At 40.7% G+C, this 72,089-nt stretch overlaps 1 long non-coding RNA gene across 1 annotated transcript; it reads right to left on the bottom strand.

The window, feature by feature from the left end:
• Positions 1-27,272: 27,272 nt before the first annotated feature.
• LOC144340344 (uncharacterized) lies at positions 27,273-70,005 on the bottom strand. The gene is made up of 2 exons (XR_013416361.1): positions 69,604-70,005; positions 27,273-28,372 (listed from the first exon to the last, which is right to left on the bottom strand). It is a non-coding gene; the product is annotated as an uncharacterized LOC144340344 (long non-coding RNA).
• Positions 70,006-72,089: the final 2,084 nt, after the last annotated feature.

Here is a 72,089-nt window from a genome sequence, read left to right as displayed (position 1 = left end):
GGTGCCACTAGTAACCCAGAGCTTGCTGCACGTTTTCAAATTGAGTGTTCTCCCAGAAAATAAAAGCCCATAGTCAGGCAGATCCTTCTGATCCCCTCCTATCCCCAACTATCTCTAACTGCCTACAGGGACTTGTCCCTTCTCTTTGTTCTCCACTTTCCTCATCCTTTAAACGAGTTGTTAACAAAATCATCTCTTGGCTTACATTTTTCTGACAACCAACAGCAGTAAAATATCGAGTTAATTGACCTCTTTTCCTGCTAAGACTCAATTTACTTGAATAAATTTGGTTGGAAAGCATTCTAGGGGAGAAACAAACTTCTCTGACTCTTAAATAGGTCATATTGATCCTACCCTTCATCAACATCTTTTCTAGAGGACGTATAAACGTCAATGATTAGGCTAAGCACAGTGGCACATGTCTGTAATCCCAGCACTTTGGGAGGCTGAGGTGGGTGGATCACCTGAGGTCAGGAGTTTGAGACCAGCTGGCCAACAGGGCAAAACCCCGTCTCTACTAAAAATACGAAAATGAGCTGGGTGTGGTGGCATGCACCTGTAATCCCAGCTACTCGGGAGGCTGAGGCAGGAAGATCACTTGAACTTGGTAGACAGAAGTTGCAGTGAGCCGAGATCACGCCACTGCCTCCAGCCTGGGTGATAGAGTGAGACTCTGTCTCAAAAAAAAAAAAAAAAAAAAAATCAGTGATTCATTTTATGGTATTTTAAACCCACTGACTGCCTAAGGGCCAATAAGGCATATAGGACTGCTTTCTCTTTTCATAACTGACCCCAATCTGATTCTTCTCTCTGTTCTTTCTAGCTTTTCTGTTACCTCCATTGGTAGTTACGGCTTGCAGTTGTCAAGGTTACTCCTAAAGGTAAAGCTGCCAAATAAGAGTTTTCTGTGTAGGCAAGGGCTCACTTAGTGCTTTCATACAAAGATATATATCTTCCCTGGGTTATGCAGGAGCTGATGTGAGAGGAATCATCACAATTTGAGAAAGGCAAAATAACGTGTGAGTTCTAGGAATTCACAATAAACTGATCATTCATCAGTTGTCTAAAAGTATTTTTCAAGATTTGAATAAAGGGTTAAGAAATGTATGCTATTTAACTTAGAAAATAAGTCTGAGGAATGATTAGATCTTGCTTTTCAAATATTGAATGCTTTTAGAATAAGAGAGAAGCGATGCTCATTGATGAGACATGCCCTCTGAGTGCAGGAGGGAAGGAAGCAGATGGGAGAGGAGCAGAAATGCCATCTATGCAGCAGGGCTTGGCCAAAAGGGCTTCATGGGCTGCTCAGACTCTCAACGAGGAGGAAACTGGCACCTCATGGAACAGGGTTCAGATGGGGTTGAGGAAGTGTAGATCGGCTGAAGGTCTCCACAGAGAGAAGTGGGGTTTTGTGGCCCTCCCCATCTCTTCCACTTGCCATTCCCCTTCTCCATCTATTCATTGCTTATCTCTATCCTCCTCCAGTCCCAGGTAGACTGACCTCTAAGTGCAGATCGCCTGGGCTTCTTTGCTCTCTGACCCTAGTTGGATTAGCCAGTGGGAGGGACCATCGAGAGATTGGAGGGTGGGAGTAGAGAGAAGTCCAGCCCTTCATTCTCCTATCTTCCTGTGGCTTCTTCACAATTTAGCTGCATCCTGCTGTCACCATTGCTCCTGTCCAGAGCATGGATCTTGCTCTCAAGAAGCTCCAATAACATGATATCCCCCTTTGCCCCTTCAACCCTGGAGACAGTGATGGCTTCCTACAGCTGCTGGTCCCTCAGGGCTTCACCCTTGCTTGCTGATGCCCTCAATCCTGCCCTCTTCATTAAACAGTCCTCAGGAAGAAAAAAAGCGCTTTTTGGAGAATATGCAGCTCAGATGAGAGAAAAGGAGAGTTAGAATGGATGAAGAAAGAAAGAATGACTATGAAGGTTGCTTGAAATGCCCTTGTGAGGGAGTTATAGAATCACCAGGGCTTGCAATCTCTAAAATTAGGATGACTTACTAAATTTACATGCACTCCTGCCTGAGGACAGGGGGATGGATGCTATGGATTCTCAAATTTCCTTCTAACTTTATGATTCTATTTTCCCATACGCCTCTTGCTACTTTAAACATGCTTGAGCTATGTTACCCATAGGTTACCAGTTAGATCTAATGTCCTTCAAAGCTTCATTCTTTTGGGAGTGTTACAGAGAAGTGAAACTGTCTACTGTCTAGGAGAAACGGAAATTCTGGGTTTTTAATACATAGTGTGAGTTCTGGCCTTTGGAAGTCCTTGTGCCCTGAAATGCCCAGACTCAGTTATCACAGCACCAGTCCCGGCAGCATCTGAGGCACTCCTTTGCATTACGCAATAAGGACATACGAAACATCAGGAAGCAAATGAGCTAAAAGCCAGGGCTTAGGAAAGTACCTAATATCTTCCAACAGGTCTCAAGTGGACATACTTACACATGAAGAAGCATAGGCATCTCGGGTTAAGTTTGGGAAGCTGAGGTTTACATCTCATCTCCTTTACCAATAACTCCAAGTGCATTTTTTTCACTTCTCAATGTCGTACTTCCCTTTATGAAACATGGGACTATTATTCCTTGATTTTATGTTTCTATCTCAAAAGCCAACATTCAAGCAGTGAAATATGAAATGACTGTCCTTTGGCTGCCTAGAATTGGTCATGCAAGGTAACTGCTATTAAAGAAAAAGTGTCCTCCCGTCATTCCCAGGAGCCCCTACTTTCCCCTGTGTTAAGGCCCTCTCTTAACTGAGTCATCACTCCACCTAACTCTAGAGGAGGAGGCATCAAACAAATGATTCAAAACATTTTCTTTCAAAAATAATAATAAAACTGACAATACCTTTCTTTCATGCCACAACAAGGAAATCTTTATTGCCAGGGAGAAAGACAGCTTGTTACCTGCACGAATTGGCAAATGGGGCCCATTGCCATGGGAGAAGTTTGTCTTTGGTGCCACACTGGCTGAGAAAAGACAAATATATCCTTGGAGAAACTGTTTGGTTTAATTACCCAAGAGTCAATCTAGCCAAAATTGCTTGCATTTAGCAATTTTTGTTGATTATAGTTCTCTCAGTAAACATCAGGTGACAGGAGACAGCAATGAAGAAAGCCAGCTTTAGGGTTAAAGGAGGCAAAAAAATAATCTTTTATAAGCATTAAAAAAAAACCCAACTCACTCCTCCATTTTCACAAATATACTGGTTTTAAGACTGATCTGCCAATTTCAGGTGTAGCTAACACTGAATATCTTTGGTCCGATATCCAATTAGAACATAACAATCATAGAATTTTGCAGCTTCAAGAAACTTTAGAGATCATAGAGTCTAACTCCATTCTACAGATGAAGAAACAGACTTAGGGTCTGTTTATTGTCAGTGTTTCTAAAGTGGCTCGCTGAATATTCAAGAAACTGAGTAAAGATTAGAATGAGGGTCTTTCAGCTAACAATGCAGTGACCTTTTTCACATGTCATTCAAGGGCCATTTTTGGCTTAATGGCTTAAATGATGGGACCCAGGCTTTAAACTAGATCCACTTACTAAAAGCAGGGAGCCCTGGAATACCAATTTTTACAAGAACCTCGCATGGAAGCTTCAGAATCACTTTGTACCCATGGGGTCCCCACTACCATGCGAGGGCACACTTATCTTCTTTGCCAGGCCCAGCAAAATGTTGAAATGTGTCTGGGGGGAAGCTAAATGCCCATGCTTTTGATGGCGGTTCAGACTCCCCAACCTCTCACAACACCACCCCTGCCAGCCCTGATGTACTGACCCCAAACACTTTCACACAGTCCCCTTCGAGACAGGCCATGCCTCAAGTGGTCACAGCCATCCCCACTGGCTCAAGAGAAGAAGGCAAGACACCAGGTACCTTTGGTCTCCGTCATTACCCGCTGTGCACTGGCAGGACAGGAAAGGATTCGCCGTGAAGAACAGTGTTTTAAGACAGAAATGAAGCTCATATTTCAGGGGAAAGAAGGAGTTCGGTTTCAGGGTTGGTGAGAATGGGATGCTAAAGGACATCGAAATGTAAATGTCAACAGACATCTAGAGATACAGAACTGCAGCTTGAGAGAGGAGTAAGGGCTGGAGACCCAGAGAGAAAGTCGTCCACAGCAGGTGGACAGTTGAGACTCTGAGGTGTTCATGGCCCAAAGACAGCAGCAACAATGAGGCTTTGGAGTTGGATTCCTCCTGGATTCAAATTCTGGCAGCACTGCTTACTTGGCATATGATTTTAGACACAGTACTTAACTCCTCTCTGCTCCAGTTTTCTCATCTGTAAAATGGAGATAGTAATAGGACTTTACTTATGATAATTAAAGGAGTGAAACCACATAAAGTTAAGCTAGAAGAGTGCCTGGAACATATAAATGTTAGCTAGTACGTTTCTCTTGTTAGTCTCAATAGTAAAAGCTTTCAGTGGTTCTCACGCCCCTCAGGGCAAAATTCAAATTCTTTTGCAGGGTCTCTCTCTCCAACATTATGCCTTATTCTCAAGCCTCCTTCTCTGCTATTCTGCCTGTTAGGAGTCAAATTGTGTCTTCCAAAATTCATAAGTTGAAATCCTAACCTACAGTACTTTAGAATGTGACCTTATTTGGAAATAAGGCCATTGCAGATATAATTAGCTAAGATGAGGTCATACTGGAGTTGGATAGGCCCTTTATCCAATATGACTGGTGTCCTCTTGAAAAAGGGAGATTTGGAACAGACACACACAGGGATAATGCCATGTGAATATGGAGGTAGAGGTTGGGTGATGGGTCTGCAAGTTAAGAAAAAACAAATATTGCCAGAAATCCACAAGAAGCTCAGAGAGAGGCATGGAACAGATTTCACCTTACAGTCCTCAGAAAGAACCAACTCTACTGATACCCTGATCTAAGACTTCTAGCCACCAAAACAGTGAAACAATACATTCTGTTGTCTAAGCTACCCAGCTTGTGGTATTTTGTTATGGCAACCTGAGCAGATAAAAACAGTGTCTGTCCCTCCCCCACACAGCTACAGGGTACGCCACCCCCCTGCCCCATACTTCCATGCCTTGGCACTGGCTGATTTCTTTGCATGGAATGCACCCCATCCCGCCCTCTTTGTCTGGCTTGATAAATTGCTGCTTGTCCTTTGAGATGTAGCTTAAGCATCTTTTCTTCTGTGACTCTTTCACAGAACTTCCCTTCCAAAAGCAAAATTGATCTCTTCCTCCTCCACCATGACCAACCAGCACTTACGCATTCCTCTCATAGCACAAGCATATGGAATTGCTGTGACTGACCGGTGCTGCCTTTGCCTTTAGATGAGATCAGGTGCGTTCAGGCTGGTAAGGCCATGGACTGCCTTTGCCTTTAGATCATTGTTCTCAACCTTCCTTGCATACTCATTAGAGTCAACTCACCTGATTTTTTTTGCTCAGACCCTACCCCTGAGATTCTGATCAGGTGGTCTGGGGTGGGGCTCTGGCATCAATATTTTTCAAAAGCTACCAGGTATTTCTAATGTGCAACTGAGGATAAGGACAACTGTATTAGTGTTTCCAAAGGACAGGGTTTCAGCCTTATTCTTTGGTCTTTTATCACCCTGAACAGTGGCGGGACATAAGTGGGCACCTAACAAATGTTGGTTGAGCTGGATAAAGGAGCCCAGGTCCCCTGTCCATCTTCTGCTTCTACCCTGTCCTCACCATATTTATCCCTTCACCTCTCCTCAACAAAACACCTGAAACAAGTCTCGTGGACAAATGCTGTCTCGAGATCTAGAGAATTAGACTGTCTGAAATCAGCATAGCCTGGGGGAAGTAGAATAATGTCAGTAGTACCTTTTTTCTAAAAAAAAAAACAAATAAAAACAAAAACAAAAACAAAACAAAACAGAGTCTTGCTCTGTAGCCTGAGCTGGAATGCAGTGGCATGATCTCGGCTCACTACAACCTCCGCCTCCCTGGTTCAAGGATTCTCCTGCCTCAGCCTCCCGAGTATCTGGGATTACAGGCCTGCACCAACACATCCGGCTCATTTTTTTTTTTTTTTTTTTTTTTTTTGTAAAGGTAGGATTTCACCATGTTGGCCAGGCTGGTCTCGAACTCCTGGCCTCAAGTGATCCTCCCACCTTGGCCTCCCAAAGTGCTGGGATTACAGGTGTGAGCCACCACGCCTGGCCAGTAGTACTTTTAAACAAGGCAAAACAAGCAAACATGTAGAAAGCACTTATTTTAAATATTCATGTCCCCACCTTCAAATATCAAAAATAGTCTCTTTTCTGTCTCCGAATGTAGAACGTGGGAAAATGGCTCATCAGCCCCGATTTCTACCCCCTCCATGCCTTTCCTTCCAAGATTTCAAAAGGAAATGCAGTGCTGACTTTATGTTTCCCCAGTGTTTTTAATCAACCACCCCTTTGTGAAAATGGAGTATGGAAAGATTTTGGACCCCCAGATGGAAAGATTTTGGACCCCCAGTTTTTCCTTCTAGCACCTCCAGATTGCTCCTCAACATTTTTTCTCCCTCTCTCCTTCCTCTATATAAACACTAAGATGAAAACAAATGATAAGGGGTTATTTGCTTTCTTTTTCCTGAGGATAAAATTAATATGTGCTCCTTGCACAAAGTTTAGAAAATAGTTTTTAAAGGCATTAAAAAGAGCCATTGATAATTCCGCCATCAAGAATTTGGGGGCTGAGTTGGGAAGCTCTCTTACAGCCAGGAGTTCGAGACCATACTGGGCATCATAGTGAAACCCTGTCCCTACAAAAAGCAGAAATAAAAAAAAAAATTAACCAGGCATGGTGGCCTGCACCAGTAGTCCCAGCTACCCACAACATAGCTGCAAAGAGCCATGATCGTGCCACTGTACTCTGGCCTGGGCAACAGAGTGCAATCCCATCTCTTAAAAAAGAAAAAAGAAAAAAAAAAAAAAAGCAGAGAGAGAATTAACTGCTAAGGTTTTTTGGTGTGTTTTATCAAAAATTACATATCTATATAAGGAAAATATTTCTGTAAATATATGTAATGTTTCCATAAATAATATATGTAATGCAATTGTGTAAGAGAGAGAGGAGACAGAGAAAGGTAATGAAGCATATATTGGCTATGTCCTGGTGGAGACATCTGTCTTCACACTGTGTTCATTTGTTTTTTGCACATCCAAAGAATAAAGACTCAACCCTACAATGCTTTAGACAAAATATGTTCCTGAAGATTCCGAAGAGGAGACGGATGATGGTTTCCCCTAGCTATTGGAAGATAGGCACACATAGTGCAAAAGTATTCAAGGAGGACATAAAACTAAAGAAGAGCAAAATTATGTTCTTCTTCCTCTGAACTGGCCATTAGGGAAGATTCTGTTTTAAGCTCTAGAAGAGGGCTTGGCGATCCACAGCCCGCAGATCAAATCCAGTCACACTCATTCACTTCAATATGTCTACGGCCACTCTCACACTACAATAGCAAAGCTGAATAGTTGTGACAGAGATGTGACAGAGACCATATGGTTCACAAAACCCAAAATACTTACTATATTAAGTATTAAATATTACTGGTCCTTTATAGAAAATATTTGCTGATCTCTGACCTAGAGAAATTTGTTCTAGTTCCAGGGACTCCAAAATTTAGAATTCCTATTTGTATTTTTGTTGTTGTGTGGTTGGTTGATTTCTGCTGCTAGGGAGGAAACTTCATTCTTGGTGGAAGGGAGGAATGAGGAGAATCCCCACTATTCTGGTGGGGGTAGAAGGGTTTCCCTTGAAATACGAGACTTGGAGCCTTAGTCTGTAAGAAGAGGAGGGAACAGGTTCTCTAGGATTAGATCAGTAAAAAGTTTCTCTAATATCACCCTGCCCTCCACACCCCAAACCGCAATAATATCCCTTATCAACATCCTATGGGGGTAAAAGTGGATTACATTGTCCTAGAGATAAATTAGGCACATTTCGAAAAAAATCAGATAGCAAAGGAGATTTTACACATTGCAAAGACCCATAAGAAATGTATTTCTTGAAAACTAATGTAGTATGGTGGTGAAATGCTTTGGCTCTTAAGTCAGACAGACATGGATTTGAGTTCTACTAGCTGTGTGACCCCTGGAAACCTCTGCTTTATCTTCTGAAAAACTGGAATAATAGTAGCCTCCTCATGGGGTTGGTATGAGAAGTAGATTTGATAATTCTTGAAAAAGATTTAGCACCATGCCCAACACGTTAACAGAATTCAATAAATGCTTGCTGTTATTTTGAAGACAGTTTTCTGGCTGATTCATGTACTAGGAGTGCTATAATTGTAATTTCCTAAAAAGATTTTTAAAGTATTATTATTAATGGGCCTGACGGTTTTTAGGCCTTTAATAAATGATACCAATAAAGATCTATTTTGGCCAGGCGCGGTAGCTCACACCTGTAATCCTAGCACTTTGGGAGGCCAAGGCAGGCAGATCACCAGAGCTCAGAAGTTCGAGACCAGCCTGGGCAACATGGTGAAACCCTGTCTCTACTAAAATACAAAAATTAGTGGGGCATGGTGGCACATGCCTGTAGTCCCAGCTACTTAGGAGGCTGAGGCAGGAGAATCACTCTGCCACAAGGCAGAGGTTACAATGAGCCAAGATTGCACCACTGCACTCCAGCCTTCAAGACCTAGTGAGACTCTGTCTAAAAAAAAAAAAAAAAAAAAAAAAAAAAAGCGAGATATATTTGATAGATTACTTTGGCTAATGGAGCATCTTTCAAACTTCTTTGGTTGAATCCATGAGAAGAAACATATTTTGTAATGAAACTCATCACATATGCTTGTGTGTGTGTGTCTGTGGTTATAGCTGGAAAAAAAAAATGCCCATGAAATAGTACATAACCTTCCTACATGCAATGCACTTTGGTATTTTCTATTATATATTTTAAATGGTGATCATAATCTAATCAACTAATTTTGCAACCCACTAAAATGTTAAGACCCATGGTTTGAAAAACATGCAGCATGGGGCCATCCAATTGAGCATCCTGCCTACATGATTGTCTCTTACCTCTAACACAACCATTCTTTGCCATTTTGAGACCTGTAATACCTTTTGTTGTGGTTTATTTTATGTTTCTATGTCCTGGATCCTTAATTATATCTTTTGAAATAAACATAAAGTTTTAGGCCAGATAAGGTGGCTTATGCCTGAAATCCTCAGCACTTTCGAATGCCAAGGGGAGTGGCTTGACTTGAGCCCAGGAGTTTGAGCCCAGCCTGGGCAATATGGCAAAATCCTACCTCTACACAAAATTAAAAAAAAAAAAAAAAAAAATTAGCCACGCATGGTGGTGCATGCGTGTAGTGCCATCTACTTAGGAGGCTGAGGTGAGAGGATCACCTGAGCTCGTGGGGCCAAGGTTACAGTGAACCACGATCGTGCCACTGCATTCCAGCTTTGGCAACAGACTGAGACCCTGTCTCAAAAAAATGTTTTTATTCTTACTCAGAAACTCACAATTTTCTATCACAATGAAGGAACCGAAAGAACTCTCAAAAATTGTTTTGGGAAGAGATTTTATATTTGCAGAAAATTTAAGGGAGTAGATTGTTCTCTCTTCCACAGGAAATTTCATAACACAAACTATAGAAGATAATCAGAAGCAAAAATTATCTGCCTGTTGAAATCTGAATCAGGATGTGAAAGTTGTTCAGAGACAATTGAGCAAAATATATGAGGAAAAAAAATTCAGTCCTACTGGTTCCTATCTCCACCTACCCACCTCACCAGGATTGCTAATGGTGATTGCTAGTGGGCTGGATTCCAAGAACTTAGTATCAAATAATTTAAAATTTTCTGTTTTATCTCTACCTAAGAAGAATCAGTCTTCTTCACTCTTCTCCCCCTGACTGCACACATTCAAATTTTGTAAAGTATGATTCCCTCTTTCATTGACAGAAACACAACCAATATCCAGAGTTTTTGTTTAGATGACCTAAAAACATGTAAAGCGGTGAAAATCCTAGAAAGAGACTCCAATGCAAATAAATGCCAGAACTCTACCTGCGTTCCTGAGCCAGGATGGAACTGTCCTGAGCCAGATGAAACCAACTTGCAGAATCCCAAATCCTGAGACTTCCTTTCCTTTCTGTTTCACATACATATTTTCTAATGTTAGTGTGTCTAACCTGCTGACCTTTGCCCCCGCTGGAATTTCTGAACAAGCTACACAAGCTCAGCAGGGTTAGGGAAGCAACCTGAGTTTCAACCACAGTGTTTTAAATTTTTGTACTTTAATTTTTATCCTTCAAACATGATGCCTTAGATAAATGCTACCCCGCAAAATCTCAGAATATTAGTGATAGAATGGTGACCCCTTCTCTCCCTTTTTCTTTTTTTTTCTCTCTTCCAATTTGCTGATTTTCCTACATTTTCTTCAATGAATTATGAGGTGAGGGAGGTTTTCTTTAATTGCTTGAGGAAAATTATACTCTTCTTCCTCTTAAAATATCAAGGAGCTTGTGCAAAACTCTTAGCTGGTTTGTTCTTAGCTGAGTATCAAAGGCAAGGTCAAGAGAATATGACATTTTCATGTATAGTAGCATTTTTTTAAGATAGGCTTTTCTTTCTAAGCAGCTTAGGTCCTTCAGGTTCAGATCCTGTATCCCTTTGCCATTTGGTAACGCTAAGCCTCAGTTTTTATATCAGGAAAATGAAACTAATAATAGTATATTATTCATGGTGGTGTCAGGAAGGATTACATCAGATCATCACAGCATGCATGCAGCACTCTCATGTCCCCTGAGCAAGCACACTGTAAATGTTTTCATTATTTTTGTTATTCCTTTTGCCTTAGGAGTCCTCTTCCGAAGCCAGATCCCCTAATCCTGGATAGAGAGAGGACTCCAGCAGCATAACAGAGGCAAAGTTTTACTCCTAGCCTTCCCAGGAATTTCTCCCCAGTGAACAGCCAGTCTTATGACTGGAAACTGTGGGAAAGATCTCTACGATGAAGACATGACCTAGTGAGCATCCCATGACAGATCATCAAAACCTCCGAATAGCACTGGCCTGCTGCTCCAAACAGGCTCCCCGGGGACAAGAGGTCCTAAACGTTCACCCTGCCCTTACTGACAGTCCCCAGAAAGCATGCTGTTAGTGACGGAGTGAAGGTGAGTGAAGCCTCCCTGAAGATGCCCAGGTGGGGAGGTGCACCCACAATGTGGGTATCAGGAGCAGACAACGTGAAGCAAAAGGAAGCCTGGGGCCGCAACTCATGTTGACAACATTACTCAGATTTTCCCAGACCCCACAGCTTTAACCCTATGTCCTAGAACCACGAGCCAGGAACACATGAACTCAGAGCAGGGTTCACACATATCCCCAGATCCCAGAGTTTCCTACCACGCCTCCTGGCTGGGAAATCTTTGCAGACCCTTAGGGAGGTGCCAGGGCCATCTCTAAGTTTTCCAGATCTATTAAAAAGATAACTTCCTGGCTGGGAATATTCAAAGTAAACCACCTAAACTGGAGAGGGAGAGACTTTCAGATTCCCTAAGGCCCACTGGCTATTGTTTTGAATGCCCTGCACCATACCTAAGCCTTTAGAGAGACTGGTGAAGTAAATGGTGAACTCTGGCTACTCTCTCAACCCACAAGATTAGTCTAAGAAAAGGTTTCATGATATAAATGTTAGAAACTGATTATCTGAACCTCAATCTCAAGAAATGGAGCTGCAGACACAGCACAACATTCCCGTGCATTTCCCAGTCTCCACATTTTGGCCCAGAGCCCTGGAGACCCAGGAGGCTGAAAACAGCAAAACAAGACATTTTGCCTCATGCTTCATTCCCATCTCCTACAAGTTCCTGTCAAATCTGCAGCTGTTTCCTACACCAGGGCTTTACAAGGCTCACAGTAACCTCCCTCAGAAAGAGGAAGACTCTAGGGTTCAACTGGGCCATCCTCCTGCCTCTCGGCAGCTACACCCAACTCGTGAGATACACTCACATCTTTGTGAATTTGACTTCCCTTAAATATCTTTCAATCTTTTTCCAGGTTGACATTTTATAGATGTCAGGGTTGCACATTCTGATGCAGAGTAAGAAGGAAGGAGTTTTTCCCCAAATTTTCCTTTCTTCCCATGTGCAGAGTTTCTGATTTGCACTTAACAGGAGGCTTTGTAACATGTACACCACAGCTATGTATTACAAAAACCACAGGTTTCAATGAATACTCCTGGGTTGCTTCAGTCCATTGTGCAATGTACAAAATCTGGTTGCATTTCAGGTCCTGGAACTTCCTGAGATATAAGGGATGATGGAGAGGAAGTGTTAAAGGTAAATGTGGTTTTGAGTCAGGATGATTAAGGTGTGGTCTCTGATAGAATAAGCAAGTCAAGAAGCAGAAAAACATTATGAAAGTTAAGACAGCAAGAGAACAGATTTGTGGGTACATTTTAGTTCATCAATGGGAGTGGAATCATTTATTTATTTATTTAGAGACAGGTTCTTGCCCTATCTCCCAGGCTGGAATACAGTGGTCATGTGTGATCACGGCTCACTTCAGTCTTAACCTCCTGGCTCAAGAGATCCTCCCACCTCAACCCCTTTTCCCACACTCCCAGGTGGCTGGGACTACAGGTATGCACCACCATGCCTGGCTAGCTTTTTTTTTTTTTTTTTTTTTTGGTTTTTTTTTTTGTGTGTGTACAGACAGGGTCTCACTATGTTGCCCAGGCTTGTCTCAAACTCTTGGGCTCAGGTGATCCTCCTGACACAGTGAAATCATTTTAGAGGGCTTTACACCTTCATTCTGGATTCAGAAAATATGAATCTCATTAGATAAATGAGATTGTTTCTAAAGACTTGGAGCAGGGAAGATTGCTGTGCTGCAGAAACTATTTTTTGTCACAGGAGGTAACTGGAAGAATAGGAAGGAAATCCTGCAAGATAATACCAAAAATTATTTGACATTTATATATATATTTAATAATTCCTCCATTTCTGGCATAAGGGAAATTGTAGGGGTGATGGTAGGGGAACTAACAAGGCTTCCTCTCCCTAAGTCAACTCTGAGTTCTGAACACATCTCAGTATTTGAGAACAGTTCTCAAGTCCCCCAAAAGCCTTCTATTTTTTAGTAGAATAGCCTCAGTTCCATCAAGTGATAGTTTCCAAAACCTTAAACACTCACTCTCTTCTGGATATGTTTTAGTTCATCAATGTTCCTCTAAAAATGTAGCATCTAGAACATTAGAAAAGTCTCTAAATGCCATCTGATCTGGTAAAAATTCAACAGATCTATCATCTCCCTTGTGCTGGCCACATGTTTTCCCTCAATGCAACCTAATGTCACATTGGATTATTTGCTGCAATGTGGCAGTCACGATTGGCTTGTATTGCCTTTGCAGTCAATTAATTCCCATTTGTCTTTTTCAAATAAATTACTAGTTTATACTTATGCAATTATTTTGTTTTGTTTTTTGTCTAACTAAAGGCAAAAACTTACCCCTGTTAAATTATACTATGTAGATTTTAGCTGCCTGCCAATAGAGCTCGTTAAGGCCATTTTAAATCTGGATACTGACTTCTCATTAACCATCCTTCCCAGCTTTGTGTCATTCCCAAATTGGTAATCAGGCCAGTTACGAGTTCTCTCAAATGTTCAACAAAAATGTTCAGTTGTGGGGAGAGAAACAAGCCAAGACCGCTGTGGCATATGCTTTTATTTTTCTCCTTCTCAACTGGGTTCTTCTTCAGGGTCATATTGTTAGTGTTCACTTCATTAACTTAGAAAATAATGCCATTCCATTATATAAGTCATTGAAAAACTTAACTTTTTTCACAATACCTTTTTGATAAACTTCAATGGTTTGACAAAATGTAGAAGTAGTTACTTCATTAAGAAAAATGTGTCTATGTTATTAAATTGAATTAAAGAATAATGAAGTATTTTACTTGAGGCTCACATGTGGGTTAATGACATAATAATTTTCTAGCACTAGATCAAAGATGAAGGCCAAAGGGAGAGTTGAGAATTCATAAAATGGATGTATACCATAGGCTAGGAGGTAGCTACTCAAAGCTCAGCAGCTTGTTGACATCACAATTACCAAATGATATTTTTGATGATTGCGTAGGCACTGAAATCACTCTGGGCTTAACATAAACAGAGTAATAAAAGGGAGCCATCTAAAATAGCACTAACCTTTTAAAATGATGTTTCCCATTGAGCGTAAGTTAAGGAATTGGGGTAATTGAGTGACTCATTTTGGCGTGATGATAAAAGGGGCAGAGGGGAAACATGAGCAAATATGTTGACATTCACCTAAAAAATATTTTTAATGAATTAAATTGAGTCTATCCCTGGCTATGGATTCCTGAAAAATAATCACAGTTTCTCAGTTAAGCAATCTCCAGCCTAACCTATATCCTCACCTTCTCTCGTCTCCACCAAAGAAAATAATGGGATTTGCCTTGCTGAGATGGATATGTATCTCACCCCAGCTATGACCTAGGCCTCTTTGACCAGTGAGCTTATGGGAAGGTCCTTTCCCTGCCAGGGGATCAGAGACCACCTGCTCTAAGAAGAGCAGGGAGTAAGTTGGACACGCACACAGAAAATGGGGCATAGGGCTGGGTGGGGAACCTATTGCAGGGTAATGACGTTTCTCATCCCTCCTTGGGTCCGCCTGGCTGGCCTGGGTGTGGCAAGAATATTTATATTTCAGACTCATTCAAAGAAGCCTTACACTAGAGTGACCAACCTTCCCAGTTTGTCCAGGACTAAGAGGTTGCCGGGAACTGAGAGGTTGCCCAGCACAATGAACTTGTAATGCCAAAACTGAGAAAGCTCCAGCCACGCTGTGATGAGTTGGTTGCCTCATACATACAACTGAACAGGAGGACTGTAAGGGCTTATCCAAGTCAACAAATCTCTTCCCTTAATTCTCCCTGAAACCAAAACTAATGAGGGAGTGGATCGGGGGTGGAGACCTGTTCTTAATGTTACCTGTCAAAGCTCAAGGTACTGAATTTGTCTCCTTCCTACGAATTCCTGAAAATGTGCGGGGTTAGTGGTTTATCATGGGCCATATAACATTGTGGACAGGAACACTGATTCTGGTCTCAACTGCCTGAATTCAAATGCCGTGTGACCTGGAGAATTTTTCTTATCCTCTCTGTGCTTTCATGTTCTCACTTGTAAAATGGGAATGAGAGTAAGGCCTAACTCATGGGTTTGCTGTGAGAAGTAAATGAGTTATAATAAAGAGCTTAGTACATTACTGGTCACATAGTCCATAAGCATTTGCTATCATGTCTATCTTTAGCAATCCAGCAGATCTTTGTTTGACCTTTGATCGTTGCTTATGGCGTGCTTTGTATGATCATTCTTTCTCAGCTCCAAGCACCGTGCTAGATACTAAAAATACGCTCCTGAATAAGACTAAGTTCCAGCTCTGCTACAGCCACAGCGTAGTGGGCAAGATAGACAAATTGGCAATTGTGCCAGTAAAGTAAGAAGGAGAACAAGAGTTAAGGAGTCTGTCATGGGATATCTTAGGGGGTGACATAACTCTGTCTTCCCAATTAAGAAAGTGATATCTAGAGTGAGATCTGAAGGAGAAGGAACTGGTAGCACGAAGACAGGGAGGAGGCTGGTAGGAGCATTTCAGGCAGAGGGAATCAACAGCATTTTGATTGCTGTAAAGTATGAGAAACATGTCACTAAAACATTAAATTCCATGCCCTGTGAGTTCCACCGATAGACCTAAAGCTGCAGAAGAAAAAGAATTTTCTCCTATTCTCCCCTTCTTTCTTTTGGTAAGAAGACCCTGATCTCTGCTGGGTTTTAGCCAAGTACTTAGCCCCCGAGATTTCCTTGAAACTAAGCATGACCTTGTGACTCAGTTTTGGCTAAAGTGCCAACTTCCAGGATCCTCTTTTATTTCTTTTTTTTAAGGAATGTGCTTGCCCTTCAATTCCTCTCTCCCTCTTCCTGTGGGCTAGAATATGTGGATGTGGAGTGAGCCAAGTTCCACAATGCTGATGAGTACAATACTTCAGGAGACATGAGAACAGCATTAAGAAGAAACCTGGATCTACAAGTGCCTGGCAGTGAACAGACCCCACCAACACTGGGCCACTGCTTCTGGACCCTCCTAATAAAGTAATGCAAACAAACACGTCTCTCTTTTTGAAGCCATGATATTTGAGCGTCTCCTTATTATGGCAGCTTCTCTATACCCTAAGTAAGAAAAAGGTAAAGGGAAAAGAGGAATAAAGTTGAAAGAGGAAATGGAAGTAGGTAGGAGAAAAGAAAAGGAGAAGGAGAAAATGTGAAAGCTGGAGAAAAATAAGACTGACAAGAAAATTAAAAAATAAAAAAATACTGTTTAAGCTTTCTAGTGCTTAAAAGTGACGGAGGATAGTAGTATTTCCAAATAAGCAAATCTGGCAATTGAGGAAAGGTGGCCTGAATGAGTTCAGGCCACAGGCGAGTGAAAAAGAGGCATGTTAGTGAGCTGGCCCAGGGACTACGCTCCAGCCTCTCTGGCATCACGGCCTTCACTTCTCCGTGTGGAAGGCAAACTTCCCTGATGAGCACTAAATTTATGTAGGTACTTCCTATATGCTGAGTGCTTCGCGTGCATCACCTCACTCAATCCTACAAGGACCCTAGAGCTAAGTACCATTATCATCCCTACTTTCCATTTTATGACTGAGAAACTCAATAATTTATCCAAGATCACACAGAGAGCAAGTCACCGAGATGGGATTTAAATCCAGTCAAGTCCCTCCATAGTCTGTTTGTCTAACTGCTGCCTTATACTTCATATAGGTTGGAGAGTCTTTAGGGGAGTCCCTGAGGAATAGTGATAATGCCTCAAAGTTTCAAAGAAGTTGAAGTCTAACCAAAATTGGGATACATTTTCAACTGCCTTAAAGAGAACACAGAAGAAATACAATTTGTGTCAGTTTATCCAATCCACCATTCATAGTTGATGGGTTCACTGGGTGGTGGGGCTTGGGGGTCACCTAGCCCAAGGGCAGCCGATCCCTAGTGTCACCACTGAATATGCCAGTTGCTACAGCTGCAAAAACATAAGCTGACCAATTAGAGTTACCCCATTATAAATTTGAAGTTGAGAACATCAGCAGAATATGCAGTTATCTACAGGAGCTAATGTCTTAATGTTGAGACAGAAGCTAGAGAAGACATGAATCAGTTTGAAGTTAATAGCAAGCAAAAGTATGAGAAGGGAGAAAAATGCATGAAGATGGTAAAGTTTCATGGGAAAGAGAACGTGTAGTCCATGAACATGGGCCAGGAAGAACTGCACAGGTTAAGTTCAGGTCATTTGTATCCATAAAATAAAGCCATATTTTCTGAGCTGACCTGAGCAAGTCTTTTTTTCTATGTAACCATGAGAGTCAAAAGAGAAAGAAAGAAAGAAAGAAAGAAAGAAAGAAAGAAAGAAAGAAAGAAAGAAAGAAAGAAAGAAAGAAAGAAAGAAAGAAAGAAAGAAAGAAAGGAAGGAAGGAAGGAAGGAAGGAAGGAAGGAAGGAAGGAAGGAAGGAAGGAAGGAAGGAAGGAAGGAAGGAAGGAAGGAAGGAAAAAGAGTAGAAGGGAGCTTATTTGTCTAAGACAATGCTGGGAACCCCTATGAACCCTAATATTTGTTTAGGGTATCTTTGAGGTAAAAACTATTTTAATAACAATAATAGAAAAATAAGGAGGGGGAGGAGGAGGGAGAGTAAAAAGAGAAGGAGGAGACATAATTTGTCCTTTTCACTCTCATCTCTTACATTTATACAGAGTATAAAAAGTTCATCGGCCGGGCGCAGTGGCTCACGACTGTAATCCCAGCACTTTGGGAGGCCGAGGCGGGTGGATCACAAGGTCAGAGAGATGGAGACCATCCTGGCTAACATGGTGAAACCGCATCTCTACTAAAAATACAAAAAATTAGCTGGGCGTGGTGGTGGGCGCCTGTATCCCAGCTACTTGGGAGGCTGAGGCCAGAGAATCACGTGAACCCGGGAGGTGGAGCTTGCAGTGAACGGAGATCGTGCAACTGCACTCCAGCCTGGGCAACAGAGCGAGACTCCGTCTCAAAGAAAAGAAAAGAAAAGACGTTCATTAACATAGTTTGAGATTTCACATTGTGGCTAATCTTTAAGAAACAACCGCCTGGCAAGTTTAAGTATATTATTAAAGAAGAATATCCATAATTACCTAAAAGGTTATTAAAATACTTCTCTTTCAACTAAATAAATGTGTGAAAGGCTAGATTTTCAATCAAAATGCTACATCACGATAGATCAAATGAAGAAGCACATATGACAATCTAATTATCTACTAATAACCCAAACATCAGAGAGGTTTGCAAAAATGTAAAGCAATAAATGTAAAAGTCTTCTCACTTTGTTTTGGAAAATATATTTTTCATAAGAATTTATATTATTTATGCTACCAAAAATGAGTTTTTATTATTTTTAAATGGATTAATAAACATTTTAAAATTTTGTCAGCTTTAATATTCACTAAGGTAAGTAAGATATAGTCCACATAAATCTCTTTGGGGTCTCCAACAAGTTTTAAAAATGTAAAAGAGTCGGCCGGGCGCGGTGGCTCAAGCCTGTAATCCCAGCACTTTGGGAGGCCGAGATGGGCGGATCACGAGGTCAGGAGATCGAGACCATCCTGGCTAACCCGGTGAAACCCCGTCTCTACTAAAAATACAAGAAAATTAGCCGGGTGAGGTGGCGGGCGCCTGTAGTCCCAGCTACTTGGGAGGCTGAGGCAGGAGAATGGCGTGAAACCGGCGGGGCGGAGCTTGCAGTGAGCCGAGATCGCGCCACTGCACTCCAGCCTGGGGCACACCAAGACTCCGTCTCAAAAAAAAAAAAAAAAAAAAAGTAAAAGAGTCTTGAAACTGAAAATTTTGAGAATTGCCACTCTTGTTTTTATTTTTTAATAGACTTTATTTTTTAGAGCAGTTTTTGGGTTCACAGCAAAATTGAGCAAAATGTACAGAGATTTCCTGTACAGCCCCTTCCCTGACACATGCAGATTCCCATTCACTCACTATTCCCCACCAGAGTAGTTCACTGGTTATGTTTGGAGAACCTACGTTTAGAAGTTATTATCACCCCAAACCCACAGTTTATATTAGTGTTCACTCTTGATGTCGTGCATTCTGTATATTTGGACAAATATTTAATGACATGTGTTCACCATTAGATTATCATATAGAATAGCTTTACTCTCTAAAAATCCTCTATGCTCTGCCTATTTATCCCTTTCTCCCTTTAAGCCCTGGCAACCACTGATCTTTTTACTGTCTCCATAGTTTTGCCTTTTCCAGAATGTCATATAGTAGTTGAAATTATACAGTATGTATAAGGAATATGCATTTTGGGCTCCTCCATGTTTTTTCATGACTAGATCCTTCATTTTTGTGTGTGCTAAATAATATTTCCTTGTCTGGATGTATCACAGTTTATCATCTAAATACCAAAAGACATCTTGGCTACATCCAAGTTTTGGCAATCATGAATAAGCTACTATAAACATCCATGTATAGGCTTTTGGGTGGACATAAATTTTCAACTCTTTTGGATAGATATCAAGGAGCACAAATGCTAGATTATATGGTAAGAGTATGTTTCGTTTTGTAAAAAACCACCAAATTATCTTCCAAAGTGACCATACAATTTTGCATTTTCACCAGCAATGAATGAGAGTTCCTGTTGCTCCACACCTTTACCAGCACTTGATATTGTCAATATTCTGGATTTTGGGCACTCTAAGAGGTGTATATTAGATTGGTGCAAAAGTAACTGTGGTTTTGACTGTGAATTTTGAATCATAACTAGGCTCAAACACATCTTTATTAATTAACACATTTTTGCCAAGGAGAAATGTTTGTCTATTCCTGTAGCATAGAATTCTGTGCTTCAGGGTTCAACAAACTCTTGGAAAGCATTTTCTGCATCTTGCTGGTTGTGCAAGTGTTTTCCCTGCAAAAAGTTGTTGAGATGCTTGAAGAAGTGGCAGTCAGTTGGCTAGAGTTCAGGTGAATATGGTGGATGAGGCAAAACCTTGTAGCCCAATTCCTTCAACTTTTGAAGCATTGGTTGTGTGACATGCGGTCGGGCGTTGTCATGGAGAAGAATTGGGCCCTGTCTGTTGACCAGTGCTGGCTGCGGGCACTGCAGTTTTCAGTATATCTCATCAATTTGCCCAGAATACTTCTCAGAGGTAATGGTTTTGCTGGGATTCAGAAAGCTGTAGTGGATCAGACTGGCAGCAGACCTCGAAACAGTGACCATGACCCTTTTTTGGTACAAGTTTGTCTCTGAGAAATGCTTTGGAGCTTCTTCTTGGTCCAACCACTGAGATGGTCATCATCGGTTGTGGTATAAAATCTGCTTTAAGTTGCACATCACAATCCGATCAAAAAATGGTTTGTTGTTGTTGCATAGGATAACAGAAGATGACACTTCAAAATGACATTTTTTTAAATTTTCACTCAGCTGATGAGGCACCCACTTATTGAGCTTTTTCACCTTTCCAATTTTGCTTCAAATGCCAAATGACCATAGAATGGTCGACACTGAGTTCTTTGGCAACTTCTCCTATAGTTGTAAGAGGATCAGCTTCGATGATTGCTCTCAATTGGTTGTTGTCAACTTTCGATGGCCGGCCACTATGATCCTCATCTTCAAGGCGCTCATCTCCTTTGCAAAACTTCTAGAGCCGCCACTGCCCTGTTAAGTTTGTTAACAGTTCCTGGGCCAAATGCATTGTTAATATTGTGAGTTATCTACACTGCTTTACGACCCATTTTGAACTCGAGTAAGAAAATCACTCAAATTTGCTTTTTAAGTGAAATAACTCAAAAATGGAAAACCAAACATCATATGTTCTCACTGATATGTAGAAGCTAAGTTATGAGGATTCAAAGGCATAAGAATGATACAATGGACTTTGGGGACTTGGGGGGAAGAGTGGAAGGGAGGTGAAGGATAAAAGACAACATATGTGGTGCCGTGTATACTGCTTGGGTGATGGGTGCACCAGGGTCTCACAAATCACTGCTAAAGAATTTACTCATGTAACCAAATAGCACCTGTACCCCGATAACTTATGGAAAAATAAAATAAAACAAAAATAGTAATCATTTGCTTTTTGACTAACATCATTTCCATAGTCTAAAATAAACATAAAATAAAGAACAATTAGTAAGTCATTAGCAAAAGAAACATAAAGCAAGAATGCACATTAAAATGGTGTATCACATAACTACATTTATTTAAGAATGTATTCCAATATGAACAGCAAATTTCAACAATGCAAAAACTGCAATTATGTTTGCACCAACCTAACAGTCATATCTTATTGTTGTTTTAATGTGCATTTTTCTAATGATATAAAATGTTGAGCATCTTTTCATGTGCTTATTTATTACGTGCATATCTTTTTGGTGAGGTATCTGTTAAGATCTTTAGCCACTTTTTGATTGGGTGGTTCATTTTCTTATTGACTGAGTTATAAGAGTACTTTGTATATTTTGGGTAACAGTCTTTTATCAGATATGTGTTTTGCACGTTTTCTCCCGGTCTATGGCTTGTCTTCTCATTCTCATGACACTGTCTTTTGCAGAGCAGTTTTTCTTTTTAATGAAGGCCAGCTTATCAATTGTTTCTTTCCAGTATTATGCCTTTGCTATTGTATCTAAAAAGTAATCACCAAACCCAAGGTCACCTAGATTTTTTTTAGTTATCTTGTAGGAGTTTCATAGTTTTGCATTTTATACTTAGGTCTACTTTTTCTCCATTGTATTACTTTTGCTCCTTTGTCAAAGACCAGTTGACTATATTTAGGTGGGTCTGTGTCTGAGCTCTCTTTTCTGTTACATTTATCTGTTTGTCTTTTATTTCACCAATACCACATTGTCTTGATTACTGTAACTTTACAGTAAATCTTGAGGTCAGGTAATGGCAGTCCTCCAACCTGGTTCTACTTCTTCAGTATTGTGTTGATTATTCTGGGTTTTTGCCTTTTCATATAAACTTTAGGATTAATTTGTCAAAAATTCACAAAATAACTTGCCAAGATTTTGATTGGAATTGCAATGAATCTATTGATCAAGTTGAGAAGAACTGACATCTTGACACTCTTGAGTCTTCTTCTTTAATTTTCTTTTTTTTTTTTTTGAGACAGAGTCTCGCTCTGTCACTCAAGCTGGGGTGCAGTGGTACGATCTTGGCTCACTGCAAGCTCTGTCTCCCAGGTTCACGCCATTCTCCTGCCTCAGTCTCCCGAGCAGCTGGGACTACAGTCGCCCGCCACCACGCCTGGCTAATTTTTTGTACTTTTAGTAGAGATGGGGTTTCACCCTGTTAGCCAGGATGGCCTCGATCTCCTGACCTCGTGATCTGCCCGCCTCGGCCTCCCAAAGTGCTGGGATTATAGGCGTGAGCCACCGTGCCTGGCCTCTTCTTTAATTTTTTAAAGCAGTTTGTAGTTCTTTTCATACATATTTTTTACATATTTTATATAATTTACACCTAAGTATTTCATTTTGAGGGTGCTAATGTAAACAGTATGGTATTATATTTTTTTATTTCAAATTCTACTTGTTCATTGCTGGTATAAGGGAAAGCAATTAATTTTTTATATTAACCTTGTATCTTGCAACCTTGCTATAATTGCTTATCAGTTCCAGGAAGGATATTTGTTTTTCTTTGGTTGATTTTTTTTCATATTCTCTACACAGACAATCATATCATCTGTGAACAAAGATAGCTTTATTTATTTTATCCTCATCAGTATACCTTTTGTTTCCTTTGTTATCCTATTGCATTAGCTAGAACTTTCAGTATGACTTTGAAAAGGAGTGGTGAAAAGGTACATCCTTGCCTAGTTCTTGATCTTGTTGGGAAATCTTCTAGTTTCTTATAATTGAATATGATGTTAGCTGTAGGGTTTCCATACATATCTTTTATCAGGTTGAGCTTAGTGTCTGACATTAATCTGGGGGAAATTCTCAGGTTTTTGTTTTTTTTTTTTTTTGAGATGGAGTTTTGCTCTGTTGCCCAGGCTGCAGTGCAGTGGTGTGATCTCAGCTCACTGCAACCTCTACCTCTTGGGTTCAAGCAATTCTCATGTCTCAGCCTCCCGAGTAGCTGGGATTACAGGTGTGCACCACCACTCCTGATTAATTTTTTTGTACTTTCAGTAGAGATGGGGTTTCGCCATGTTGGCCAGGCTGGTCTTGAACTCCTGACCTCAAGTGCTGGGATTATAGGTGTGAGCCAGGCCAATTCTCAGTTATTATTGCTTCCACTATTTATTCTGTTTCTTTCTCTCTTTCTTCTTCTGGTGTTCCCATTTTGCATGGAATACCTTTTTAGTTGTCTCACAGTTGTTGGGTATTGTGTTCTGGGGTTTTGGTGGTTTTTTGTTTTTTTTTTTTTCCCAGTATTTTTCTTTGCTTTTCAGTTTCGGAAGTTTCTATTGAAAAAATCCTCAAGTTGAGAGATTCTTTCTCAGCCTCATTCAGTCTACTAATAAGCCTATCAAAAGCAATCTTTGTTTCTGTTATGGTGTTTTGATCTCTAGCATTTCTTTTAAATTTTTTCTCAGGATTTCCATCTCTCTGCTTGCATTGCCCAACCATTTTTGCATGCTATCTACTTTAGTTGTTAGGTTCCTGACAATTTAATCATAGTCACTTTAAATTTTCAGTCTGATAATTTCAACACCCCTGGTGTATCTAAGTCTCGTTCTGATGCTTGCTGTCTTTTCAAACTGTGTTGTTTGCCTTTCCGTATACCTTGTAAATTTTTGATAGTTAGTCATGAGGTACTGGGAAAAAAGAACTGGTGCAAATGGGCCATTAGTAATGTGGTGGTAAGCTGTGGAGGAAGGAGAAACATTCTATAGTCTTATAATTAGGTCATAGTCTTTTAACAAGACTGTGCCTCTAGACGATGAACTTTACAAATGCTTGTCAGTTTTCCCCACTCCTAGGTGGGACAGGGTGGCTAGAGTAGGCTAGAGGTAGGTAGTTCCCTTCTCCCAGATCAGTTAGGCTCTGGTAAAATCCTAGCAAGTGAGGCTCTGGTTTAATAGTTTCCCTGAGGACAGGCCTTGCTAAGAAGAACAAAATGCTGTGGCATCTTTCCAAATGGCTATTTTTCCCCTCCCCCTGCCAGAAGCATGAGGCAATTTTTCTTACTCGCTGTGAGAATCTGGTTACATTACTAGAGGTAAAACTGAGACAAGTGTCTCCCCACTTGGCTGGATCCCCCTGAAGTTTCTAACTCATCAGGTTGTCCACGTTGAGCCTCCAGCTTTGGTCCATCACAGTTTTGTCTTTCTACCCCAGCACTGATTCCCATGGAAGCCTCTGCTCCTGGGTTTCTGCTCTAGTAAGCTGTGATTCTCTGTATTTGCCTGTCTGTCTCTCCAACTGGGGGACAGCAGTTTGCCCTGTGACCTCGCTTCTGTTATTGATTTTTCAGTCTGTTCAGCATTTTACTTGTTAAGACAGAGTGGTGACTTCCAAGCTCCTTACGTGCTGGACCAGAAACTGGAAGTCTGCCCTAGCGTTTTTTAAGCCCCCTTCATCTCTTTGAATTTTATCCAGCCTGCTCACACTGGTCACAAACTCCTGGGTCACTGCTTTTTCACCATTTTAATCCAATATACTCTTAAGGTGCATTTAGAAAGAAGGAAAGTAAAAGCCAGTATGCATAGCATTCTGTGAGGTCTCTATGTTTTAATTCTCCCTTCAATTATAATCTTAAGTTACAGCTCTCCAGCTGATTTCATTTAGCAGAAGCTTGATGACCAATTCAGATGAAATACTTTCAAAAGTAAGATCATGGATGTTGGCTTACATTGAAATATCCTTCTCCCCCGTCACTCCCCGCTGCCCCGGTTAAATTCTTTATTTCACTCCAAGGCATACTGACTTCACTTTGCCCCCTCTTTATGGACGCAAAATACTAAGTAGCCTTGATTGAATCTTAGAATAGCCAGGCCCAGTTTTAAGGGCCTTACATGCATGGCTTCACTTATTTATACCAATAACACTCCTGAAGTTGTTGTGAAAATTAAGTGTTTAGAAAGAGAAAGTGTTCAGTAAGCAGGACATGCTCAAGAAACAATGAACATTATTAAATCTTCTCAAATGCCTTGTGAGTTGCTTATTGCTATCATTCCCATTTTACAGATGAGAAAATAGATGTTAAACAACTCTCCAAGGTCACCCATGTGGCACAGCCAACCTTGGAACCCAGACACTCTGGCTTTAGAACCTATGCTTTTAACCACTATATTTACGACTTTGATTTACTAGAAATTTATGAAAGTTTTAGATAAGACAGACTTTTAATATTTTTATTTTAGACCCCAATGGTCTCTAAAATTGGGGAAATAATCCTGTGTATTTAATTCCCTTTCTTTGTTTTTTTCAGAAACAATTATAAATAAATTAATTTATAATTCCTTAATATTATCCTTATCAACATTGCAGAAAGGAGAGTAAAGAGTTGACAATCACCTGATATCATGGAAATTATATGGATCAGTCTTCCCCATCTTCTCTCAAAAAATGAAAACCCTTTTCTGGTAAAATTATCGTTATTTTTTTCTGGATTATGGATTCTACAGGCTTCAAAACAAGATCAATTGATTTGGCTGACTTCATACACGTCCAAGTCATTTGACTGACTTCATACAAGGCCAAAACTCAAGTTAGATCCTTCAGGGGTCTTTCCACCAGAGTATGCATTTAGTTGGTGCACAGAAAACCTATGCCAAAAACATTATAAGCAGAAGTTAAAAGAGTCCACATATGTTCACGTTGCTGAGGTGTCAGTTATTATTAATTATAACAACCATGGTAACACTTTCACCTTAGGAGACCTTCTGCTCTGAAGATACAAACACATTTTACAATTCACAACTATCTCCTGCTATGGTCTGATTGTTTGTTCCCTGACCTCCACCCCAATTCATATGTTGAAACCTAATCATCAGATTAGAAGGTGGGGCCTTTGGTGCATGATTAGGTCATGAGGGCTCCATCCTCAAGAATGGGACTCATACCCTATAAAAAAGTCCCAGAGAGATGCCTTTCCTTTCAGCCATGTGAAGACATACCATAGCCATCTATGAAGAACGGGACCTCAGCAGACAATGAGTCTGCTGGCACTTTGATCTTGGACTTCCCAGCCTCCAAACTGTGAGCAACGCATTTCTTTTTTCTTTCTTTCTTTTTCTTTCTTTCTTTCTTTCTTTTTTTTTTTTTAAACAGAGTCTCACTCTGTTACTTAAGCTGGAGTGCAATGGCACAATCTTGGCTCACTACAACCTCCACCTCCTGGGTTCAAGAAATTCTCATGCCTCAGCCTACCGAGTAGCTGGGATTACAGACATGCACTACTACACCTACTAATTTTGGTATTTTTAGTAGAGATGGGGTTTTACCATGTTGGCCAGGCTGGTCTCAAACTCCCAACCTCAGGTGATCCGCTTGCCTCAGCCTCCCAACGTGCTGGGATTGCAGGCATGAGCCACCACACCCAGCAGTAAACAATGAATTTCTATTGTTTATAAATTAAACAGTCTAAGGAATTTTGCTATAGCAGCCCAAACTTCACATCCCACTGAATAACTGAATAGTTATTTTACTAACTGTGGTACTAAAACGATTAAGTACAGAGCTGAGATAAAAAACATAATGAAGGCCGGGCACTGTGGCTCACGCCTGCAATCCCAGCACTTCGTGAGGCCGAGGAGGGCGGATCACCTGAGGCCGGAGTTCAAGACCAGCTTGGCTAACTTAGTGAAACCCTGTCTATACTAAAACAATACAAAAAATTTAGCCAGTCATGGTGGTGCACTCCTGTAGTCCCAGCTACTCAGCAGGCTAAGGCAGGAGAATGTCTTGAACCTGAGAGGTAGAGGTTGCAGTGAACCCAAATTGTGCCACTGCACTCCTGCTTGGGTGAGAGAGCAATACTCTGTCTCAAAAAAGAAAAATAACAATAATGAAGTTAAATCGGGGGAATCAGAAGCCTGTGTAGTTTGAAACTCAATAACAAATAGATTATTTAGTGAGTAAGCATTAGAGTCAAACTCAATTTTGCCTGAGAGTTACAGTTCCAAGTGTAACTAAGACAGTGTGAGAAGACACCCAAGTTCTCAGAGCCAGCATACTCTTTAGGAATATAGTGTCATTTTCTTTTAGTAGCAGAGTAATACACCCTCAGTTAGAATAGATGGGAGCAGGAACCAGCTTTGGTTTCTTTTAATATGTACAATCAATGGGAAAAATAAATAAAAATGTAAAAGTAAACAGTGAAAAAAAAATCAAATACGGAGCTGAAAGAAGAAATTAAGAGTTTTGTCGCAAATAAGAGAAGTTCCAGGAAAATTATTTTTAGGGAATTGGCAACAACTGAATTTGTACACATTGAAAGGAAAAAAAGAGAAAAGGTAAAGGAGCGCATTGCTCCAGGCCTAAGTTCTCTCTTACCAGTGTGCTTTGTAAACTCAAGACACACAGTGCTGAGGACTTACAAAAGGCTTGCCTTGGCAACTAAAACATCTTTCACGAAAGCAAATATAAATAGAAGTCATTTACAATTATTAAAAGGGAAGTGTTTAACTCATCACAAACTAAACTACTACTAGAAGAGTAAAAGGTCAAGAGTCGTAGAGTACCAAACAGGACCTCCGTGCAGAACGGCAGCATTGGGTGGGAATGCCACCTGGGAGGCTCTGGCAAATCTGATGACGAATAAGCAACACCTGACAAGGGGAGTGCTAACTGTCCCTCTGGGTATGATGATGTGCCAACGTGCCCAGAAGAATCTTCGGTTCATGGGGAGTGATGCTGAGTGCCTCATTTGCACATGCATTTAAGCAGAGTAAGCGGAACACGGAACAAAATCTGATGCAAAAATGCAAAAACCCAGATCTTGGCCCAGGAGCGAGAAACCATTATTCTAAGATTGCTATTGGGTGAGACAAGTGAGAGGAAGTCCTTTGCTCCAGATATTTCTGTGACCTCCTTTTCAAGGCTCCGTGGTGAGGACTTGCAGATTTCTCTGTGTGGATGACAAATATTTTTAGCACACTGGAGCTATTTTTATGCTGAATGTGGATAGCAAATTGACTCTCCCTGACTCCCCCCAGCCCACATGGAAGGGATAAACAATCGCTACATAACTCTTCACACTTTGGAAAGCACTCCTTCCTTTCACCATGATAATAATTCTGTAAGCAGAGCAGGAATGATTGGGGAGGACCTTGGTCACAGGGCAAAGCAGCAGCTGTCCTCTGTGCGTCTCATGTCTGCTTCGTCAGACCTGCAATAGCTGAAAAGAAAGAGAGAGAAAAGAAAATGTAAGAAAGAAATTTCAAGGGAGAGGAAATGTCAGCAAGCCCATCTCAGTCTCCATCTCATAGCTTAGAGACTGGGGAAGATCATGCCTCATTTTTTGTTCTGTATTGATGATGCTAGGTATTAAGAAGCAACTGCGTGTAGCCACAGGCGTTCGGCTGGCAAAATTGCTTGAGGCGTTTCTCTATAGCCCTCAGTGCCACCACAGACAGCAAAAGTGTTCAGAGAGGATTTTTTTCCTCTTTATTTGTATTTAATATATGTGGGGTCAAAGGTACATATTATTCTCTACAGTGCCAAGCACTTGGCAGATGGTGGAAAAACCCAGCCCGGACAGCCAAAGCTCTGCTTTCAGGACTGGGGAATGGGCCAGGGACAAATTACTGAGTGCCCCCACCAAGATGTAAACACAGGTGAGAAGGTTAAGTCACATGAGCATCAGGGATAGTCTTTTTACAAATAAGTTGTTGGGTTGAGCTTTAAAACCACAAAAACAACAGTGTGATTTGCAACAGGCCAAACAATATGGAAATGTACACTTAGCTATAAGGCCAAGTCTCCTCCCCTTCTATCCTTCCCTGACCTCCGGGTAACTGTTATTAATGGTTTCATATGTATTCTATCTACATGCTTCATTATAACCAAGCAAACATACATATGTATCATATTGAGATTCTTTTTTTCTTTACTCCACGTCTAATTCATCAGGAAATCCTTTAGCAATACTTTCAAAATACACACAGAATCTGAACACTCCCCCAATCCAGGGCCACCACCAGGTCGGAGCCTCACCATCTCTAGCCTAGTTTATTATGGTAGCCTCCTAAATGTTCTTCCTGTTCTCTTTAAGATTTTTTAAAAACAAAAACTGCATGTCCCTTCCCTGCCTACATCCTCTGAACAGTCTCATTTGCCTCAAAGTCGAAGTCCTCTTTTTACCTGACAAGCCTACCCCATTGCTGTCCCTCAGCTGCATCTCCTACTCCTTCTGCCATGCGTTCCATGCCAGAGCCTGAGCTCTCCTGCTCACACTCCACCACAAACACACCAGGCACGCTGCCACCAACCATGAGCCTTTGCCACAGCTGGGCCCGTCTGTCTAAAAACCCTTCCACAAAGACCCAGATTACCCTGTCCCTCACTTCCTTCAACCCTTTGGTCAAATGTCACCTTTTCAGTGTGGCACACCCTGCAAACCCAATTTTAAATTTAAAATGTGTCCCGCTCTCCCTCCCCCTTAACTCCACTTTATTTTCTTAAATAAAGTAGAGTGACCTTCTAGTATACTGTGTAATTTACTGTAGTTAGTATTTACTGTTCTTCTCCCAACTAAGAGGTATGCACGATTTTCATCTGTTTTTCGGTATTCCAAAGGCCTAGATCAGTGCCTGGAACACAATAAATGTTGGATGACGAAGGAAAATGATTACATCATATCCCCATAGGTATGTGTTGCTATATTTTAGTCACTCTTGATAAGGAACTAAACAACAACAACAAAAGATCCCAACAAAGAACAAAGCTCATCATGTGGAATAGAACGAGGAAATTATACAAAGCAGGACCAGATGCCTCAACTCTAACATGTATTAAGACTAGACCTTTTAAAATGTAATAAACACCACCTTCTCTGAGTGTTGTCCGGTGTTGGTGGTACCACTGGAATACTGGAAATAAATAGCAATAACAGAATTAAATGCAAAATATCTGAAAAAATAATTACGGTCAAGCCTCATGATTTAGGAAAAGTCACTCTCTTTTGGTGGGGAGAGAGTCTCACTCTATCACCCAGGCTGGAGTGCAGTGTCGCGATGTCAATTCACTGCAACCTCCACCTCCTGGGCTCAAGAGATTCTTGTGCCTCAGCCTTCCAGTCACTGGGATCACAGGTGAGCACAGGCTAATTTGTTTTGTATTTTTAGTAGAGAAAGAGTTTTACCATGTTGGCCAGGCTGGTCTTTGACCTCAAGTGAGCCACTGCCTCGGCCTCCTAAAGTGCTAGGTTTACAGGCATGAGCCATTGCGCCTGGCCTTAGGAAAAGTCACTCTTAACTCTCTGATCTCTTTTTGAGCTAGCTTTCCAAAAACTGGGAGTTATCAATGCTAGCTCTATAGCACTATGAGAACTAACCCAGCCAAAGGGCTTTAGAGAGGAGAAAAGGAGAAATACTAGAAAAGTCTATGTGAGATCAAACCCCTCCACCCTCCACTGTGCTAATTCTGCGAGCTAGACACCTTTGTTGTAATTCATTTTGTTTATTGTTGCTCCGTTTATAGTCTCCGCATGCTGTGCAGTTGCTAGGGAAACAATAAAGGGTGTCAGATATGGCAAGCGTGAGGAAGGGATTAGAGTACCCACACTGCTGGGTGAAATTTATTTAGGTTACAGGAGGGGAGGAAATTCACTGCAGGAATTATTGTGATTGCTCTCATGTCTCCAACAGTCTATAAATATAGATGCCAGAGGTTCAAACCTCTCTCCTTGCTAGAGCTCAAGCGCCTTAAAAGACAATTGAGTCTGGTTGGAGGGAAGAGAGTCCTAGCAGGCATGCAACTGAAACATATTAAATTCAACGCAGCTGTTAAACACCTAGCTAGTATTTTAAATGTCTCCATCCAGGCATATTTTTCTTTCTCATACTCTCCACTGCCCTCAGGAAATCAAATATTCTTTTGATATACACAAGACTATCATATGATTACTGCAGTATTGGCTCCACCGAGACAGTCAGACTGGCAGCTAGCCCCTCTCTTTCACCATCTGGTTAAATACTGCCCAGCATCCCAAATTCTTCCAGATCCAGGGTTTTGTCTCCTTCCAGGTGATGTGGTCTAGAAGTGAGAGTGAGAATGGAACAAAGCAATGTCGCGGGATCTAATCTGGCTGTTTCCCTGGCAACTTGCTATTGAGTCAAATTCCAGCATGGATGGCCGAGTGGCACCTGTAAGAAGCAAATTTTGGGTTCATCCGTTCATTCATTCAATTCATCCAACAAATACTTATTAAACGTGTTAATATGTACCACAGACTGTGCCATCATGAGGATAATGACTTTAGTTTGGTGTTTCCTTAACGTTGTTATTGAACCATACAAGGATTCATAAGCGTAGGCCCTACCCTTAACGATCATCTTCTCCTGTAAGCGAGACACTGTTTACTTTTATAACTACAACTCAATGTAGAAAGTAATTGTTGCATAGGATTAACTTGGAGTATTGTTATCTGATAAAGTGGTGTCAGAAGTTCTGCCCAACTAGGGTTGAGGAAAGAAGTAGAATGTGGAAGGATCAAGCCTTATTGCACAGATAACACTAAAACTACACTTTGACTGGACGTGGTGGCTCATGCCTGCAATCTCAGCACTTTGCGAAGCTGAGGCAGATGGATCACTTGAGATCAGGAGTTCGAGACCAGCCTGGCCAACATGGTGAAATCCCATCTTCTACTGAAAATACAAAAATTGCCCCAGCATGGTGGCGCATGACTGTAGTCCTACCTACTCAGGTGACTGAGGCAGGAGAATCACTTGAACCTAGGAGGCAGAGGTTGCAGTGAGCTGAGATGGCACCACTGCACTCCAGCCTGGGTGACAAAGCGAGACTCCATCTCAAAAATTTAAAAAAAAAAAAAATTAAAAGCAACAACAACATGTAAAAGGTGGATTTGGCTAGGCACAGTGGCTCACACCTGCAATCCCAACACTTCGGGAGGCTGAGGCAGGCGGATCACCTGAGGTTCGACACCAGCCTGGCCAATGTGTCCAAACCTAGTCTCTATGATAAAAACAAAAATTAGCCGAGCATGGTAACGGGTGCCTGTAGTCCCAGCTACTTAGGAGGCTGAGGCAGGAGAATCACTTGAATCCAGGAGCGGGAGGTTGCAGTGAGCCAAGACTGTACCACTGCACTCCAGCCTGGGCGACAGAGCGAGACTCCATCTCAAAAAAAAAAAAAAAAAAAAAAAAGGTGGATTTGTTGGTGAACAATAAAACAGGAAGTCAGAGGAAGAGAAAATGAAAAGGAAAGAGGAGAGGAAGTGACATTTGTGTTCGGATCTATAGAGAAGCTGCTAGAACCAAGATCAGTTCCTAAAAACCTAGAGAAATGTATGAAGTTTGACCCCACTTGCACATTCCTTCCCTGCTTGTGTCAGCTGCACATCAAGACTCCACCCCACCCCACCCCACTTTCACATCCTCTACTTTTCTAAAATTGGGAAGCTTTGAAACCAGATTCCTTCTCCACTCCCCTCCCCTGTCTTTTCTTCAGGGTACTTTCACTCCCAGCCCTTTTCCCTCCACGGTCAGATAATCTACTCTCGGGAAATGACTCACACCAAGGTATAAATTACCAGTATTGACACAGCATGTTACACTTAAGCAGACTGTTCACTTTACAAGATAAGTGGCCTTTATCCAAAGAAATGACGTTGGATCTCAGACTGCAGGGTGCTTGTAGGAGTGGGAAGCAAGCGTTGCTAGGAGGAATAGAAATGTTCATCTTTTCTGGATGTGGGGTCTACTCTCCCTTCTTCGTGTGTTTATTTTGGGTCTATCCTCCACTAAAGTTAAGTTCTCTGAGGGCAGTTTTATCCATCTGATTAGAATAGTGCCTGGGCAATAGTAGATACTCAAAAAGTATTAATACTTGTTAATTGGCTTTTAGTGAATGCTGTCTGTTTCTAGTGCCCTGCAGCACAGATCAGATCAACTGAGGGAGAGAAGGGGAAGTAAGAAAGCCTGAAATTTAAAACTAAATATAATTTTATTTTAAATGAAGTACATGTTTATTGTTGAAAAAATTTAAACACAGAGAAGCAAAAATAAGAAAGTAAAAGGCATTCATAATTCTCTCTCCAGGATCAATTCTTGTTAAGATAGTGATGTAAACCCATCCAGATTTTTATCCATATCTATGCATACCAAAAAAGCACACTGTATTTAACATTCTACACTTGTTTTTTAAAATACAATAAATCATGATCATCTTGCCACATAACAACATATTTTGTGTCCTTTGAAACGACTGCCTAATAATAATCTAGGCTGCTAGATATACCAGCAGACCCTATTCTACCAATTCTCTATTGCTGGAATCAGGTTGTTTCCAACTTTTCACTACTACTTGTAAAAACACAGCAAAGAATGTCTTTATCACAAAATCTTTGTGCTTATTTCCTCTTACAAGTGAAAATATTGTCATCATTACTCTTAAAACATTGACAATATTTATCAAATACACTCTCTGTGCCAGGTACTTTACAAAACATTATTTAATCCTCCCCCAAACCCTACTATTTACAGATGAGGAAACTGACTTTGGAGATGCTGAATCATTTGTCTGAGGTTACCATTAGTCATATCTTTAATGTTTTTGATACCTATTGCCAAATTGTCTTCTGGAAACAGGGTTTGGAATGCTGTAGGGAATACTAGAAACCTGTTGTTTCAGATAAATCCTTCATGAAGGACAGATTACACAATCTCCTTTTAGTGAGCTATTCCCGTTTTATCGGCCTGTCAACATTTGTTTTCTCCATATGTTTACCCAAAACCTTTGTGATAATATAATTACCTTATACTACCAGGCAGTGAGGTATCCTTTTGATTCACAATCACATCAGACTGCATTCCAGAGAAGCAGAACATTCTGGGGCTCAGAGTCCTAAAACATGGGTTTGAACACTGATTTTATCTTTCCTGAAGTGAGGTCCTGAGACACATCAGTTTACTTACCCAAGACTTGGCTTTCATATAAAATGGCAAAACTAATATGAACCTAAATGATCTCCCAGGGTTGTGATGGTGGGATGAGATGATGAAATTGAAAAGAGCTTTGCATGCTGGAAAGAACAACAGAAATGCAAGGTATTATAATTATCAATGGCATCATCATGATCATCCCCATCTTTAAATCAATTACCTTGCTCTTATTCAGGCCTTTGCTTTCTTAGACAGAACCAGCTTGCTTTTTGACATCAGTTCATATGTAAAACAAACATATTCTATGTAAATTCATATAGAATAAAGGGAACCATCTTTTACTGGCATCTGTTAGTAGTGAGAGTTAGGGAGCCTTGTTCTTTTGGGCTAGTGACTGAGAGAGATGAGAGCTTGAGATAGAGATGTGCGTAGATCCTGAGAAGAGACAGAAAAGACCAGAGCTGGGGACCACAATTGAGAGAAGTGCCCATTCCCCAGGAAGCAAAAAATGTTGGCGCTTTTACTAAGTAAAAACAATCAGAGCAAAAGAAAATAAAAGATGGGAGGGAAAGGAAGATAAAAGAAGAAAATGGAAATCAGAAAGGAATGAACTGTGGTATTGAGGAATACTTGGGGTTACCGTTTGTAAGAAGGAGCAATTAATTGAAATTTAGACCAGGCTAATGAAACTGGATCATACATTCCTGTGCCTATATCCAGAGGACAGTGCATTCGAGAGAGTACTAACAGGGAAATCGAATCAGACCTGTATAAACCTTCGGGCTTCGACTACAATTAGGTTTGCATCTCATTGTCTTAATCTTTAAACGAAGAAGTTCCAGTATATATCTGGGCTTTCTAGTCCTGAATTCTATAATTATCTACAGTGTTTTCTATCAAAATTCCTTTGTCCACCAGGCTACGAACATTTCTTCTTCTCTTTCCAAGACTCTGGACTTCAAAATCACTGAAATCTCATCCTGAAGGGACAGAAGAGTCGATTTATGGCACCCAGTATGTTATTCAAGTTGATGTGGTCCAAAGCGCATTTTGTCTTCCTGGAGACCACAACACAACATGAAATAAAGGCTTTACAGGAGAATCCACTCATATGGCCTACAGGGTCTGAGGGTCTTGAGAAATCTACTGTGCAGAGAAGTTAAATTTTTAAATTAAATTTCTGCTTGCTAATTAGTCATTCCCAAAAAAAAAGAAAAAGAGAGGTTAATCTAATACAGGCTTTGAAACAAAGCAGAAGATTAAAGTTAACTTCTCAGGAAGAATTCTGAGGACAGCACAAAAAGAAGGGAAAAATAGATAATTGGTATTAAGCACGACATGTCAGAAAAAAAGAAAACTTGAATGCTTTGTAAATGGAACTATTCTCTCCTATAATTTATTAAAGATGTATTTCCCCCCCTAAGGATGGATATGAGACTAATGGCTTTCCTTCCCCCTCTTTAAATCAGAGAGCTAGATGTCATTTAACTGCCAAATTCTTGCAACGTTATTATTTGGGTATAAAAACGCAAAATGGCATGTTTCTACAAACGGTTTGAGACTGTAAAAATGCAAATAACTCAGCCTAATTTACAAATTGGTGGGCGAGGGGGCTGAGCCCAGAGAAGTGTTCAATCACTAGTTTTCCCATTCTGCCAGAGCCAAAGAAGTTGTTGCATGGATCTCTGATTTTTTGTGTGGAAAACTGGCACTTGGTTTTCCAGCCTGTCATTTCAGATTGAAAAGCTTTGTCTCAAATCTTTCAGACATGAAGTTGGGCAATGATGCCTCTGAGTAAATTCAATTCCTGGAACCAAATAGATGAAAAAAAATCTTAATGATAGGAAGCTACGTGTCTTGGAAGTAGTATTTCAGAAAGAAATTTATTGGAAATGATGAGAACGTAATTAAAGTTTAAAAAGTGGATCATCTCGGTTATAGGAGCTGAGCTGGGTTTTACAGAGTTACCGCGAGGATTTCTGTTGTGGGAAAATACCCAGGAGGTGACTGAGCCCAGCCAGACGTCACTGGAGGCATGTAGAAGAAAAGGCAAGATTGGTTGTGACTCTTCTCTTCTGGGAACATTCTAGAAAGGCGTAGCAAGGATGCTGAAACCAGGTCAGCTCCATAAGACCTCACTTTGCAGAAATAGAGAGAAGCAAGGAGTGTAGGTAAAAAGAACAGAGTGGTACTGAGAAATCTCAAGGAAGAGAGTGAAGGGGAAGAACAGCATAGAAAGTGTGGCTCCTTTTGTGTGGTGATCCTACTGCGCACAATGGTTGAGTTCCATGGTCCTTGTCAGCCTCCCTCATGGGGGGAATGCACAGATCTCCAAATAAAATAGCTTCCTCTTCAGACTGCCCCGAAATCCCCACCTATTTCCAAAAGGAAAATGCAGATTTTCCTGTGGAAAAGCAAATAAACTGTTCTTGGGAATGAATGTTGAAACAAATTAAACCTTGATGACTCATTCATATCTTGGAAAATTTTTATTTACCAGAAGTTATCTCTTTTGTAGGAATTCTGAAAACAAGGAGGTGTTTTTTTATAATCCATTTTATTTATGTATTTATTATTTATCGGTTTATTTATTTTTGAGATGGGGTCTTGCTCTGTCTCCCAGGCTGGAGTGCAGTGGCGTGATCTCAGTAACAGCAGCCTCCACCTCCTAGGTTCAAGCAATTCTCCCACTTCAGCCTTCCTAGTAGCTGGAATTACAGGGGCACGCCACCACGCCCAGCTAATTTTTGTATTTTTAATAGAGATGAGGTTTGACCATGTTGGCCAGGCTAGTCTCGCACTCCTGACCTCAGGTGATCCACCCACTTTGGCCTCCCAAAGTGCTGGGATTACAGGTGTGAGCCACTGCCCCTGGCCCATTATTTCCATTTCAATGGTGGAGAGAATAACATGGGAAAAGTTGTAGTCATGTATTTAACAGTGTTTGCGAGCACCCACTCTGCAAGGTCTTATACTTGAAGTGGAGACTTTCAAAGAGCCTTAAGGCACCATCCCTTTCCTCAGGGTCTTACATCTCCTTCGGGATCTAAGTAAGACCTGAACTGCATGGAAGGAAACACTCAACAGAAGGCAGAATATAAATCCCAAATGAAAAGCGGAAGGTGTTCTAAGTGCCAGAAGTCAAAGGGGAGAGAAGACCTTCAAGGAGGTTCACAGCTACCCCAAGAGAGGGGCTTGAGTATATTACTGCGAACAGCACAGACAATGCAAAAAAGGAAGGTGGACGTGGGGCCAAGGAGGGGCTCAGAAAGAGGCTAGCTGAGGGGAGGGCACAAAACACAGGGAAAAAAACCCATGGAACAAGAAAGAGAGCTCCTAAGGGGAATTCAAAGATGGGAACCAACTTGAACAGCCCAACAGCCATACTTTTAGCAATGCAATTCTGTCTAACAGAAAGACAGTGTACAGTCTTGGAGTCAGATAACCAGCTGTCTTGTGTTGGGTGCAGCGTAGTGTCTTGGTGTCCTCATTTGTAAAACTGGGATAAAAACCCTTATTTCAAAGGATAGCAAAGGATAAGTTACACAGCAATGGGCCTGACACATAGTGAGATCTTCACACAAGTTCAGTCCCTTCCTCTGACCTCCAGATCTTTTCATCCTGCTCCCCATTGTACTCAGTAAGCTTGAAAAAGAAAGAACATTCACCATACATTTTTGGTTAGCTTGAACCACAAATCACTTCTTTTTCTTTCTTTCTTTCTTTTTTTAATAGAGACAAGGTCTTGCTATGTTGCCTATGCTGGTCTCAAACTCCTGGTCTCAAGTGATCCACCTACCTCGATCTCCCAAAGTGCTGGGATTACAGGAGTGGGCCACCGCATCCATCCCCACAAATCGTTTCTATAAACTGTCTTTGGGAGAAGGAAAGAGTGGAGGTATAAAAGTCCACTCTGAATATTTGGGGATATAATATCTCCTAGGATCTGTCCTTTAAGAAAAACCACTATTAGGAGTAATATAGAAAACAAGTATGTCATATGCACCCTGAATGGAGGGCACTATCCCTTGTTAAAGTTAGCACTTTCCAAGTAGGAATTTTGTTTGTAAAATAAGTTTTGCATAGCTGGGATAAAACCCCTTTCTTTGCTCCCAATATTCTAATAACTGCAATCAGCTTTGGTGATTTATCAGGGGCGAATTACAATAACTCTTCCTCCAAGCCTTACAACAATTTTCCCTCATTTTTTCTCATTGTTACTCAAAAATGCTGATGCTTTTAAGGGGCATCTCCTCCATACAGTTAGGATTATCCACCAACTCTGCATTCTTGTCTTCATCCGAAAGGCCATATAAAAGAAAGAAGGTGATAGAAGAAGAAAATTTCACAGTAAAAGCCAAATTTTACTTAGGTACTACCTTATAGGTATTCAGCTTTGTGAGTTTTTGTGTGTTTTTTTGCACTTAGCTTTTATGTCTTACACACAAGATTTGTAAATTAAAAACTAGTTTCTAACCCCTAAGGTTTTCGGCACCTGTCTTTTCCCTCCCTATATTACCACTACCATCACTATTCAATTGCTCTGGAAAAGATACCTGTCAACACTGTCAAAGAACAAAACTTCAACACATTGAGTTTTAAATACTGAATTGACTTTTATTAGCTATCCATGCAGTGGGAAACCTCCCAGCCATGAAATAGAAAGACACTCTGCTGAGGAGAGTAGAGAGGCTGGGCCTTATAGGCAGAAACGCCTCAAGAAAGTGGAGACAAGGCACAAGAAGCAGATTTGTCATTTCCTTGTATGGGTTAAAACAGAAGGGACTTCCTAATCATGGTGGCTCAGGTCAACTGGGCTGCTTTTCTATTGGCTGTTGTAAATCTCCTGGGTTTTTGTTGGTGATGTTTTAAACTGGCTTAACCCCAGTGACTCCGTTCTGGTCTAGTCTGGTCTCTTGGGGCCTAGTGTAGGAGCTCAGTCCAGAACAATGGCCTCTCATAAATTTTATTTAACCATACAAACTAAAATGTTTGCCTTCAGGGTTCTAGTTGATATATTTAGAAAATGTAGTAACAATTAATTACAATGAGGCTTATTGCCACTATTAAGACTTAGAAATCTTAAAGAAGGCTGGGCATGGTGGCTCACTTCTGCAATCCTAGCACTTCAAGAGGCTGAGGTGAGTGGATCACTTGAGCCTAGGAGGTGGAGACCAGCCTGGGCAACATGTTGCCTATGCTGGTCTCAAACTCCTGGGCTCAAGTGATCCACCTACCTCGATCTCCCAAAGTGCTGGGATTACAGGAGTGGGCTACTGCATCCATCCCCACAAATCGCTTCTATAAACTGTCTTTGGGAGAAGGAAAGAGTGGAGGTATAAAAGTCCACTCTGAATATTTGGGGATATAATATCTCCTAGGATCTGTCCTTTAAGAAAAACCACTATTAGGAGTAATATAGAAAACAAGTATGTCATATGCACCCTGAATGGAGGGCATTATCCCTTGTTAAAGTTAGCACTTTCCAAGTAGGAATTTTGTCTCTACTAATTTTGTCTCTTCCTGTCTCTACTAAAAATACAAAAATTAGCTGACTGTGGTGGCAAGTGCCTGTAATCCCAGCTACTCAGGAGGCTGAGGCACAAAAGTCACTTGAACCCAGGAGGTGGAGGTTGCAGTGAGGCAAGATTGTGCCACTGCACTCCAGCCTAGGTGACGGAGTAAGACTGTCTCAAAAAAAGAAAAAAAGAAATCTTAAAGTTTATCTCAACCTTCTTAAAACTCTACCTGCAGTTTAGATAAGCTTCTCAAAGATTTACTAGCTCCGCTCTGCCCAGTTATTAAACAGCTATGTATTCCTTTCATTTGGTTAACAGCACACACATGTTTTCCTCCATTATACTTTTAAATAGAAATGGAATTTAAAAGTTAAACAGTATGTCAGGAAAAAGTGTGAAAAACTCTGAAATGAGCAAAAAAGTTACGGAATATTCTTTCAGTGGAATATTACATAGTGTCTAGTGCACCTTTCAGAGTCATCTGATTCTCTAAGATCAATGCATTCAACTGTCATTGTCTGAGCCGTTTTACAACTTTAAAAATTGTAGAAAACTGATAGTAATGGAAATAAATCTTGCCCATAAAGATTTGAGAGAACTGTGTTCAGTAGAGATTCAACTGATTTCTCCCTGGTAACAGTGGCCAGTTTTGCATTTATCAGGAAATTCACTTCATGATCACTTATTGCTTATTTATGTCAGTTTTACGGATTCCCCTTTGTTTTACTAGTTTCCTCATTAATTGATGATAATAACATCTTACTAGTTCCTCATTAACTGATAGCTTAAATAAAATCTTTGACATGTATTCATTTTATATTTTATGTAAGTCATAATTTTACCATTTAAAAAGTTTCCTTTAGCAATAGGGAAGTATAATTGTTGCAAACTAATTCTGTACTTAAAAGAATGAAAAAAATTAGAGCAAGACTTATCTAATGTATTTAAGCAGATAATCTTAACAATGATAATTCTTATCAAGCCCTCCAAAAGAATTGTGAAACCCCTGTGAGCTCTATTTCCATGTGATCATTTCCCTCAGAAAATCTATCAGTTTAATTATCTTTTCCTGAAGGAATCTCAGCTGGGCCTTCCTTACCCCTCTTCCACTCAGAATTATTTGCACTACTGTGGCCCTGGGACTTTCCTTTCCATCTCTGTATTTCTGGTCTTATGTTTTCCTCTTTCTTTGTGTAGCCCCTTATTTTTGAGATGCACATCCTACAATATCTTTTGAGAAAGAGTTCACAGGGAATAGATTTTAGAGACATTGCCAGTCTTAAAATATATCCTTATCCCACTCTTAGTCATGATTTGTTAGTTTGGCTAGGTATAGAATTCAACAAACCTTACTCCCAACCCCCTCCTCCAAATGATGTCTTTAAAATGGTAAATGTGTTGCTTTACTTTTTAAAAAAATTGTTGTATTTATTTATTTTTAAGAGACAGAATCTTGCTACGTTGCCCAGGCTGACCTCAAACTGCTGGGCTCAAGTGATCCTCTCATTTCAGCTTCCCAAGTAGCTTGGGTTACAGGTGTGTGATGCCACACTCAGCTTAGAATGGTAACTGTGTTTCTTCTTTGACTTGTTTCCCATTTCCTTCCTTCCTTCTTTCCTTCCTTCCTTCCTTCCGTCTCCTTCTTTCTTTCTTTTCTTTCTTCCTTTCTTTCTTTCTTTCTTTTTCTCTTTCTTTCTTTCCTTCTTTCTTTCTTTCTTTTTCTCTTTCTTTCTCTCTCTCCTTCCTTCCTTCCTCCCTCCCTCCCTCCCTCTCTCTCTCTCTCTCTCTCTCTTTCTCTCTCTCTCTCTCTCTTTCTTTCTTTCTTTCTTTCTTTCTTTCTTTCTTTCTTTCTTTCTTTCTTTCTTTCTTTCTTTCTTTCTTTCTTTTTTTCCAGAGTCTTGCTCTGTCACTCAGGCTGGAGTGCAGTGCCACAATCTGGGCTCACTGCAATCTCCACCTCCCAGGTTCAAGCGATTTCCCTGCCTCAGTCTTCCGAGTAGCTGGGATTACAGGCATGTTCCACCATGCCTGGCTAATTTTATATTTTTACTAGAGATGGGGTTTCACCATCTTGGCCAGGCTGACCTCAAACTCCAGAACTCAGGTGATCCGCCCACCTCAGCCTCCAAAAGTGTTGGCATTACATATGCGAGCCACCGTGCCCAGCTACAATTTTTTTTTTTTTTTTTTGACATGGAGTTTCACTCTTGTTGTCCATACTGGAGCACAATGGCACGATATCTTGGCTCACTGCAACCTCTGCTTCCTGAGTTCAAGTCAGTCTCCAGCCTCAGTCTCCCAAGTAGCTAGGATTACAGGTGCCCACCACCATGCCTGGCAAATTTTTGTATTTTTAGTAAAGATGGGGTTTTACCACCTTGGCCAGGCTGGTCTCAAACTCCTGACCTCAGGTGATCCACCCACCTTGGCTTCCCAAGGTGCTGGGATTACAGGCGTGAGCCACTGTATCCGGCCTTGTTTCCCATTTTCATATTGAGAAGACAAATGCCATTTTTAATATTTTTCTTCTGGGAATCATCTATTTTTCCTCCCAGAAGCTTTTAGAATTTTTCTCTCTATTCCAGTTTATGGAAATTTCACAATAAAGCACATTGGTATGAGTCTTTTTTTTTTTTTTTTCATTGTATTGGTGCTCAATGGGTTCTTATTATCAGGAAACTCAGATTATTATTCTGTTGTGATATATTTACTGGTATCATTTTAATACTCTTCTCCCCTTGGTATTTTGTTTTCTGTTTCTGGAATAAATTGACCCTCCTCCAATTTTCTTTTCTCTCTACTTTTTAAGGTATTTTTTGTCTTTTTGTTCTGTATCCAAGAAGATTTTTTCTAACTTTACCTTCCAACCCTCTTTTATTTTTCTTCTGTCGTATTTGAAACTTCTAAGAATTTGTTCTTGTCTTTGCTCCTTTCACTAGGACGTTAGTTTAATTCTATGGATGCTGTAAATTTCCTTGACTCTGAAGATTTTTAATTATAGATTTTTAAATTTGTCTTTTATTCCCAAATTAACTCTATTTCCAAAACAATCTCCTCAACTCAGGGAGTCAGCTGAGCTCTGCTTGGTTTCCCTTCTCAGCTCCCCAGCCTGGAAAATCTCTAAAGGCAGTAAGCTTGGGCAATCACAGGACTTACATCATTTGTTTTCCATGTCTCAGGATTCACTGTCCCTCATTGACTAATGTCCATTGTCTCAAAAACAGATGTTTCATATATTTCATCAGTTTTTCAGTTGTTTCCTAAAGGAAGATAAATTCTCTCTTATCCCATCTTAGAAAAAAACACAAGTTTTGTGTGTGTATGTGTGTCCCCTTATTAATTTTGTTATTAAAAGGTACATTTCTAAGATTTCTTGTTGTATTAATAGTTTTTCAACTTATTTCCTTTAGTTTTCTTGATATAACATTTATGTCTCTTATTTATACTTTAACCTAACTGTAATAGACTGTGCTTAGCCAATAATGTCTCAAAATAGTGCTATGTGTGGGAAACTTTGTCTTTTAAAGCTTCTGGTGTTTTCACTGTAAGCCTAATGCTGACTTCGAGCTTGTAATATCTTTTTATTGTTATTTGGTGAAGACAGTATCTATTAGAGTTTTATTGTCTGTGTGTTTATCTGTGTTTTCGAATGAGAACTAGTTATAGAACTTTACTAAATGTCTTTGCCGTTGATCAAGATGAGTATACTTTTTTCCTTTGATCTATTTTTAATATAGTACAATATATGTCAAGTGCTGAGCTATAGTTCATTTTTGAAAATAAATTTCATTTGTTATATTTTAATGTTTTGCTGAATTTTGTATTCTTAATACTTAGGATTTGTCATCTCTATCTTAAGTGAGATTAGATGTTAGTTTTCTTTTTTAGTACTATGTTAGTAAGGTTTTGGTACAATGTTACTTTGCCTTTCTAAAAATAATTTGAAGGCTTTGTATACTTCTCAGTGCTCTGGAACAGTTTAAATAGCACTGGAATTATCTGTTGCCCCAAACTTAAATGTTTGAAATAATTCACCTATGAAGTAATCTAGGCCTAACGTTTTTAGCCTGACACCCGTAGGTGTAGGAGTCAGAGAAGTGGGTGGATAGGTCTTCAATAATCTTTTCAACTTGTTCTGTGGTTGTTGCTCTGTTCTATGTCTTTATATCTTCTGAGGTTAATTTTGTAAATTTACATTTTCCTAGAAAATTCCTCTCTCATCCAAATCTCCAAGTTCATTTGCATATCATTTTGAAAGGTGCTGTTTAATAGTGCTTTAGTGTCAGAATGTGTGGTTATTTCTAATTTCTTACTTATAATTATATACACAATTGGTAATTTTTTTTCCCTTTGTCTTCTTGATTAAACTGGGTAGGGGTTAACATGTAGTTAAGATGTAATGGACTTTGGAGTAAAAATTCCTGGATTCAAATCCCATCTCAATTATTGTTTGTCTTTAGTGTCTTTATCTGTAAATGTGTTAGGACAGATTAGGTTATGCCATGGAAACAAACGTTTCCCTTTAATGTAACTTTTTAAGTGGTAGCAGGGCATGAGAGAAAAGGAGTGATTAGGGGGAGAGATCACTATTTTTTTTAACACCTACCATTTGCCAAGCACTGTGTTTAGGAGCTTAATGTAAATTACCTTGTAGGTTGGTGTATTAACACAAATGAAGAAACTGAGCCCCAGCAAGGTGAAGTAACTTGCTCAAGGTCATACAGGTAATAAGACACAAGCCTCTCTGGTTCCAAACCCCATGATCTTTCTATTACACCACGTAACCAGGTTGGGGAAACCAAGCACCAAGCCAGTAGTTCTCCAAGTGTGGTCCCCAAGCCAGCAACATCAGCATCACCTAGGAATTTGTTAGAAATTCAAATTCTCAGACCCTACCCAGACCGACCCCAGAATCAGAAATTCAGGAAGCAAGACCCAGCACTCTGTGTCTTAACAAGCTCCCTGGTGAGTCTGATGTCTACTAAAGATTGAGAACCAGTGCACAAGGCCAATTGTACTCAAGGGTATTTGATGATCTCCTAAACCTCCATTTAATACTTTCCTAGCATCTCTTCTCCTTCAAAAATAAAAAGCAGTCATAGAGGTGCTTCCTAGGAAGGAAGGAAGGAAGGAAGAAAGGAACGAAAGAAGGAAGGAAGGAAGGAACGAAAGAAGGAAGGAAGGAAGGAAGGAAGGAAGGAAGGAAGGAAGGAAGGAAGGAAGGAAGGAAGGAAAGGAAGGAAGGAAGGAAGGAAGGAAGGAAGGAAGGACCTCCTGTTGCTTCCACAAATCCATTGTCAGCAGCACAGTGGCTGCTCTTATGTTCCCAAATGTTATTGCACTGATATAAGGAGTCCAACAGAACCCTGCCCCAAGGGCCTGTGAGTAACAGCATGTACATTCTCCACTCCCCTGGATAATAGAGAGCCCAGGAGGGCTATAAAGAAACTTCCTGTCCCTTTGTACTTATAAAAATGTAAAAGAACTGGGGAGTGGCTTCAGAGCTCAAGAGAGGATTCTTACCATCCTTAATAAAGGAAATCCAGCAAAAGAGGCCCCTGACAGAACAGACTTACGCCTAGGGAAGCATGAATCCATCACTCACTCGTGCATTTTTGAACAATATTAACATCTGAAACTTGGTTTAAAAGAGCAGGGAAGCAGTGTGGTGGGCAGGGAGAATCATGAAAAAGAGACGCAGTCCATGGGGTGCCTAGAGGGAGTCGGAGATGGTGTTGCCTGTCAGTCCATTAGGGTCTGTGGGCTGTGGGAACTTGTTGTAGCACCACAAGACACCACCTTTTTTCACATCAGCTGATAAAACTTCCTCCTTTCTATTCACTGCTCCCCTTCAACTATTACCCTCACCTGCCAAGGCCCCTGACAAGTTCAAGGTTTCTCTAAAGCATCCAACTCAAGACAAATGACCCAGTTTACCACGCCCTGAGAGAGCCTGGAATTGGGGAATTACAGTGCAGGTCACACTGCCATTTTGTAATTTGCTCTAGACATGTGTCAAATTTCAACTTGCTGCCAAGACAGAGCCCAGATCTGAGGGTACGCTGGCAACACTAACCATACAAACTTTACTTTGGATCCAAATCCTCAAGCAGAATTATGCTGACCTTTGAATGTTCAAACAGTGTTAAGTTTAGAGAGTTGGTAGAGGAAAGCATTAGGTTAAGCAGGAACCAAAAACCATCAATCACTTTGGTCAACCGTGATAAAAAAAAGAGGAAAATTCAATTATACCTATGGGAATTGTCTTTATTTCTCTAGTCACTGCAGAGCAAGGCCAGCCTGTGAAATCTCATTCGCCTCTTCATTTATTTGCTAACAAAAGGAAGAGTGAGAAGAAAAATATATTTGCTTTTTACTAAGCAAACAACACAGGTGGGTGTTGGTTATTTCTCTTTCTTTTCTTGGAGAACAGTTTTTGGGGATTTTTTTTTCTTTTTGAATAGGTACTGGTTATGAGGAACGGCCTGGATTCTAAATGAGTATTTTTCTATAACAAGGCTAGTATAACAATGCACTATTTGTGAATTATACTGCTATGATTACATGAGGAATGGAAGTGGGGATGTAGGCTGATGTTAAAAAGCAAGCTGAATTATTTAGTGGACTTAATCATATGGCTGCCTCTGCTTGCCCTTAAAAACTAGGTCACCACGCTCTTGCAGAAGAAGAAAAATTAACACTGAGTTTAAACGAATCCCATCAATATGAATCAAACTCGACATTCCCCAATCAGTGAGACCAGAGGCACTGCTCCATGTTTAGCCATTTCACCAGCCCACAGCTACAAAGGCGGCCCCTTCCTGCAGTGTCTATGCCCTTCTCATTGCCAAACTGAAGACCCTGCTCTCAAATATGAACTGCAGACTCATACATGTATATAAACATTTGTCACTTTGTTTCAATCTCCCAGCACTTTTCAACACCATTCTTATGATTGGGAAATTCTTCATTATACACACCAGTCATACTCTCATGGACTCCCTTGAAGGTAGGGCCTGGCATGTGTGACTTAGATATTGTCATCAGAGCCACCTCCTTTCGAAGCCAGTGGCGTGAAGGAGCAGATACTACACTGAATCCATTTCAGCAAGGATGTTAGCAGCCGGGTTCAGTTTCCTGAGGCAGCAGTGAGGGGGAGTTCTAACAGCAGTGTCTAGTGTCCTAGGACAGAGAGAAGGGCAAATTCTGTGAACACCCTTACCGTCAGACCAGATCTCTTATCCAATTTTAGGTGTTTCTGACTACATAGCCTCTAATCCCACCTCACCAGTCTTGATGGACACTGTAAATTGTTCATTTTCAATGGGTAACACAGTAAGTTACCCATTTTCAAGTGAATTCTTTTTCCGCCTAAGCTGATCCAAACTGAATTCTGTTGCTTGCAACCAAGAATCCTAACTTGTACAACATGTATCAACTCAATCAATCCCCAGAACAACCCTATTTAGCAGAGCTAACCTCATTTCACAGATGGATTTTTTGTTTGTTGTTTGTTTGTTTTTGTTTTTGAGATGGACTTTTGCTCTTGTCATCCAGGCTGGAGTGCAATGGTGCAATCTTGGTTCATTGCAACCTCTGCCTCCCTGGTTCAAGCGATTCTCCTGCCTCAGCCTCCCCAACAGCTGGGATTACAGGCTCCTGCCACCACGTCCGGCTAATTTTTGTATTTTTAGTAGAGACAGGGTTTCACCACATTGGCCAGGCTGGTCTTAAAACCCTGACTTCAGGTGATCTGCCCACCTCAGCCTCCCGAAGTGCTGGGATTACAGGCGTGAGCCACTCACTGTGCCTGGCCTGGAAGACAGAGACTTAGCAGTCACTTAGCCTAATGCATAGGAAAGCTGAGATACCATGTCTTTTTTTTTTCCGGTTCCATGGACTTTCAACCACACCACACTACCTATCTTGACGGTGAACTCAGAATTTAGTTTCTTCAATTTATCAGCCTGCAGCATTCTATCCTTAACTCATGCAATTTTTTTTTATTCGTTTGGGTACTTAAGTCTTATCTCTCTGTGTAAATGTTCAGCTGCTAGGACTCTAATATCTATGTTGTATCACAGCTAGCTTTTTTTTTTTTTTTTTTTTTTTGATACAATCTTGCTCTGCTGCCCAGGCTGGAGTGCAGTGACGCGATCTCGGCTCACTGCAAGCTTCGCCTCCCGGGTTCACGCCGTTCTCCTGCCTCAGCCTGCTGAGTAGCTGGGACTACAGACGCCTGCTAATATTTCGTATTTTTTAGTAGAGACGGAGTTTCACCGTGTTAGTCAGGATGGTCTCAATCTCCTAACCTCGTGATTTTGGGAGGCCTCAGCCTCCCAAAGTTCTAGGATTACAGGCGTGAGCCACCGCACCCAGCCAACAGCTAGCTTTTTTAACTTTCCTCTCTTCTTTATCATTTTTATACCACTAAAATCAGATTAAAATGAAAATGTTATAGGTAATATTTTGGTATGTACATATTATAATCAGCACGCAGCCTATAAAAATCCTTGGAAGGAAAGAGGAGAATATAGTTGCCAGGTTCCCAGTCTCTATCTTCCCTGCTGGTGGGGTGCTAAAGAGCATCACTTCTACATTAGCAACTGCATCTTGCTACCATCCACCCCTTCCCTTCATACACACTTGCAGGTAGCCTCCCCAATTCATCCAAGTCTTCTTGCCCCCCAAAGAAGCTCAGATAAAGCTCTCATTACCTCCAAACTCTTTCTGGGTCTACCTCTTCTAACCTCTTCCTATCAGCCCTGGGGCCATCAACCTCATAATGAAGGAGGACCACAGCTACCCCAAGCCCCATCTTGGGACTGCAGACAAGAAGGTCTGCCCATACTGGCAGTCCAAGTGGAGTTGGCAACAGCTGCTAATTGCCTAATGTACAGCCTGTGTTCTAATCCTGGTGTCACCAGCCACAGGCCGTTGGGTCCACCCTTGCAGAGAAAGGCTGTTTAACACGTGAAGGATGTACTGGGTGTCATCTCTTCAACCTCCCTTCAATGTCCTTCCTCCTTCTCAGCTCTAGGGAAATTTAAGGGATCTGTACTCTCTAAAGTTCAACAACTCCTCAGGGTCCTTTGGAGTTTAGAATTCTGTCTCTGAACTCCACTGGTGAGCATGGGGCAGGGACTAGAAATGAGACTCACTAGAAACGGCAAGAGAGAAAGCTGTAGTATTTTAAATTACTGTCTGTCACCTAGATGTCATTCCATCACCAACATTATTGGTTCATTCTCCACAGCATTCATGAAAATAGGAGTGGAAAATAGGCAACTAACATCTCCTGAGTGCCTGCTATGTGCAATGCTGTGCACAGATGATTTAGGTTTTCACTTAGTCTTTACAAGAACCCTACAATGTCATCTCTTTTGTTTCAGTTTTATAAATAAGAAATTGAAGCCAATGAGAGAACAAGTAATCAGTTATATAGGTAGCATCCAATAGAATTATTATTACTGTCCAAGATTTTTAATACCAAAGTTCCTAACCACAGTAAAACAAACCTATGAACAATACCTGCATTCTCAGAGTGTCCACAGCACATCAAAATGTGGATAAGCTAAGATTTTATATTTTAAAATCCAGAGTGCTTGTTTTTACTTTAGAGATATTTAGAGAACTGTAGATGCTAGTTGTTTCTTCCTTAAACTAGCTGACTTTATTGAATCACTCACAAAAATTGTTCACTTAGTTGACAAGCCTGGAAATTCACCACACCTCATTTATTCTAATATTCCTTACAGTGACACAACTAGCAAAATGCATCACAAAAATAAGAATCAGCCCAGGATGGCCTTAAAATGTAGAGCAGAATGGACAAAGTCTCATTATCGTACTGTCAGACCATACTCTTTGGGGCAAGTTTTATTTTATTTTATTTTGTTTTATTGTATTTTATTATATTTTATTGTATTTTATTATTTTTCTTCTTATTATTATTTTATTTTATTTTATTTTATTTCAGGGTCTTGCTCTGTTGCCCAGGTTAGAGTATACTGGCATGATCATAGTTCACTGCAGTCTCAAACTCCTGGGCTCAAGCAATCCTCCCACCTCAGCCTCCTAAGTATCTGGGACTACAGGCACACACCACTACTCTTGGTTAATTTTTTTTTTTTTTTTTAATTTTTTGTAGAGATCGTATCAGCCTGTGTTGACCCAGGCTGGTCTTGAACTGCTGTCCTCAAGTAATCTACCCACCTTGGCCTCCCAAAGTGCTGAGATTATAGGTATAAGCCACCATGTCTGCCCGTGAGGCAAGTTTTCAATGGACTGCAAATAAAAATCCTGAAGCCAGAAAAACAGGAAATTTTAGAGTTCCGCCCAAAAAATTCCTTGAGTGTCATTTCAATTTGCATAATCTAGAAATTAAAAAAAAAAAAAACAAAACAGCAACAGAAACCAAATGTTATGCATTGAATCAATTTCAAAAGTCTGAAAAACAAAGAGGAAGACGCCGTCTTCCCCCCGGCTCTAACCTTCAATTGAGTGTGTTCTGTCCAAGATCTCATGATTCTAGGAATGTGGAAGATGGCTTTGCTAAACAAATGAACAAACAAACAAAAATAGTAATGCTGACTCACTCCAGATCCAGAAAGGCAACAGAAACCTTTTACTCCTTGGGATGAATTCAAACAAAGATATTGAGAGAGACTGAAACGGAAGGAAAGATGAGAGAGATATTCCTCTCCCAATCTGTCACCTTTAGGATCATAGCGCTGTTGGTATTCCCCTTCATCTGCGTCACCTTCCTCTCCCAATGTTCTTCCATACGACAGATACCCAGGCCAGGCCCGATGGCTCATGCCTGTAATCCCAGCACTCTGGGAGGCGGAGGGGGGGTGGATTGCTTGAGCCCGGGAGTTCTAGACCAGCCTGAGCAACATGGCAAAACTTTGTGTCTACAAAAAATATAAAAACTTAGCCAGGTGTGGTGGTGTGTGCCTGTGGTCTCAGCTACTCAGGAGGCTGAGGTAGGAGAATCAATTGAGCCTGGGTCAAAGCTGCAGTGAGCCGTCATTATGTTACTGCACTCTAGCCTGGGCAGCAGAGCAAGACCCTGTCTCAAGAGAAGAGGAGAGGAGAGAAGGGGAGGGGAAGGGAGAGACACCCAGCAAATTAAAGTGAAAACCTGCCTTGCACCACACCTGGGATTTTGTGGATGTAAATCATACCCATTAGCTGGGTTAGAGTTCAGCTGACTGGCAAATATGCATTTTCAAAGACCATAGCATCATTCCAGGTGCTGTAGGAAACAGACATGTTTGGCCAGGAATGGTGGCTCATGCCCCTAGTTCCAGTAATTTGGGAGGCTAAAGCAGGAAAATAGCTTGAGTCCAGGAGTTCAAGACCAGCCTGGGCGACATAACAAGACTCCGTCTCTACAAAATAATTTTTAAAAAGGTGTATTTGAAAACTGATCCTTACTCTGGAACAGTATATGTGCTTTACAGAAAAAAGATAATCACAAATGAAACAAGAGTGAGCAAAATCAAATGACATTCAATTATTACATTTTATGGCATACCCTGCAAGTGTTGTATGCTTTCAGTAAATATGGGAATTAATTTGAACAGTGTTTGTAGGCAATCCTGCTTAGTAAATTCCTTAGCCGCAACCTACCACTTCACTGTAGCAGCCAACTCCAAGCCTGGAGGCTTCTCTGCCAGGTCAGTTGGCCCTTCACTTTGGTATTAACCCTGAAGTCTTCAGACATTTATTCCTTACTAGCTTCCAGCTCCAATAAACAGAAAAGTATTAATAACTACCATGTACAAAGTACTTCCTGTGTTTAGAAGACACAGCAATCACTAAGAAGCCGGTATTCTCCAACAACACTTTTCTTTCATTTTTGGATGTGGGCTGCTACAGAAGGGAGACATGTAACCTGGGGCAAGGAACTCTCTTCCGTCAGCACAAATATTGCAAAGGGCTGACAGCTGAGGGTATCCGCACACAGCACTACCATCAGATAGAGGAGTAAGTCCTCCAGTATGGATGAGGGATGCAGGCAGTACATTACAGCATCCACTCTGGTCTCTCCTTTATACTGCCTGGATCCACTGTTTTAAGTTCTAGAAGCGTCTCCTCTAGGAGTCCAGCTGTGAGGTTGGAGGATGGTAAAGATTCTCCTAAGGGAAACATAAGAAGAAACGGTTTGTAGGACAAGCTGCAGCCTTGGCCCTTGCAGCCGTGGCCACTGCAGCTGGTTTCAGGGTTACAACTGATATCCATGATCTCATTCCTCTTCAATTACTGTATTGACTCCCCTTTCTCTTGTCTAGCATCTCTGCTGATTGTGGTGGCTTACCCAAGGCATATCCAGATCCTGGTTCCCAAGGAATCTCAGTCCCTGTTCCCCTGCTGCTGCATTTAACCATTTATCATCAACAATGAACAAGGGAGTATGAAGAATGAATTACTTGGGTGACAAACATTTTTCTCCCTGCCCATTGTGTAACAGAAGTGACACTTCCTCCAGATATTCAGCGTTAATTACCCCTGCTAGAATTGTGACTTGAATTACTATGTTAGGCCAACCCATTCTTGAATCAAGTTCAGACTTTTGCCTCATTCATTCGCTGATTGTTACAGAGGTGTAAGTTCAGAGGTTGCTATTTAGCCTTCCTCACTACAATAACTCTAATCCACAGGCCAAGGAACCAGTGTGAAGATTGTGCCTACTACCAAACGTATCTTCTCCAACTATACATTCAGGGACTGGAAAAAGGACTTCTGACTGAGTCTGTGGACCCAGTGGCACATTGAAATCCGTATGTGGGCAGAGATCCATTTAGTACCAGATGTCATATGCCCCTACTCTAACAGAGAGCCCATGTTGATGCTTTGAATCTCTGTGTATCAGTCAACTCAGACCCTGTGCCCAGTCTTGAAATCTTGGGATACTCCCTTTTTCACAGCATACAATTTCCTGAATAAATGCAGATTCCTTTGGGAAGTACTGAGGGAATCCTTAGCTGTTAACTCATTGTGGTGTTGCAGAATTCTTTCTCTTTGGGACCTGACCTCTCCTTCAGTGGGTTCTGGGTTTGAAACCTGGCTCAGATCTAGAACTGGGAGACAGCTTATGACTTTTTGTTGGAGCAACTGCCGTTAGCATTCTGATCATCTGCTCTTGATTTCTTTTGTCATGTCGATCGAGTGAGAGTAGTGACTTTGTTGCCTGCCCATCTATTTTGTTAGTAGCGATAAAGTGTTGTGCTAACCATCTCCATTGTTCTCTGTGGGTCAGATTCCCTGGCTATTCCTCTGTCCTTGACCCTCCTTATGGTAAGTTTTACCCACCTGGCTTCTACAGATGCAGTGGCACCACCTGCAGCTACTGTCATGACATCCTCCCATCACCATTGTTATCAGAGAGTGCAGCTCTGCAACGTCACATTCCTATGATCAGCCCCGACCTGTAGACAATAGCTACCTCTGACCTTGATGCAGGTGCCACTTCCATCCACATTTCTTAATGCTTTGACCAATGGTGTATCATATGGGACCTCTGTGGAGTATAGTCATCTGGTGGATTTTCCAGTCTTACATAATGTATCTATCACAGAGTGCCCACCTTTGAGTCTTTTCAGCCCTTCTACCATAGCTATGACAATAATGTGTTTCTACTTCACTTAATGTTTTTTTTCCATGCCTGTGGGAACCATTTAGTAGCATGTTCATGTCATCTGCAGGTGTCCTAGACAAAATATGAAATCTTGTATTCCGTAATTCTCCCCAATTGATAAATCTTCCATCATTCAGTTTTATATTCTGACATCCCTGATGCAGGACCTACAAAATCCAGTCTTATTTATAGTCTCCTGGCTCCCACAGGCACTTGCTGGTTGAATCCTATACTCCTAAAGCTCTGGAACCTTTCCCCCTTTATCTGGCCCAGCTCAGTCCTCAGCCAAGTCAGACTGTGATTTAACTCTAGTTATTGTCCTGGTGACCAGGAAAGTCAGGGACAGATTCCGAGAGGGACACATGTTTCCCTACAGGGGAGAGAACTCTGCACAATCTTCCAATGTGGGAAGAGCACTGGTGCTTAATGGGAAGGAATCAACCCCTTCTGGGAGCTCAGGGGCTATAGAGAAATCCTGGAATTTAAGCTTTTTTAACTGCAAACTCCAGCATTATCTCATGTGTCAGGGTCTTATTCCTTTCCAACCAAGGTGAGGATTTTAACATTGCAGATTTGCCCAAATTGAGATGTCAGCCTTCTTGGGAGTTCTGCTAATTTTCTTTTCTTTTCCTTTTTTTTTTTTTTTAGACAGATTCTCACTCTGTTGCCCAGGCTGGAGTGCAGTGGCGCGATCTCAGCTCACCGCAACCTCCACCTCCCAGGCTCAAGCGAATCTCCTGCCACAGCCTCCTGAGTAGCTGGGACAATAGGCATCCGCTACCATGCCCGGCTAATTTTTGTATTTTTAGTAGAGACATGGTTTCTCCATGTTGGCCAGGCTGATCTCAAACTCCTGACCTCAAGTGATCCTCCCACCCCAGCCTCCCAAAGTGCTAGGATTATAGGAGTGAGCTACTGCCTCCTCACCCTGTTAATCTTGTGATTAAATCATGGACCTCAAGTTCTCAGCCTTAGGCTATAGAAGATGAAAACTTCTTCTTTTTTTTTTTTTCCTTTTTTTTTTGAGATGGAGTCTTGCTCTGTGGCCCAGGCTGGAGTGCGATGGCACGATCTTGGCTCACTGCCACCTCTGCCTCCCAGGTTGAAGCAATTCTCCCACCTCAACCTCCCGAGTAGCTGGGACTATAGCCATGTGCCACCAGGCCTGGCTAATTTTTTTTTGTATTTTTAGTAGAGACAGGGTTTCACCACATTGGCCAGACTGCTCTCAAACTCCTGACCTCAAGTGATCCACCCGTCTTGTCCTCCCAAAGTACTGGGATTGCAGGCATGAGCCACTGTGCCCGGCCAGGAGCTTCTATATAAACTACCAAGGAAGTTCTCTGGCTTTCAAACTTAGCCTTTAATTGCTGCTTAATCCCTCATAGCTTTTCATTATTTAGTTCCTAAACTGTCCATTGTGCTTAGCAACAGCCACCCACTTCCACTTAGAGTTACTTTTCCCCCTACAAACCCCTGATGCATGGCACCTGCTGGAGCATTCTCTTCTTTCTGGAATATCTTTCCAGTTCATCTCCAGTACGAGTGTTAATAAGTGCACTACTACCTCGTGCCAGGTGCTATCTGATGGTTGGTAAGGTCATCATTGCCAATGAGCAGTGAGTGAGCCAGCTCCGAAAATCCCATTTTAGCATCTGGTTTCTCAAACTACTCCTGGCACCGACTGTCACAGGCTGGGTTCCTAGGAAGCAAACTTAGTGATAGAAAGTCATACACAGGAAATGTGTTACAGATTGTTCTGGTGGTTAATATCTGTGGAAGAGGAGAAGAAGCAGGGCTGGGTAGAGAAAGAAGTTGGACTGTATTGCAGGTTCAACAAAGCTTCAGGGGACTCCTTGGGAAGCTCTGAATGTGGGATGGTCAAACACAATTGTGCAGAATCTGGCCAGCCTTTTCACCTTTTTACCACTAGTCACTGGATACAGGCTGACCTAGGAAGGGGGTCTTGAATTTGGGTGAGGTGACCCTCTTTAAATAATTCTGAAGAGGATTGACAGATGAAGGCTCTGTGGACAATATTCTCTGCAGCCGGGGGAATAGAGTCTTTTGGTGCTAGTTGGGGACCTAGGTGGCCCATCTCAGCAACCACTACAGCTTCTCTATTGTATAAGGACATGGGATGATTAACACAGGCAAGAAACTGAGGACTAACTTTATTCTTCTTTTAGTAGTTTTTAAATTAACATATAATAATTATAGATACGTATGGGTACATTGTGATGTCTCTCTATATAATGTATAGTGATCAGATCAGGATAATTACCATATCCATCATCTCGAACACTTGTAATTTCTTGTTTTGGGAATATTCCATAAAAGCACCAACTTTAGACAGCTCACCCTGGAAGGCTGTGTGCCCACGAAAGGAGAGTTTGGTTCAGAGAAGTTGTGTGGGCTAAATAGAAGGCAGGTCACTGAATCAGAGAGAGGTCAAGGCTAGATGTGGGGAGAGCACTGCATGGAGGCTCAGGAGACAGAGACTGGGGCCTTTCCTTTCTCAACTACTAAAGACGGGGAAAGTTGATTTACCTCTCTGACCCTCTGTTTCCTCTTCTGAAAATGAACGTGATGGATCAGTGGTTGCTTGTGTCTAGAATACACAAAGGTTTCTCAAAACTCAACAATTAAATGAAAAATTCAAAAATTAGAAAAGGGGCAAAAGGCAAGCAGACATTTCACCAAAGAGGATATTCTGATGGCAAATAAGTACACAAAACGTCAAAGTTCAACGTCATTAGCCATGACAAAAATGCAAAATAAAACTACAGTGAGATATCACTACACAACTATCAGAATAGCTACATTTAAAACAAAATAGTGATAACACCAAATGCTGGTAAGGATGTGAGGAAACTGTATCATCCATATATTACTAGTGAAAATGTTTTGGTTCAGCCACTCTAAAACCAGTTTGGCAATTTATTTAAAAACTAAACATACGCTTACCATATGACCCAGCAAATGTACTCATCGGCATTTATCCCAGAGAAATGAAAACTTATTTTCACACAAGAAACTGAACATGAATGTTCATAGCAGATTTATTTGTATGACCAAAAACTGGAACAAACCAAATGTCCTAAGTGAATGGCTAAAGAAACTGTGATACATCCATACCATGGCACACTACTCTGCAAGACAAGGAGAAAAAACTGCTGATAATGCAATAACTTAAGTGGTTCAAAAAGAAGTCATGCTGAATGAGAAGAGCCAATCTCAGAGCTGTATATACCGTTTGATTTAATTTATACAACATTCTTAAAATGATAAAATGGTAGCTATGGAGATCTGATTGTTGGCGGCCAGACACTGGGAGTGGGAAGCAGAAGGAGCGAGGTGTCTGTAGCTCTGAAAGGGTAACATGAGGGACTCTTCTGATGTAACTGTTATATATTTTACTGTGGTGGTGATCTCATGAATCTACACATATGACAAAATTACATGGAAGTAGATACACACACACACACACAGAGTACATGTAAAACTGATGAAATCTGAATAATATTGGTAGATTCTATCAATGTCAATTTCCTGGTTGTGCTATTGTACTACAATTATGCAAGCTGTTGCCAATTGGGAGAAACTGGGCAAAGAGTATATGTATTATTTCTTACAATTGCATGTGAATCTATCATTATCTCAAAATAAAGTTAAAATGTTATCAGAGGTGGCTTTAGGATTGCATTAATTGATCGTCAATCAGGAAAGTGATCATCACCCTCCGATTCGAACAGTTGAGAGGTTCATTGGGAAGAGAGTCATTTAGCCAATTGTATATTAATTCATTCAACAAATATATAGTAATTACCTATTACGTGCCAGGCACTGTGGAAGAGGCAAAGAATACAACAATAAATAGGACAGATGTGATTTTTCCCTAATGGAACTTACAGCATAGAGAGAAAGCCAGACATTAAACAGATAATTACGTAAGTAATAAACTCAAAATTACTGCGTAATTACTGGTTTGGGTACAATGGGAAGCTTGACCATATATATGGGGCTACGGAAGGCTTCCCTGAGGAAATGGGGTTTAAGATGAAACCAATGGAAGTACAATTACTTAAAGGTAGAAGAGGAGAGGCCAGGCGCAGTGGCTCGTGCCTGTAATCCCAGCACTTTGGACGGCCAAGGCAGGTGGCTCACGAGGTCAAGAGATCAAGACCATCCTGGCCAACATGGTGAAACCCCGTCTCTACTAAAAATACAAAAATTAGCAAGGCGTGGTGGTGCACACCTGTAATTCCAGCTACTAGGGAGGCTGAGGCAGGACAATGGCTTGAACCCAGGAGGCGGAGATTGCAGTGAGCTGAGATCGTGCCATTGCACTCCAGCCTGGGTGACAGAGCGAGATTTTGTCTCAAAAAAAAAAAAAAAAAAGAGGAGGTAGCTCCAGGAGAAGGAAATAGACTAGAGCCATGAGAGCAAAGGGGCTGTGTGGGGATAGTTCAGGGACCCAAAGTGAGTCTAGAAAGGCAGGCAGGCAGAAACTGGATCATGTGGGTCCTCCAGGGACAAGAGCAATGGGAAGATACGGAAGGTTTTAGGCAGAGGGAGAGGTGATTGCAGCTGTATGAGAAATGTAAGCTATTTCAGGAACTTTGCGATTACAATAGAAATTCAGTACTGGAATAGACTATCAACAGAGCTTGGGGGAGCATTGTCCTCAAATAAATCGAGTTGACTGCTAAGGAAGATAAATAACCTCACATGGGAAAGCGTGCAGAAGAGAGCTGCAGGGCTTTGTAAATTAGGTCAGAGTGAGGGAATTGGACAATGCAAGCATATCAGGCCTGATATCACGCCTTTAAAGTAAGAAAGAAAAAGTAGACATTGTGCTCTTTTTGCCACAAGCTGGAAGTTTACTTTGCAAAGCTATAGTACCGTTTTCCCATTGTTTCTTAGGCTCACTACCATGCAGGGTGATAGGGCAATATTTCAAAAGGGAAGGAATGGTTATGACAGCCAAAAGAACATGCCCACAAACTTCTGCAAAGAGTTTTTTTTAATTTTTTTTTTCTGAGACAGGGTCTCACTCTATCACCCAGGCTGGAGTGCAAGTGTGCAGTCTCAGCTAACTGCAACCTCTGCCTCCTGGGCTCAAGTGATCCTCCCGCCTCCACCTCTCGAGTGGCTTGGACTGAAGGTGCGCATCACCACACCGGGCTAAGTTTTTGCATTTTTGGTAGAGACAAGGTTTTGTCATGTTCCTCAGGCTGGTCTCAAACTCCTGAACTCAGATGATCCACCTGCCTTGGCTTCCCAAAGTGCAGGGATTATAGGCGTGAGCCATCGTGGCTGGCTGCAAAGACTTTTTCAGAGACTTCTCCACCCACATCCATGGATGATTATTTTCCTAGAGCAACACCTGTGTCCAATAGGTGGGCAACTTGTGGGGAAGAGAATAAGGAAGAAGATGATCTTAATTTTCAACAAATTCTCAAGAAATTTTTCCTTTTCCTATACGGTTTCCCCAACCTCAGGCTAAACTCTGTGTGAGTCCCTTTGTTCTGTTTCAAAATTGCTGTTGCTTAAGAACAAATAGTTACAATGCTGGAGTGGGGAAGCTTGTAAAATCTGTTGTCACAGTGGTCAGTGGTGATAATTTCTAAGTACAGTTTCATTGTATTTAATTATTGATAATTACATTAATGGTTATTGAGAGCTACATGCCATGCTAAGTGTATATTGTCTTATACATGTAATTTATAGAAAAGTATGAGTGCAAATGTTTATTGAAAAAGTGACTGAACAATAAATAAAACACTAAGATAAAAGTGATTAAACTACAATAATTCTCATTAGGTAACCGGAAACTGACGACAGAATTAGGGAGTGAATGAAAATGAGTCCTACTAAGTTAAAGAACCCTAATTTGGCGCACATCTACCAGAGAATACACCTAGCTGAAGGAAAAACAGACAATAATAATCACTTAATTACCCACATTGAGAAATCTCTAAATTGGCTTGGAATTTTGTAAAGCTCAAGTACGTCCCGGTTACTAATTGATTTGAAAGGATTATCAAGGAAAAGTTAAGCAAATTAGCAGAGACACCTGAGTAAGCTTAGCTATTGTGTAAAAGAACAAGGAATCATTTTGATTGCATTTGATGGGAATCGCTAATGAAAATCCCTTTTAATAAGTATGAACAGAGCTAGACACTGAAGGGACTATGGAAATTGTGACCTCGATGTGTAGGAGAGGATGTGTGTATATATGAATAAAATACTGTGAGAATTGAAACTTCCACATTTACTAGTACTTCAAACAAGCCTTTAACCCTAATATTTTATTTGGTCTTCTTTGATATTCCTCTTAACTGAATATCAACTCCTTTCTTTCCCTTCACTGAACCTAGGCTTAGAAGTTAGAGAAAAGTCTGAGAATCTATTGAATGGCAGAGATCAACATACAGTAACCAGCAACACCCAGCATGTTGGTTGTTCTATCAGCCTGATTCCCTAAGCCAAGGCCCACTGTTGACTCATAGTTGGCATACAATTTGAGGAAGGAAAAAGCCTTTGTGGCAGCAACTCACTGAGAGTTTATAGTTGCTTGTTATTGCAGAATAAATCTAGAGCATAGGGCCCAGCTCTCACTAGGAGCTCAATAAATGTTTTATTTTGTTTTCTTGAATCAGGCTCACAGAATTGGAACATTCATAATCCTTGGTTCATGAAACAGCATCAGCAGTAATCCATGCATGACCCTCTTTCATTTTATTTATTCTTTTGAATTTAATTATTTTTATAATGAGCATCTATGAGCCTATCACCCAGCGCAAGAATGAGAACATTGTCAGTAAATTCATCTCTGTGTGCTCTTTCTTTACCCCAACCTCCCTGCACTGATAATTTGAATTTACTTCTTTTTTAATTTTGAATTTTCTTTTTCTCATTTCATTGCTTAAAAAAAATCAGTTTATACATATATATATAAATGCCTAACCAATTTATTGTTTTGGCTTCCAAACTTTGTTAAAAGGTTATTTTACTGTCTATATTTTCCTGGAACTTGCTTTTTTCATTATTCAATCTTATTCATTCATGTTCTTATCCATAGCAGTAATTCTTTAATTTTCTTCACTGTATAATATTGTTTTGCATGAATATCCCAATTGTCTCTGGCTTTTTGCTATTATGAATTATGTTGCTATAACCATTCTTGCATATGTCTACTAGCATACATCTCTAAGAATAATAAGATAAATACAAAGGAAGGGACAATTAGATATCTTTCGTTATAAAATTATTTGAAATATCAAAAATTTAAAAATCTACCAAGATTACGTGTTGGAATGGTAAGTAGCAATGAGATCTTGTATACACATTGCTGGTAGGAATGTAAGTATAAGCACCATTTAAAACAATTTGGCATTATTTTTAAAGTTGAACACTGGTAAATCCTATAGCAAATCTCCATAAATGTTGAATGAACAAATGAATGAGTAATCACCCAGCAATTTAGTCAAAGATATTTTCTATCTTTTGTCCCTGACAAGTTTCCTGGTGATTTTTCCATATTCATGGATTTTGCTTCCTGGCCCACCACGTTCTTCTCTGCCATCATTTAGATTGACATCAATTCCCAAGTGAATGACCCATGCTAGACTTCTCTTGACATGACAACAGTTACGAGGACCAAATAAGCTAATAAATATAAAGTGCTTATAGCAGTGTCTAGCACAGAGTAAGTGCTATATAAATGTTTATTATTATCATATTTCCTTCAGAGCTCTTATAGGAATTGTGACTACGGTCTGTTACATAATTTAGATGTTGTTGGTTCTTGGCCAAATGTTGTATTTGTATGCTCCTTTCTATTTCTTTCATTTTGAGTTTGGGGCCCAAATATTTGTTTTCCTTTGTTTTGCAGATTTTCCCTTGGGTGTCACCCCACAATGAGTTCTGGGTCTGGTCAAATCACGCATTATTCAAGTAAGTCACAACTCCCTTCCTTTGGGAGAATTGTTTTACCCAAATGTTGCCTGCCCTCGGTCATTACAATACCTAACAGAGGTCTGAACTTCATCTCTGCCTGTGTCTGCTTGAGAGCTCCCTTTGGAGCTCTGACTTCATTAATTGTCTCTGCCTGTTGCCTCTTACTCATTTCTACTTCCCCATTCAATCACACTGTCACCTTGAAACTTACCAACCAATGCTTGAAATAGCCGATGCTGATCTTCTTGTTCTTCCTCTCTCCAAAGTATCCAGAATATATCTCCCACCTAGTGCATCTGTCCCAGTCATCAAAGGCAGGTTCTGCCATTGATTTTATTATTGATTCCTTGTCTATAACTTTCAGAGAACTGCTAGAAACTTTCCTTCTGGGTCAGAATCAAACATGCATTAGGCATTGCTATTTTGAGATTTAAAGCACATGCTATTGGCTCTGGCTTCACCATCTATTCCATCTAAGCCAGGAAGGACTTGGAGGGTGTAGCTGGGATTTAATGAAGTGGTTACCATACTAATCTTGTGAGCCATGGAGTACAATATTTCATTTTTGTCTCCACCAGGCAGAGGTCATCAAAACAAGTCAACTACCAAGGTCTGGGAGAGGATTGTGTTCTGGGCAGCCCGGATACATTGTTTACAGGCTTCTGGGAAAGGGCTTGGAATGGGACATGTGTCTCACAATAGCACCTGGAAACGTGGTTTACTCAGTCGGTAACTATGGGCATGAACTGGTCTAGGTTAAGAAGAGGATAGAAAAAATAGGTGGATTAATAAAAAGAGTGCCAGATCTGAATCAGATAACAAGTGGAAGAGGGGTTAACACTAGATCATGCACGCCTTCGAGTCATTGAATTTCAGAACCGAAAGCGACCTCAGAACCTGTCTAATTTAACCAGCTCGTTTTACAGGTAGGGAAGCTCAGATCATAGAAATGAATAGAGTTGCCCAAGGTCAGAGAGCTGTCAGCTGGATGGAAAACTCTTTCCACACCAAGGTGTCTTCTTTCCACTTCCTGTACTATAAGGTGGTAGGGGCGGGGGGAGTAGGAAATAAGCTAAATGGCTACAAATAGGAAGGAAGTAAGGAAAACATTTGGTTTATGTCAAGCAGTTTATCATAACATGAAAAAATGCTTGCTATCTTAAGGGTTAAAAATAATGCGGAAATGTAGTGTAATAAGGTAAGAATAAAACTAAATTAACCAAAGGTTATTTTTGGTCCCTTGGCCAAAAACTATTACAATTTTACCTTGGTTTTTAACCATGGATGGAGGTTTTCTCTGGTCCAGAGAATTATAGGTATTTTTACTCTTCTATTCTTCTGTATTTCCATTATAATCACATATTTCTTTCAGAATGATTAAAATACATATGGTTTACCCTTTGACCTAGCCTTATTGGTCCCCATCAAATTGAGCAGAAAAAAACAGTAAATTAGATAATCCATCATCCCATTTTATGATATGCAGGACTCGGCAAACTTCTTTTAGTTGCTATTCTTAGCAGAGAATCCATTTTAACCTTCTGCTTCACACAGAGTCTCAGGTACCCTCTTTACTCTCCATTTTCAAAGTACTAATATAGAGTGAGCTAGAGGATGGAGCAAACCCGCTATGGGATCTAAACATTGTCCTACCATAATAAAAAGCAGAACTTCCCACCACTTCTAGATGCAGATAAAAATTCTCCCTGCTCAGCTTCTATCTGCCCTCAACCAGGTGAAGATAAACAGAGGCCAGTCATAAATGAAGTTGCTAAATCTTCCAACTTAGTCTCTGAACCTCAGTACAGGCCAAGATGCCTTCTCCAACCTTTTTAACTTTCATCCAACCCCACCCTCTGTTCCAGGACAACAGGTGATCACCTAAGTTTTCAGAAATACTGCTTTTTAAAATAATCTTGAATGTCATCTACTGTTTTTATTTTTATTAACATAGCTAGAAACTTTAGAATATACAGAAAAGCAGAAGGAAGAAACTAAAAGTCATTCAAAATTTCACCATCCCAAAATGACCTCTTTTAATATTTTTTGCATATTTCCTGGCAGTCCTTTTATTATTTTTTGCACACACATAATATAGAAAACTGAGATCATATTGTACATACTCTTCATATACACTGTAAATTTTACAGATCATTAAATATTATTCCATAGCACATTTAATGCCTGAATAATAATCATTTGGAAGTACAGTAATTTATCAAGCCAATCTTTTAGGGTTGCACAATCAGGCTGTATTCCATTTTTCAACATGCTGTACCACACTGCTGTCAACATCCTTGAATAGAAACCTTCACTCATATCATTGTTTTCCCTGATTTGCTATCAAAGTCAATATTTAATATGTTTAATTCCCCTGTCCCCCAGGTGTTGGAAAAATGTCCCTATTTTGTCTACAGAAATTCTACCTCTGATTAGGAAGTTTCTACCTATACTTAGACGTGTCTATATAATGTATATTATGTATTAAGAGACATAGAATTAATGCTCATTACTTATAGTAGTTATGGTCTAAAATGTTGCCATGAAGATTGAATTAGTGAATACCAAACCATTGCTCCTAGGGGAAATACAGGATTAGGTTCCTGCAAGCCTATGATCACAAGATTTTCATCACTCAATCAATGCATAACCTTGTTTTATGTTTTTCTGTTTAAAACACTATATTTAAAATATAATACTGATTCATTAACATTGAACTCAATCACCAATGGCACTATAATTCAGGCCTGGATAAAGCTTATCTGGCCTGGCGAGTTGGCTCACGTCTGTAATCCCGGCACTTGGGGAGGCCGAGGGGGGCAGATCACGAGGTCAGGAGATTGAGATCATCCTGGCTAACACAGTGAAACCCCGTCTCTACTAAAAAAAAAAAAAAAAAAAAAATTAGCCGGGCGTGGTGGCGGACGCCTATAGTCCCAACTACTAGGGAGGCTGAGGCAGGAGAATTTCGTGAACCCAGGAGGTGGAGCTTGCAGTGAGCCGAGATAGCTCCACTGCACTCCAGCCTGGGTGACAGGGTGAAACTCCATCTCAAAAAAAAAAAAAGGCTTATCTAATCTAATGCATATCTTTCCTCCATTGCAGCCTTCCTGTTCTTTAGGAAATCAAACAGAACTTCAGCAGTATGCATTGAGACCATTTTAAACAGTGAAATCACCAATATAAAGCACAAATATTTGAAAACATTACCTTAAAAAGACCACAAAAAGGAAACCTGTTAACAGTATAATAACTGAAACAAGAAGGCAGAGCATCACCCTGTTTGACCCCAGCTGGGAACACATCTATCAGATGACTCAAATGTTTTCTTGCTCTGTGCATGTCTGCAAATGACCATGAAAGCCACCTATACTGATTTTGGAGTTACAAATAAATTTTAGCAAGTAAAAAATTTGCAAATACATACAGAATCCACAAGTAATGAGGGTCAACTGTATTTTGTTTTCACATATTTATTCACACTTCATTATATGTGGCTTATAAATATAAATAATTATATGCTGCTTATCTGCATTAACTTTTACACTCATGTATAAGATTTCAACTGAGACTTGGTTAATTCTTCCTCTTCATTTGTTTTCTGCAATTGTGCCTAAAAGGTGATCAGCACAGGACAAGCATTCAGAATAAACCTTTCATGGTGTGCCACATTGTGCTTCAAATGTATTATCTTTAATAATAAATCTATCCTGCTTGATATATAAGATCACATAAATGCACCAAGATGCCAAGAAACTGAAGGACTTGCAACATCAGTCATGGCTGGTTCCATACCTGACAGCCATTCTTTCTTTGCTGACAGAACCCTGATTTTGTGTTAGCAGCATTGTGCTCAAACCCACTGGGTGAATTGTGAATTATCAATGCTAATCATGGCAATCCATATTCTTTAGCCAGTGAGTCTCCTGGAGATCTAACCAATGAGAAGTAAAGAGACATCTGCTGGAAACTCTGGCAAAGTTTCTTCTACCTGATAAAAGATATGTGGAGAAAACCCTCTTTGGCATTGCCTCTTTCTCTCTCCTTTCTTCCTTCCTGCTTTTAGAAGCTGTCATGTGAGGACCTAATGCCTAGAGTAGTTGATGCCATGTTGTGTTTAAGAGGAGGGAATGAAGAAAATTGCAAAGATGCCAAGCTTGTACTCTGATATCACTGAGGTGTTTCACGTAATTTGTACCAATTAGCTCCAGACTTTGTGTTAGATGAGACAATTAAATGTTCATTTATGGCTAAAGCAACTGCTGGTTGGGGTTTCTGTGACTTGCAACCCAAAGATATTCCTAATCAATGCCATTGGCTGACGTCATCATATTATTAGCAGAGCTGGGCTTGAATGCAATCTATCTGGCTCCAAAGTCCCTTCTTCTTTTTTCCTTAATTTTGGATTTTTTTGGAGAAAGGGTCTTACTCTGTTGCCCAGGCTGGAGTGCAGTGGCACAATCTTGGCTCACTGCAAACTCCATCTCCCAGCTCAAGCAACCCTCCCACGTCACCCTCCGGAGTAGCTAGGACTGCAGGTATGTGCCACCATGCCCAGCTAATTTTTTTTTTTTTTTTTTTTTTTAGTAGAAACAAAATTTCACCATGTCATCCAGGTTGGTCTCGAACTCCTGAGCGCAAGCAATCCGCCCACCTAGCCTCTCAAAAGTGCTGAGATTACAGGCATGAGCCACCCTACTCAGTCATCCCAAAGTTCCTCTTTCTGTTATAACGTGCTAGTTTCCTTCCTCTCTAAATAATGAGTGATCAATTCTCTTAAAATACTTTTAAGTTTTTGAAGGGGAGAACCTAGGTCCTGTGTAATACCACCTTGTTTCTATAAGACTATTAAGATCATTTTTAATTTTTCTCTGGTCTTCCTGACTACTAAGCATATTACCTTATTTAGTACCATTATCAAATTTAGTTAATGCCATTTTTACTTTTCTCCAGTTATTCATAAAGATAGAGAACAGAATTTTCTCCAAGTCAGCCTCAAAGGAATACCATTTGAGTTTGAACTTCCCTTCTCCCCATCCTTGCACCCCCAGCATGCCTTCCTCTGAGCTGCCTGTCCATCTGGGTAGCCCTAATACTAGTGATTCTTGCTACCTACTCTGCTGCAGCTGGCAGTGACCAGAGGGCCTGCATGTTCTCTTTTTGCTTCACGAACCTCTAAAGAGTACTCAGTCTGGAAACTGCTCCATCTATTCTACTAGTTGGCTTAATTTTACCAATCACCTTAAATATCACACAGCAAGTTAAGACATTTTGCTGCTTATACAACCTGAATTCCTAGAGTAAAAAAATAAGGTTAGTACTAACTGCAGTAAGCTTTTAATATCCCATACGATATATCATCCTTCCTAAGGAAAGACTTGACTGCTAAGCCACATGATTATGATGTTATCACTTTCAGAAAAATAAGGGTAGAGAAGGCCCTCCAAAATGGTGTTTCATTCCAAGTTAATAGGTTTCTTGATCCCAAACCACAGAAATGGACCTTGATAAACTTAAGCAAAAAAGAAGTTCCGTAATAAGTCCTGGATAACTCACAGAATAAAATATAGTATTGAACACTCAGAAGGATGGGAAGGGAACAGCTTTGGGAATCTTGGTAACCGGGACTAATCCATAGGCCCTGCTGGTCACTACTATTGGAATGACACAAAGCCAGAAGGATCATTGATTCTAAGCAGATCACATGGAACAGGGAAAGGAGAGTTTCCCCAAGAAAAGTGGGGCTCTTTTCAAAAGATAGAGGGAGGAATACTCAGTGCACTAGTGTACGTGAGTGTGCATGTGTGGGTTGAGAGTGAAGAGAGGAAAAATCCATTGACTGAAACTCTTTTTGTTGCAGACTAAAAGGAATCACAGGAGCAGAGTTGGCATCTAAATGAAGGCAACAAGGAGACCACAGAAAGGTGTTATTTCCCAGACTTTACCAGCTACTGGCTATCATAAACCATCTAAAAAACTGATTTCAAAGTTAGGAAGTTTTGTCATTTGGAGAGTGCTAGAGTTCCTGGAGAATGGGAGATGAGGTTACATAAAACTGAAATGTACCTAGAATACTGACCACAATAAGCTTGAAATTTCCCCCAAGGAAGTCCATGAGCTGTAAGCTTCTCCAGATCTGGTACTGACATGCACAATTTGGCCATGCCCAGCCTGGCAGGCATCAGGGCAGCCTCAGAACCTACTCCCTAGTATCCTATGATGATTCCCTCCAGCAAAATGCACTTGACTCACGTCTTCTGCATTGGGGAGCTCAAATTCCCTCTGTAGGGGAGATGGAGGCCTTGTCAGACTATCCATATAGCTTAACTTCTTAGTCAGTGCTGGAGAGAAGGTTTTATGTTACAAAGGGTAATGAAACTTAGCCTGAGGGCCCAGAATGGTACTACAGTGTACATTTTGTTATTGGGTAGCTTCTTTAGCTTTGCATAATCAGAACTTTCCCCCTTTCTTCATGTAACTGTTTAAAGCAGAAATCAGAGTCCCTGGCTCCTAAGTTAATGGCAAGGAGGGGAAATGGAGGCAGTGAGGAACACTACCTGAACCTTTATGTGGCAATAGTCATTGTTGTAACTTCCCGCCCTGGTCACCAACATTTCTGCAAGTGACACAACCATCCGTCCGTTAAGACTGGCTATATCATTTGTAGAAACCAGTGCAACATGAAAATGTGGCACTTCTTATTCAAAACTTATTATGAATTTCAAGACTGCAACAGCAGAACATAAAATTAACTGTGGACCACCCTGAGTTCAGGGCCTAAGTAAATACATAGGTTTCATTCCCATGAAGCCAGCCCTGTGACCATTACTTCCAGCTCACTCATCATTAAATTTCCAGCATTTAAACTATTTATGGAACTGAAGAGTTATTCTTTTCTCTCTTTCCAATCTCTCCCAGAGCTGTCTCTATTCACAACTTTCATATGGAGTTATCAAAGTAAAGAGAATGTAGTAAAGAGAAGAAAATGCTTCTATTAGTCAGGGTTCTCCAGAGAAACAGAACTAACAGGAGGTACATGTATATGAAGAGTTATACTAAAGTCATTGGCTCATATGGTTATGGAGACTGAAAACTCCCACAATCTACAGTCAACAAGTTGTAAACCCAGGAGAGTCAATGGTATTGTTTTGGCTCAAGTCTAAAGGCTTGAGAACCAGGAGAGTTGGTGGGAGAAGTTCCAGTCCAAGTCCTAGTCCAAGAACCACGTCTAGACTGAAGGCTGGAGAAGATCAATGTCCCAGCTCAAAGACAGTCAGGCAAGGAGAGCAAAGTTTTCCTTATTCCATCTTTTTGTTCTATTCAAGCCTTCAATGGGTGGGATGAAGTCCACCCACCTTGGTGAGGGCAATCTGCTTCCCTCAGTCTACTGATTCAAATGTTACCCTCATCCAGAAACACCCTCACAGACACACATCCAGAATAACATGTAATTAAATATATGGGCATCCCATTACTCAGTCAAGTTGATGCATAATATTAACCATCATAATGGTTTTCTCTCTTTCCTCTGCCCATCACTAGAATTCCCATGGTCGTTTTATTCCCTCCAATGCAAGAGGAAAACTAGGCCTGGCTTTCAAGATAACAAAGAAGCCTAGGAATAAAATCTGCCTATGCACACTGGCCTCCAACCAGTCCTCCTCACTCAGAAGTTGGCAGGTTGATTCATTGTCTATACTCCACCAGAAACTTCCTCCTATCCTGTGCTGGGCATCAACCCCTCATGATTCAGGGTTGTGTTTTCTTGGCTTCCCTGAGCCTAACTACTTGGTACAGCTAATCCAGCAGAAAACCTCAGCAGACCATTCTATACTTCTTCACACCCAGTGTGTAACTATTTCCATAGAAACTTCCTGATAACAAAACTAAACTACTTTTTCTTTTTTTGGTCATTTCATCCTTTTGTGATACTGGGGCTAGAGCTAACATGTCAAATAGGAAGAGCAAGGGTAGGTCACTGGAGACATTTGGGAGCAAATAGGGAGTCAGGACTTGCCTGTACTTGCTAGAGGGGCAGGGTTGCTTCCACCAACATATCTCGGCTGTATCTGCTTGGTGGGGAGGAAAGAGTTTGGTTTTGGGGTAACCGCTGCCTAAATCATTGCTAACTTACTCTGTGGCTTTGGACACATTCCTTAGTACTTCTATCTGGGCCTCAGTTTCACCATCTGCAAAACAGGGAGGCTGGTATCTATGCTGTGAAATTGCTTTGAAGATCATAGATAAATGCATGAAACACCTGGCACGAAATAGAGCCTAAGGAAATAGTTACTCACAGTCCATCTCCTTGTTCTACAACTAGATCTTGCTGATTCATTCTAAAGAACAAGAGAGAGATGAGATAAGCACATACCCTCAGGGAGGCCTTGAACAGACCAGACGTGTCTTCCATCTTCAAAAGAGGACGCTTGGGCTTGGTTAGCGTCTTGCTTTCCTTTCCCCAAATCACTTCCCCTCTTGGTTTCCTGCAACTCATACCATTCTGGGGCAATCACTGAAGCTGCTGACAGCGAGCCCCGCTCCTTCACTCTTTCCAGGGCAAACATGTCAGCACTTCGTGCTCAGAAACAGAGTTTGCGGGCCCTACTGACATGGCCAAAGGTCACAAAGAAGCACTTGGCTTTGTTTCACATTTGGCAATCAGAGGGTAGCTGGAGATGTTTAGCTGAGATATATAATTCAGGTAAAAAAAAAAAAATCCCCTTTCCCCTTTCTCCATTTACAGAATGCCATCCACAATTGCTTAATAATTACATACATGGTCCAGTATCCTTCTGCCCCAGACCTCTGCACTGAAGGTCACACATGTGTTAAACTCTCAAGGCTTGTGGGCAGCTAAGATTTATTTCCCATACCCCATACATAAAGGTTAAGTAGGCAATGCCTCTGGGTTCCAAGGCTCCTCTGGGGTCACTTGAGGTGTCCATCTGGCTATATTTAATAGGGACAAAAAACTGGCCTCCTTTCAGTTACCAGGCCCAAGACTGTGTCCTACTGAGGCTTCCCTGGCCTCCCTTACTCAATCCCTCAGACCTCGTGCTCTGCAGTGGTCGACCTGCATGGCTCCCCACTGCATTTCAACCTCAGGCTGGCCAAAGGCCTCCTGTGTGGGGTGCAACTGCAGCAGAGTTGGCAGAGGCTTTCTGTACAGGGCCTGATAATTAATATTTTAGGCTTTACGACCCAAGAGGCAAAGTCAAAGATATCATTTGTGTATTAACATAACACTTTAGGCTGGGCATGGTGGTTCACAGTTGCAGTCCCAGTACTTTGGGAATCCAAGGCAGGAGTATCACTTGAGGTCAAGTGTTCGAGACCAGCCTGGTCAACATGGTGAAACCTGTCTCTACTAAAAATACAAAATCAGCCAGGCATGGTGGCAAGCACCTGTAATCCCACCTACTTGGGAGGCTGAGGCAGGAGAATCTCTTGAACCAGGAAGGTAGAGGTTGCAGTGAGCCAAGATTGTAGCACTACACTCCAGCCTGGGCGATAAGAGTGAAACGTCATCTCAAAAATAAAATAAATAATAATATAACACTTTTAAATGTATTTTTGGCCGGGTGTGGTGGCTCACCCCTGTAATCCCAGCACTTTAGGAGGCTGGGGCAAGTGGATTCCTTGAACTCAGGAGTTTGAGACCAGCCTGGGAAACATGGTGAAATCCCATATGTACTAAAAATACAAAAATTAGTCAGGCATGGTGGTGCACACCTGTAGTCCCAGCTACTCGGGAGGCTAAGGTAAATAGATTGCTTGAGCCCAGGAGGTCGAGCCTGCAGTGAGCCAAGATTGTGCCACTGCACTCCAACCTGAGCAACAGAATGAGATCCTGTCTTAAAAAAAAAAAAAAAAAAAAAAAAAAAAAAGACTTTTTTTACTTTTAATAATTTTAATTTTTATTTGCAGAAGTTCTATTTGGTTGTTTGTTGTAGATAGTCTCTTATTTTTTGCTCAATCATTTGATAGCATCTCTTCTGTGTTAAGCGTATCTAACATGCTTGAATTTGTTTCATAATTAATAATCAAGCATTTAAAGTGTTTGCCAGCCTATATCTGCTGTTTGTTGTTTTTTGCTAGTTCTTTTTCATGGTACCTTGTTTTCTCAAGTATATTATGATTCTTTCCTTCAGTTGCAAGCTCCAGTTCAATAGAATTTTATATCTGGAAATCTTTTGATTTTTATTGTTGTGAGTACATAGTAAGTGTATATATTTACGGGGTACATGAGATATTTTTTATATAGGCATATAATGATGTGTAATAATCACGTCAGGGAAAATAGGGTCTCTATCCCCTCAAGCATTTATCTTTTGTGTTACGAACAATGCAATTATACTCTTTTAGTTCTTTTTAAATGTACAATTCAATTGTTATTGACTCTGGTCACACTATTGTGGTATCGAATACCAGATCTTATTCATTCTGTCTAAGATCTGGGAATCTCTGAGGCCTGTGATAACAGTGGTTCATCCAGTGAAGATTTGTGCTTGTTTCTGGACTTGAGAGTACTTCCAACTCTGAGTCACATTAAAACACATTTTCAGCTAGGATTGTTCAAACCATAATGATATTATAAATTTGGTTACAAGCCTGCATAAAGCTAACCTATAGTTACAAATTCTCAGATGTTTCCCTACCATCAGAGTGAACAGGCAACCTACAGAATGGGAGAAAATTTTTGCAATCTACCCATCTGACAAAGGGCTAATATCTGGAATCTACAAAGAACCTAAACAAATTTACAAGAAAAAAATCAAACAACCCCTTCAAAAAGTGGGCAAAGGATATAAACAGACACTTCTCAAAAGAAGACATTTATGCAGCCAAGAGACACAT

This window comes from Macaca mulatta, chromosome 4 (assembly GCF_049350105.2).
Source record: "Macaca mulatta isolate MMU2019108-1 chromosome 4, T2T-MMU8v2.0, whole genome shotgun sequence".
Classification (NCBI taxonomy): Eukaryota; Metazoa; Chordata; class Mammalia; order Primates; family Cercopithecidae; genus Macaca; species Macaca mulatta.
Note: the sequence above shows the minus strand (reverse complement) of the source record. Positions and strands in the feature narration are given on the sequence as shown.